Here is a 71,595-nt window from a genome sequence, read left to right as displayed (position 1 = left end):
TTCATGCTTGTGTTTTGGTCTTGAGGGAAGCAGAGGACTGACGGCACTTTCAGCTTCCCAGGAAAAGGCCTCTTTCTGTTTTACCAGACCTATCCTCTGGCTCCTTATTTTTTTCCATCTTCAGCAGCTTAATACAAGGTGTCCTAAAGCCTTGTGTTCCAGACTGTCTCTCCATTGACTCCTTACAGCATCCTTCCTTTGGCATTGCACTAGGGACCTGCATCCTTGGGGTCAGTAGGAATAAGAGACTGCCTGGAGAACAACAGCAGCATCCCCAGAGCAATTTGTGTTGGCCGAGGTGCAGCCTTTGGATTTTTACAGAAGGCACAATTCCTTAGAAACTGTCCCAAACTCAATGTCAGATATAACCCCTCAACAACATCACTGCAAATTCCAAATGCCACGTGTTCAGATGAGGGCTGCATTGTTTCAAAGGAGCTGAATTGCTCCCTTGTGTTCGTCCAAGCATGACTGAGCAGGAAAGTGCTTTCAAGAAAAACTTTTCAGAGACGTTGTTTTGGAGGGTTTGTTTGTCTGCTTAAAATGAAGCTTCTGGTTAAGAATAGTGCAGTGAAAATAGAGCCATGTTTGGGCTGATAACAGCACCAAAGCTGAGCAGTCCTTCCAACCACTGTCCTCTCATGCTGATCTGGACTCTGACTTTGCACCACTGAGTGAGAGCTTTCTCATCCAACAGAAAAAGTTATGGCAAACATGTGAAGATCAGGACCCAGAGTTTAAGAACTGGGTCACAACAACTGAATGATAACTTAGCAACCTGTTAGTACACATTGTGACACTCAGTGTCTAAGAGGAAGTGATCTACAGCAGGAGGGGAAAAAAACCAGAAGAACCCTAAACAAATGTGCTGACAGAGCATGAGTACTGCTTCTTGCACATAAGGCTGGGAGTAACATCAGAGTGCAGTGGGACATCCACACAGGAGGAGTCCTCTCAGGATGGTAAGTACATTTGTCGTTGTCTTGAGAGAGCTGTGGGGTGGCCATGGAGAGAAGAATGCACCTTGTTCAGCTGAGGAACTTCAAACAGCTTCAGGAGAGGATTTGGTATAGTGAAAAATCACATTCTTGTGTTTGAAACTCAAAGTCTGGCACAATTTGTTGCTGGTGGAGAAAAGAAGTACCAATAGGTATTTCGGCGGCAAGGAGAAAGCAACCTTAATGTTATAAACAGCAGTGTCCTGTGGGTACTCAGCAGACTGGCATTAGCTGGTGTTACAGCCTGCGAAGCAATGCTAAGTAGTGCTTGTATTTATTGCTCTTGGATGAACTTCAGTCATTGGAACTGGCAGCTGATAGAGCCCTGAAAGCTTCGAGGGAGATGTAGTTAATTGCTGACTAGCTACAATATTCTTAGGAATTCTGGTTGCTCCTGTGATGTTTCCCTTCTTGAAAATTAAACCGTTTTAGAGCAGTTCTCACGACTTCTGTACAGCAGGTGGGACTCCAACCCATCACCAGGTAAAAACATCAAGAAGAGCTGTGAACAGAGTGGTAGATGATTGTTTTACAGCACATACAGAAGCTGCTCACCTTCATATTTTAAAAATGCTGCTTTTTGAGGACATTTTGTAACTGTTGCTGAAAAAGAGAAGTGAAACAAGTTGTTTCTGGTAAGCTCCATCCATCTGAGGCCATCACGAGGCTTGAAGAGCACTGACACCTGCAGTTTCTTACCAAGACACAGCCTGGGTCACCAGACTTTGGGAGCCAGAAGGACAAGGCAACACCTCACAGCTCCAGTTCTGTGATGAGAAGCACCCGCATTGGCTGTTTGTTCCAGGCCAGCCTTGCTGATCGGGACAGCTGTGCCAAAGCCACAAGCTGTGGCGTGTGACCTGCAGCCCCAGTGCAATCCCCTGGCCCAGCCTGAAGGGCTGCTGCTGTTTGTCTGATGCCTTTCTCCTCCGCCTTTAAAATACCTTTGCCTCACTTTCCTACTCAACTCTTTCACATCTTCAGTCTTGCTCTCTCTTCCCTTTCTTCCCACCAAAATTTCTGAGTTGGAATGTGACCACTTCCTCTCATATGTATTGCTGTCACACACCTTTTTCTGTGTGGTGGGTTATATCCCCCCATCTGCTTGGGCTGTCAGCTCTTTGGGGTAAGACAGTGTGTCTTTATACCGTGCTAAAAAGATGAACTGGGATCTCAGAGGTGTGGGAATGGCCATCCTTCACTGCTGGTAGCCACTCCATTTCTCCAGGGCTGGGAGAATGGATGTTTACCTGCCAGCATTTGTAAATATTTCTAGTGTAAAAGCCTGCAGCTGAGCCTGGGGCAGCAAATGGAAGTGACAGTGAAAAGTGTGAGTAAAACTGCTTTGGGAAATGGGCCCTGCTGTAGTGATTACAGCTGATAACAACAAGCACGTCCTAAAATGCAAACATGGCTTTCTTCTATGCAGCTCCAGTAAGCTTTTAAGCAGGAGTGTTTGTACCTTTTCTTCCCTCTTCACCTTTTCCATCTTTGTAATTCTCTTGTCTGCTCTTTTACCACAGGCCCTCCCTTTTCACACTGTTTCAGACCCACCTCCCTTGTCATTGCAGACATCCTCTACCCCTTTGGTTCAGCCCCACCAGTACCTGGGCTGTGTGTGGGCAGTGTCCTACCCCTGCCTGTTCCCTGCAGCCACAGCATCCATACAGAAAGGTGGAGTGGGCAGGAGCTGGAAACAGCAGGGAATGTGTTTTACTGCTTTACTGCTGGGGGAGGGCAGGCACCATAAGCCCACCCAGGTGGGCCAGGTGACAACAGCTGTGAACACGTGGCAAGAAGGATGGGACAAGTCTGGCAGCATCATTCCTATGTAAAACTTGTTTGAGTGTGGCCACCCACAGAGCAACTCCTATACAAATGCAGCAGGTTCGTCCTCCTGCGGGCTACAAATGCCCAGTGGTTGTTCAAGGACTGGGCAGGTAGTGGTATAAGCTGGTGGCACCTTCTGAGATCTGCTGTACCTCAGGATCTGTTTCTGGCTTCAGCGAATGAAAAGTGTCATCAAGCTCCTGTGGGGTAAATTTACCACTGCCAGTGCAGGAATGATTCATGACCTACTGGACATGTGTCAAGTTTTTGAGAAGATAAAATAGGCAAGTGCCAACTCCCCCTGTCTGGCCATCTGCTGTCATATTGGCATATTCTGGTATTTGCTCTTATGGTTGCTCTGCTGATGGCAACAAAAGACTGGAGAAATACTGCCTGAGAAGGAAAAGAAGATAACTTATTTTCTAGAGTCATGACTGCAACAGGGGAGAAGGGGAGTTTGTATTTCAGCCTGGTCCCTGTCCCCTTAACAGAGTCACTTCTGGAAGAGACACTGGCATTGAAGACAACTCACAGGCACAGGAAGAGAGCCTGACAGAGTCACACACAGGATGAGACTGATGCTGCACACTATCACCCACTGCTTCTGCATTTAATTACTGCTTGTTGGCAAATATGTTCTCTTGCAACAGGACAAATGTGGGTGTTGGAGATGGCTGGAAGAGGCAGCGATGCAGTTGTTTACATGTTAATTACTGCAGGGATATTTGTGTGATATTACCAGGGAAAAACTGCAGGGACATGTCTCTCTGTCACTTTGGAATATGTTAATGTCACTCAAAATGCATAATACAGGGAGGATGTTGCACAGATCCATGCTCAAATCTCAGAGCACTGTGTAAAGCAGTGGCAGTAACCTGCACTTTCTGTCTGTAATTGGCTGTACACAAATGTTGTCATAAAGCTTTATTTTCCCCCTTGCATTCATTTTTGTTTTTCAGATTGTGAAAAAAGCATTAAAAACATCCCTGATGTTTAATGAGTCCTCCAACATGAAATTAAGCGTGAACAATCAAAAAGACGTCAAAACGGTAATTACTGGGATACACCACATTTGCTTACAAGAGCAGAGATTGTGCTGACATTTTTGAAAAGAAATAACAGGTTAAGAATGATTTTATTGGCCATTTTAGAAGTCTGTGTAGGTTTCAACCCTATTTGTAAACAAGTGAGTGACAAAACCCTCATTGATTTATCCGGTAGACTGATCAAACTTTGCCCAGAGGGAGTAATGTGGAGATAAATTCTGCAGCTCTGTCTGGCTCAAGAGAAGGAAACCATGCTCGTACAAACAGCTTCACTTCCACCACTGGCACAGCATTTATTCGTGTGTTCATTTGTTCATTTAATCAGACGCCCAGAGCACCTGAACATCACAGTGTGTAGCATGGTGACCACCATGATGTGACTTCAAAATAGATTTCTTACCTTAGAAATGTTCTCTAAAACCTGTTTAAGTCTTGCTAATGTGTTCATGTGATGAAATGCAGAACAGTTAAAAATGATTGACATTTTTTTGTGTTGAGGTGAAGAACAAGCCAGAGGGCAAAAATTTAAGTAGAAAGCTTAAAAATTATTTTATTCAAATCACTGCCTGAAACTGATGTCAGCACTGTAGATTTTGAGAAAAGCAGAGAAAATTAAAATCAAGATGCTTTATCCACTAAGAAACTGAAAAAGAAACTCTCAGAGGCAAGTGGTTTCTGTGTGGTTTTCCCATGTGCTCTTTTGGGAGTTCAGATTCATGGCTACAGCCTCACGACCACCCCCAGACTCAATTCTCCTGTCTGGAAGCTTGAAGTTCAGCTCTGAAGTGCATGTTGCCTATCACAGGCTGGTGGATGCTTCCAGCTCCCAAAAATGGCCATGAGGAGCTAGACATGATAATTACTGGGGAGAAATAGATCTGCATGTATGGTTGGCTGTGTTTTCCTGCTTGATACAGGGCAGCATTTAGAGCCTGGTGCTATAATTTTCAGCGTGTGAGTAGCCAGGCTACCTTTTTTTTTTTTTTTTTTTTTTTTTTTTTTTTTTTTTTTTTTTTTTTCCATCTACATTCTGGAAAAAAATGGAAGTTCAGCAAAAGGGAAATGAAACTAACTCACCACATTAGAATGACACGGGAATACTGTTCATGCAGATATATGAGATTTGTATAGTTTCAATTAAGAGAGGTTTAAGACAAAACCAGAACATGTTCAGAAACCATGAAATGTCTTTCTGCCTCTGACACTTTCTGAACTGTTTTTTCTCCCCTGACAACACAAATTTCCTTTTTATGGTAATGCTTGGCTTAACCCCACAGCTGATCTTGTGTTAGGAATTTCCTTATTTTGATTCTGGTAGAAATTTTGTTGAACATCCATTGCTCCTGTGCTAAAATAAAGCTAATCGATTTTAAATTAACCATAAAATTTGGGAAAAAACCCAAGGGATTTATATGTTGGCGCAAAAAAGTTAAACCAAAAAATGGAACTAAAATCATGGTCTTCACATAAACCAACATCAATCAATTTCCAATTTTTTTTTTCCCTATTGCACTTTATTTGATCATATCTCCTTTCCAGAGTGTTTGTTCTGCTTGGTTCTCTGATTTCAAGTTGGCATGCCCTTTCCTGAAAGGAAGCTCTTCCTTTCAGGAAAGGGAATTAAATCTTGCTATTTCAATGAGGATCAGTTGGGCAGCTTTGGTCCATTTCCCTGCTCTTCACGTCATCCCATTGGCTTTTATTGTTTTCACTTAGTTTCAGAATTCCCTTCCCTTCCCTTCCCTTCCCTTCCCTTCCCTTCCCTTCCCTTCCCTTCCCTTCCCTTCCCTTCCCTTCCCTTCCCTTCCCTTCCCTTCCCTTCCCTTCCCTTCCCTTCCCTTCCCTTCCCTTCCCTTCCCTTCCCTTCCCTTCCCTTCCCTTCCCTTCCCTTCCCTTCCCTTCCCTTCCCTTCCCTTCCCTTCCCTTCCCTTCCCTTCCCTTCCCTTCCCCTTTTTCATTTCCTATTTAATTTCTTCAATTTCTTCTCCTGTCTCTTTACCTTTCTTCCCTGATTTGGTAAGTTTTGGTCCTTTTCACTGCACATCATTTGAGGTTAAAGGTAGCTTTTAAAGGTCATCCAGTCCAACCCCACTGCAGAGAGAAGGGACATCTTCAACTAGATCAGGTTGGTCAGGGCCCTGTCCAAGCAGACCTGGAACAGTTGTTCCTCACTTTCAGTGCTGCATCTGAGGACACTGGCACTAGCTGCAAGCAGATCTCCTATTCAAAAAATTATTTATTCAATTGCATAGGTAGTCATCCATTAGCTCGTGCATCTGTGTTTTGGTGATCACTATCACTTAAATCTTCTCTTCTGTGGCTTCTGTTCTAGTTTCTATTCTTAGGGGCAATTTTGATGCTTTGTCTTGTCCTGATGGCTTTCTACTTCCTGAGCATGGGCAGCACAGTTGAGAATGGAGAAGTAGTAGCAGTTGTCAGCATTTACAGAAAGGTGGAGAAGGAAGAAGGACTCTACAGACATCTCCCAGAGGAAGAAGGATTCTATGGAGATCTCCCAAGAACCACAGTAACTGAGGAGGGCATCAATAGATGCAATGACTCTTGCAGGTGAGTCAGGTTAGATGGCATGTGGAGAAGTCATCACCAGATGAAGAAATAGTTACAGTACTGATAATGTCAGCATGCGGTTTATTCTCTTCCCACTGTATCATAAGTGATGAAGCACCACTAATTTGGGAAGAGTGGGGGTGTTGTTTAGGCATTGGTGATTGGTAGTTGCCTGCTGTGAGGGGCAGTAGGGTCAGTGCCACAGCTCCTCTCCCAGTCCTGTGCTTGTATGTTCACCTCAGCTCGGTTGCTCCTCTGCCACCTCTGGCCACCCTCCTTTTGTGGCAGCAGTGGGAAGCAGCAGAGTGACCAGCTGGCAGAGCAGCCTTTCTCAGAGTCTGGAGGGGCAGGGAATGTCTGTGCTGGGAGAGGGTGAAGAAGGTACCCAAGCAACACCCAACTATGGGGGTTTGGTTTTCTCCATATCTTAGGCATGGTAAAATAAAGAGCTCAGAATGGCTGCTGGGAAACCATTCTGCTGAATTTGGGAGGACACTGTACAACAATATAAGCCTGGCTGTAAAAATTAGGGGTAGAGAGCACTCCTAGCCTGTTTGTCCAGTTCATCTTGTTTGCTGTGGAGGTTGACACACAGTATGGCCTACTGTACGGCCTGAGAGGTGCTTGGTGTCCTGTTGGGGTCACAGTCACTTGCTTCACAATACAAAATTGCCATTGCAGCTTTGAACTTGTGGAAAATGTTCCTTATGACTTACCCTTTGAGATAAACAGCACTGCAGCCAAACCCTTGTACCAAGCCTGGATGAAACTGCTTGATCTAGCCCAGGAAAAAGTTCATGTGGCTTCTTACTATTGGTCTCTTACTGGGAAGGATATCAGTGTCAATGACTCCTCTTCCAAGCAGGTAATGTAAAATCAACAACAAGCACGTCTGAGGGTTTGGGTTTTTTTCTCATGTACATGTGGCAGAGGGCAGGTTGGCTGTGTGGTCTGTCTCCCAGAGACATTGCTTGACTCTTCCTGCAAATCCAGGAAGGTTTTCCGTGCTGTTCTGATGCAATGCTCCAACTTTCCTCCTCCATTCAAGTTAGACTGAAATAGCTGAAATTTCTAACCTTGCTTGTGCTGGGGTTCTTCAAAAGAATTACCCATTAGTAACACTGCACTTGCATATATCTCACTACACCTTCTGTATATAAATATAAATATAAAATATAAAATATAAATATAAATGTCAACAATGTACCACACAGGGTGAAGACATTCTGCAGAGATTTGAGAGGTTACTCGCAGAAAATGTCTCTTTGTATATTGCAGCAAGTTCACCAACTCTGGCTACAAAATCAACAGACCTTGAGCTTTTACAGGAAAAAGGTAATTATTTCCCTTCAGTGTGATCCATTCAGAGCCTCTATATTGCAAGAAGGCATCTGAGTGAAACAGGTCTCCAAGGCCTGTTCTGGTGTGGTGCTTACATGGGTTCACAGACAAGCACTATCTGCTCACTAGTTCATGCTTTCTTTCTGTGTTGCCATGCTCTTTAGGATTTTCTGATAGTTCACATCTTGCATTTTTTTTTCCAAGTTACTCTGTTCCTAGGAATGAGTACTTGTGAATTTTGGTAATTATTACTGCCTGGAAGAGTCAGACATGCAGATGTGTTCTGGCTGTTGAGAAACCATCGCCATGCTATATCTAAATTCTTTTTTCCCCTCCCCTTCTTTATTCAGGGGCTCATGTGAAAAAGATTGATTTTGGACGTTTGACAGGAGGAGTGTTGCATAGCAAATTCTGGATAGTAGACATGAAACACATATATATTGGTAGTGCAAACATGGACTGGAGATCTTTATCTCAGGTAACCTCTGCTGCTGCATATTCCAAAATGTGGGGGAAAATTCATGTCCTAGCAGATAACAGAGAAAAATCATAATGATGTAAAATATTGTCAGAGCGGAAGAAACAGCAAAGAAACCCCTGAAGGTGTCTCCTTGTGGGCCTGACACAGCTTCCTCTCTTCGCAGGTGAAAGAGTTTGGTGCTGTGATGTACAACTGCAGCTGTTTGGCCAAAGACCTCTGGAAAACCTTTAGTACCTACTGGGATGTTGGATATCCTAATGCTACCATCCCATTCCCTTGGCCTCTTAATTACTCTACTCACATTAACAATCATCGGCCTCTGGAAGTCGAATTTAATGGAGTCTTGACAGAAACCTATTTTTCTGTAAGTATGTTTGAAAAAAAAAGACAGACTGTTAACTGTTTAAAGATTGAGCAGGAAAGTTTCTTCAGCAGTCCTCCTCAGTCCCTTGTGTTCCAGGTGGATAATAATTTGTTCCTTAGGTTTCTGTGGAACTCTTCAAAGAACAGGGATAAATCCAGCATTAGCTGTCAAATTGTATGGCAGGAACAGTGTGCAGGTCTCTTCTGTAGGCTCAATATATCAATAAGTATCTTACCCAGCAGGACATGGAAGGCACAAGGGAAGATGGTGGTCTATCTCAAGTGCTTTGTGATATTTTAATGAAAACTAGACAGATCTAAACATAAATGAGTTGCAGTCTGAGAGAAAAAAAAAATCACTGATCTACATATTTTCTTTTTTTTTACAGGCTTCCCCTCCAGCATTTTGTCCAGAAGGTCGCACCCATGACCTCCATGCTATACTCAGTATTATCAGTCAGGCACAGAAGTTTGTGTATGTTTCTGTTATGGAATATTTCCCTACCAGCCGTTTTATTCAGCCAAAAAGGTACAATTATAATCCTGAGCAAGTCAGTTACTTGTACTATTTAAAGAAAAAAATATATGATTCCCCTCCTTCTGCAGTGAAAGTAGAGTGGAGAGAACTGAGGCTTTGCTCTGCATTCACAACCATCCCCTAGACTGTGCCTCTCAGGAACCAAGAGACAGGATGAGAGGAAATGGAAAAAGTTGTGCCAGGGGAGGTTTAGATTGGATATTAGGAAAAAGAAATTCATGGAAAGGGTTGTCAAGTATTGGAACAGACTATCCAGGGAAGTGGTGGAGTCACAATTCCTGGAAGGATTTAAAAAATCTGGGATATGGCACTTGAGTACATGGTTTAGTGGTGAACATGAGGCTGGTGCTGGGCTGAAAGTTTGACTTGATGATCTTAAGGGTCTTTTCCAGAACTTAGCAATTCTGGGATTCTGTGATTCCAGTTCTGATGCTGCAGGAAGGATGATATCCAATACCTGTGTGCTCTGCTGGTGTTTTAGCGGAGCCTCCTGTGCTCTATACACAGCAGGCAAGCTGTGAAATGCTATACTAGAGACACTCAGGTCCAGCATTCTCCAAAATTCAACACAGCAGCTTTATGAATAGAGAGAGGAAAGGGAACACCAGAAAAATATCCAACATCAGATTTTTCGGAGAAAACATTGCTGTGCTCTCCTTTCTTGCTCCCGTTTTTCTTTCTTGCTGTCCTTTACTTCTGAAGAGTCTTGACTTGTTGCTCTATTTCCTGCTTGATGAACTTGACCCATAGTTTAGAGGGTGGTTCTTGACTGTCCTGAACTTTGCAGTGAGAGCTGAAACAGTCTCTAAAAGAAACTTCTGGTTTTTGTTTTTTTGGTGGGTTTTTTTTTTTTTTTTTTTTTTTTTTTTTGTTTTTTTTTTTTGTTGTTGTTGTTGTTGTTGTTGGTTTTGTTGTTGTTGTTTGATGGTTTTGCTTTTAATAATTCCATCTAAGTTCCAGCAGCAGCTTCAGAGACAAGCCGATGGTGGTGATCTGGGTTAATCACAGAATTATAGAATGGTTTGGGTCACAGATTATCTCACTCCTCCCCTCCTGTGCCATAAGCAGGGACACCTTTCACTAGACCGGGTTGCTCAAAGGCCCATCCAACCTGGCCTTGAGCCTGCCTGTGGTGAACCACTGCCATGGTCCCAGACACTGTCCAGGGTCACAGCAGAACTGCAGACTCTGCACATGAACCCAAACCTGAGAAACACAGAAAGTTAGTCAGTCATGGGGCAGCACTTAGACTCCAAATCCTCTTAGATATGCTTGAATTAGGATGTTTACATGCAACCAAGTAGTCTGAATTATCTGCTTACAATATTTCTGAGTTTTCAAACCATCTAAATATTCTGAGAAAGAAGTTCAAGTGAAAGAAATGTGTACAACATGGCTTGTTGAATAGGGTAAGCCCTAGGCTGCCATTTAGCCAGAATGATACCCTGCACATTCTCTGTCACAACTGTGTACAGCCTCTGTTGTTCACTGGGATCACAGGTGTTTTAAGGGGAAGATTTCAGGATAATAGAGAGACACAGATAATTCTACTGTCCAAGAAACAAAATCTGGAGACTAGCCTATACTTGGAGGATATATTTAACAAATCAAACAGCTCAGAGGATTTTCGATTTCTATGTAGTCTAGTTGAGTCTCTGGGTTTCTCATCTTTTGATTTTAGCCAAGAGTGAATTCCCAGAAAGTCTCTTTCCCCCTTAGAACTGGGTGAATTAATACTCCTTATTCTTCATCTGAAGGCTTAATCCACAGTTTGTGACATCTAGGGCTGATCAGATGCAAACAAGAGTTTGAAAGGCCCAGGGAAAGCAGCACAGGGCCTCGGGCTATCTCCACAGCAACCAGCTGTAGTGCCATGAATTGAAGCTGATTAGTTCAGGTTAGGTTCCTCCAGCAGCTGAGGCAGAGGGAACAAAGCTGCTGTCTAATGCCTGACTGTTAATCAACTAGAAACTGATATATTTTAAAAATTGAAACCATTCAAAAATTGCATTTCAAATAGCATGATTTTCCAAGCTTTTCAGGATCTATAAGTCAAGCCTGAGCCTCAGAGCACGTGGCCAGGCCATTGATCGCAATACGGCGATGCACAGGGGAGGATTAGAGAATTCAGGCCTTTGTACCTAAGACCAAAAGGATTAAGTTAGGCAAATTAATTCATCATTGCTCATGGGACTGTGAGCAAATGCTGGACCTCTCTCTGTATCAGCCCTCCAACCTGCACTAAACATGCTCGTCTCCCTCCCTGCAGTATTTGTTAGGCTCTACGGAGTGAAAATGCCGTATGGGTGTTTGGAGTTACCAGCCCTGGGATGCACACTGTCCAGCCGTTAGTGTTGTGTACCTGGGAGGATGTTAAAAATGTTCCCCATAGCTACAGCCAACACAAGTGTCAGGAAAACAGATTTTCCCATGTTCAGGGAAATATGGAGAGTACAGCTGTGTTCATTACCTTGGGCACACACAGTGAGGACAGGGAGGAGTGGGGAGGGATAGAGTCTGCCCACACTGGCTGATGGCACAGGACCACTGCAGACACTGGAAACAGTCTCCAGGGGCTTGAAAAAGCCACAATCTGAAAACTGGTTCTTAGACTTTCCTCTGGGCTTTGCACTGCCCTTTTTACTCTGTGCTGTTTGAACTAGCTTTACCCTGGAGTTACTGTTGTTATCTTTAGTTTCCTAAGGAGATAAGCATGGTGGCACCATGCTGTGCGCCTATCTGTGCGTGCACTTTACTAAGCTTTAAACTTTTGGATGAATTTCACCCCAATTTGGCAGAGCCTGGAGGTCTCAAAACATGTTCTGTGAAAAGAACGGACTTGGTAGAAGGCAGAAACCTTTTTTTACCTCCACGGAAGCCACAAGGGCTTCACTTACTAGACATCAGAAATCCCATCTGTGTGTCCTCACTTGTAGTCTCAGTTTAACATCACAGCTTTCCAGTGAACTGTTGAAAAAAAATATCCCTTTTTGCACTCACCTCCTTTTCTGCAGATACTGGCCAGCCATTGACAATGCCCTGAGGCGTGCAGCTTTCAATCACAGAGTGCAAGTCCGGCTCCTGGTCAGCTGCTGGGCATACACGGACCCAGCCATGCTCCACTACCTGAGGTCCCTGCATGCTCTCAACAACCCACATGTTCACATCAGTGTTGACGTGGTATGGATAAGAAACCTGGTTTTGGAAAGACAGCTTGAGAATATGGCCCCACAGTGATTTTTGAGACTAAGCTGCTGGTTGTGTGTATAAGTATTAGCTTTCAGAGAAGCAGGTTGTCTGTTTTTGCAGTGACTGCTTTCCATTTTTGTGGAAATAAGGCCCAATATATAATCTTTGAGGAAGCAGCTACTTCAAGATACTAGTGATATCAGGTATGTGCCTGGCTGTGGCACTTAAGTTATTATCCAGGCAGTTGCTTTTGCTGAGCACCATGACAGTAACAGTTTATATGATAACTTAGTGCTCTTCTCAGAGACCTTTTCCTGCATGGAATATGTTAAATTGGTCTAATTGCAATCAGTTTTTTAAAACTGAGGGTTCTGCTTCTGCCTATACAGATAAATCTATTCTTGAACACTAAATATTGCACACATGCCATAGGCATTGGGCTGGAGTGGGGATAGTGTGGAAGGTCCCAATGATGCAGTGATCACAACAGAGGGATATCACTGAAGGAGTGAAAGAGGAGTGGGTTTCAGAAAAGAAAAAAAGAAAAAAAAAAAAAAAAAAAAAAAAAAAGGGAAATGTTGATTTTGGTAAGAGTTTACACAAAAAGTTAGGCATTGTAGTTGCCTGCAGTACCCCTCATGTCTGTGATCAGCCTATTCTCACACAAAATAAAAGCAGCAATCAGTGGTAAATGCAGATCTATTAAACAGCTGCCTAAAACTACATTTAATTGTCTGCCCTGTAATGATAATAGCTGTGCCACTAATGGAACATTTTGAGGCAAACATTATCTGTTTCTGATCTCAATTGCTTATCCAGTTTTATGTATAGTGGAAGTATTATTTGCTAGTTTTCTTGGAAAGGAGTAAAATCTCTTCTACAGTCTATTTAAAAAAAACAGAGTGTGATATGTTCTCTTCTGTTCTTCCCATACTATTCTATTCTTTGAAACCACAGAAAGCATGCACTGTCCAATCATGAAACCTGTTCCTCACTCTAGTATTTGTGTTAATATTTCTAACTTCTCTCCCTCCAGAAACTCTTCATTGTTCCTGTTCTGAATCACACAAACATTCCTCATGGGAGAGTGAATCACAACAAATACATGGTCACTGATAAAGTTGCCTACATCGGTATGTATTCCATCATTCCAAATATTTATAGTATCTCCAGATCTACTGGACTGATGCTGAGATAGGGTCAGCTGCAACACCAAAAAACCTCATTTTGCCATATAAAGCAAAGTTTCTCCAAGGTAAAGAAGTACAGATGTGAAGGGAAGACAATAATGTAGGTCAAGTTCAGTAAGAGATTATTTCACATGATTGTGAACCATTAGGAACAGAGCATGACAAGGCTGAGTGCACAGCCTGTGACAAGCACAGTGGGAACTCCACAGCCTGTGTGCTCAGAATGACACAGGGATAGCTGGTGCTCCAGTATATAACATTATCGTGCTTTAATGAAAAGGAACTGCTGGGAGAAATTAATTCTATGCACTGTTTGTTAAACGGAACTCTAGGAAAGAAAATGAGAAAACAGTAATGTGAACTGTGTGCTGTTCCTGAAAGCTGGGATGATGTTTACATTTCACTCTTTTATTAGGAACCTTCAAAAAAGGGGATGTGAAAGTGCTCTGTCATTTCAGCCTGCTCATCCTCCCAGCAACACACACCAGCCTGATCTTCCAGCTGGCTGAGGGTTTACAGCTCCAATTGCCTTCAATACTTTAATAACTTGTTTTATACTTGAAGGCATATATGCAGATAATTTGTTTTCATGCCTAAGCACCTTCTGGAATTTACAGATTTGGCTAAGGCGATCACGAGTGGAAATGCATAAGTGACAAAATGCATATTTTTCACAGTGCTTGATTTTCTGAATTGAGGTTTGGAGGGAGCCCTAGACGATGTCTGCAGCTGGATTTCCAACTTTGCCTGGTTTAGAAGCAGGCTTTGCATGTCAAGCTCAGAACAGCTCCCAAGGGTTTATTGATCAAGAGTCCAGTTACTCCTTTTGTTTAACAAGTGAAGAGAATTAAATCCATTAAAGACTTTTTTCTTTAAACAGAGGCCTATGTCAAACACTGGCTTTTACCCCTCTTAATACTCCAATATTGCACTTTATTACCATGTTTATGAGTAGATTTGTGCATTCTGTCACAGACTGTAATAAATCAGAAGGTTATGAACCTTCAGTGTTGCAGTTAATAGCAAGTTTTCAAAACCTGAGGTCTGGCATAAGAAGGAGGTGACCTGATTTTTGCTGCCTCTTTGGTCCTAATGAGATTTGCAGTCATAGAGCAAATCAACAAAGCCCAGAGATCAAACAGAACACTGGGAAATGAATGTTTTCTAATCAGCTACTTTTCCATTGCATAGGGACTTCCAATTGGTCAGAAAACTACTTCACTGATACAGCTGGCGTGGGACTAATTATCAAACAGAATTCAACCAATCTGCAAAGAAGGCAACAACCTGTCCAGGAACAGTTGAAAGATCTTTTTGAGCGAGACTGGAATTCCAAATATGCAGTGAATCTGGAAGATGTACAGGGACAGAAAGACTGTAACTGGGAAGCAGACCCTGAAGTGAATTGAAATGTACAATTAAAGTAGAAACAAAAAGATGTATTTGAATCTTGTTCATGTGCAAATCAAGGAACTATTTTTTTTTTGTCTTTGTCAGAGAAATCACTTCCTTGTGGCACCCACATTGATGACATGAGAATTTCTGATAGTTGACTCTATCAGCAAAGCCATTAGTCAATGTGTGATGTTTGATTTTTTTTTTTTGTGTGTGTGATTACCTCATCGCAGAGTTAATGAAATGCATTCAGTGTTGTATGACAAGCTGTCTGGCATTGAAGCAAACATCAGAGACACAGATCATTATTGCCATGCTATTTTATCTTTGGAAACTATATATTTCAACCTAAATGTTTCCACCTATATATTTCAACATAAACTATATATTTCAATCCTAAATATTCCACATCCAGTGTTTGCTTTACATATGTTTAAACATTTTTAATAAACTCCTGGTCATCTTAACCATGATCACCTACAATAGCAAGGGCAGATTTTTTAAAAGTGTTTAGAAATTAGAGATATGGGGAAATACCTGTTTCTAAGTGTTGAGGATAGCTGCTAGAGATAAATGCCTGGGATTTAAACCTTGGGACCAGTTTCTAACTCAGTTGCCCTGGAACACCGAGTGTCTGGGGATGTTTGGATGCCTGGGTGTCGGTTTTGCGCAGCAAATAGGATGGAGGAGCAGGGAAAAGCTGCTACATGGGTGCTGCTGTGTCTAGGGCATCCCACCTGCACTGTGGGCAGTGCTTGGAGAGCCTCCTCGCTCCTTCTGCACTGCCCTGGTGGGCTGCCTTTCCTCCTGCAGTCACTCAGGGACCACAGCCCTGAGCCATCTGGTGCCTGATATCGGTATCCAGCACAGCTCTGCCCTGGGTGACTTTCTGAAGTGACAGGAAAGGGAAGCAGGGCACATGCTCCAGCTGTGAGTGACACTGGGCTGGAGCTCCACGAGCCTTGCCAGGGCTGTGCATACACAAAAATCCTCATACAAATAAGGACTTCTAGAGGTGACCTCCATCAATGCTCCATGTTTTGGTTCCCAGGCTACCCCTTAGCTATCTTTTCAGACACTTCCAAGATACCATGGAGTATCTTATTCATCTTTACAAAGGAATGCTTCATGTTACTGTGGTTGTTTTTTTAAGACATGTAGTTACACGTACAGATGTCACCGAAATTTTGGGAGTATTCACATACATGCCAAAATATTGAGGAACATGCAGATGCTTTTCGTGCTCTCATGCCCTATTTCCTTACTAGAGTTAGCTTGAAAATCTTTGAGACTTTACATCTTCAACCAACCAACCAGTTTTCAGTAGAGAAGTGCATTCCTCTAGATGGCACTCCAAGCTGTGTTTTTCTGTTTTGGCAGGGCTGGATATTGCAGGAGTAAGAAGAAAACTTTTTTCTCTCCTACTTGTGAGCTCAAATCTGACAGTGCTGGATTAGTTATTCAGAGGGATGGAGTTTCTGGACAAGCTGGCAGAATTTTGTTATGGCGATATAAACCTCAGGTGGGTTAAGGTTTGGCTTTATAAAAGAAAAATAGACACTTAGGAGAGTGCTCTTCTATTTTCTTTACTTACATCACTGTTGGTTTTCCTCTACATATGGGGAAGTGAGGGGGGAGTTTACAGTTAATGCACTGAAATGGATCTAAGAGGAACTTATTTTCCTGGTTTCTTGTGAGACTTTTGAAGCCTGTTCATACCTTGATTCTTATTTACTTGTTTACTATTAGAAAGGTAGAATATAATGTAAGTTATAACCAGGCTTTGAGTCTCAATTATTCTCCATTTATGAAAGAGGGTTAATAATAGTCCTCATACATTCATCTCTTGCTTACCTCTTTAATTTAGATTATGATTTCTCCAAGCTAAGGACTGTTCCAAATGTAACCTGGTTCCTCCAGTGGCATTTATTAACATCATCCTTGGGCAGACTGGCTATTAGGAAAAGGTTCTTCACCCAGAGGTGAAGACAACTTCCCTGGGCAATGGAAAGGCTCCCCAGGGAAGTTGTCACATGAAAAAGCATTTGAACTACACTCTTGAAGATCTGGTGTGATTCTTGGGATTGTACTGTGTAGAGTCAGGAGTTGAGTCCCTCCTGACTCTGGATAGTCTATGATTTTCTAGTCTGACTGCAGGCTGTTCAGATTTTTGTCAGTATTGGTTTATTCATGTCTAGAAACAGTTGCTGGTATAGCTCTTGAGCATGGACACTCTCCTCTGATCAGCTCATCTCATCTACCTGTGTTCTGAGGGAGTACAAGGTGTGTGAATTGGCCCTGATTTAGTGGAGTGGCTTTCAGGAGGAGCTGCTGCTCTGCTCTCCCAGCAGGAACACCTCCAGCAGCTCTTGGTGTGGTGCAGCGCCTTGTGGCTACAGTGCTGCAACAGCAATGCAGATGACAGCAAGACAGAACCCAGCTGGCTCCATGGGTTATGAGTACTGACAAGACCATAAACTCACCTGGCTTCACACAGCAGACACCAGCTTGTTCCAACAACAAGTAGACACTAGCTTGTTCCAAAAGCTTCAGAATTATCTACTCACATTTCTTCCTGCCATTACCCAGGATTTTAATTTCCCCCTTGTTCCAGATAGAACACACCTTTGTTGCTTTCAGCCAGGTACTGAGAAAACATTTCATCTACCGTTTATGCCATATCAGGGTACACTTAATTTCTTGACAGTTATGAATATCTCCACAGTCCCTAGAGGATAGTTCTTAGGTCGTGGGCACTGACTCACAGACCTCTGCTCTCTGTAGAGGCCCAGAAAAGTCAGCTTTTGTTGCAGGGGGGATTGTGGTCCTGCACCTTCCAGAGGAGGGGAAGTGGCGAGGGAGGTGCCAGTTCTTTCTTCCTGGTATCCAATGATAGGATGAGTAGGAATGGTTCAAAGTTGCATCAAGGGAGGGTCAGACTTGACACTAGGAAACATTTCCTTACAAGGGAGCAGTCAAACACTAAACCAAACTTGTCTTGAGAGATTTTCAATGCCACAAGCCTGTCAGTGTTCAAGAGGAATTTGGACAATGCCTGTAATAACCTTAGTGTTTTTCCTATGTTTTGGTCATCCCTGAAGTGGTCAAGCACTTGGACTGAACAATCATTGTGGGCCTCTTTCAATTAACTATTCTATTCTGTTCAATTCTAAATGTCTTTAAAGTGAAACACTTTAGATCAGAGTTAGATCAGATATAAGGAAAAAATCTTCCCTGTGAGGGTGCTGAGGCCCTGGCCCAGGTTGCCCAGAGCAGCTGTGGGTGTCCCAGCCCTGAAGTGTTCCAAGGCCAGGCCGGATGGGGCTCTGACCAAACTGGGCCAGTGGAAGGTGTCCCTGCCCATGGCAGGGGGTTAGATGGATGATCTTTAGGGTTCCTTCCATCCCTTTAACATTCTGTGATTCTGTGATGTAGAATGAGGAACATCTCGATCTGTAGGTGGTTAGACAGCCAACTACACTTCACTTACAACCCATTTCCTAAGTGTTATGCTCTATCTGCTTTCCTGTACTAAGTAGAATATGGAGAAGTTCGGGGTGAGAAAACTACTGTAATGAAGCATGTCTGCATTTGTCATTCTGGAGAGAGGATCTCATGAGTGAAGTGGCGATTGCAGCCATCTTGGCCACACATACCACAGAGAAATTGAGTTTAAAATCTCTGCTGACAGGAGCAAAAGGGACAGAAAAGCTTCAACTCTGGACAGGAGGAGAACTGACTTCAGGTTGCTCAGGGAACTAGTGAGTAAAGTCCCTTGGAAAATGTTTTTGTATTTGAGGCGATTGTCCTGCCCTGCTCTGTACTAGGGCAGCTTCACCTGGAGTCCTGTGACCAGTTTTGGGTGCCACAAAAAAACAAAACCAAAACCAAACCAAAACAACAACAACAACAACAACGACAAATAGAGATCATCCAAAGGAAGCCACAAGGATGATGAAGGGTCTGGAGGGGAAGCTGTATGATGAGTGGCTGTGGTCACTTGGTCTGTTCAGCCTGGAGGAGACTGAGAGGAAACCTCATTGGGGTCTTCAACACCCTCATGAGGGAACCAGAGGGGCAGGTACTGATCTCTTCACTCTTGTGGCCAGTGACAGGACCTGAGGAAATGGCTGGAGATGAGTGATGAGGGGTTCAGGATGGATGTTAGGAAAAGGTTTCTTCCCCAAAGAGTGTATGAGCATTGGAACAGACTCCCCAGGGCAGTGGGCACAGCCCCAAGTCTGACAGAGTTCAAGAAGCCTTTGGACAATGCTCTCAAGGATGTGGTGTGAGTCTTGGCATGTCCTATGCAGGGCCAAGAGTGGGATTCAAGGATCCTGACAGGTTCCTTCTGACTCAACATGTTCTATGATTCAACTTGGGACTGTAATGAGTGAAAAGTCTCCATTACCCTTATATTTAGGAACTGGTGCTGTCATTAAGCATCCACCTCAGCAGACAGTAAAGTAAATCCAAACTTTTGCAAATTTGGGCAGGGATTTTCCAAATCAGAAATGTCAGTAACTCATGCTACTCAAGTTATTTTTATGGTGAGTTTATTGTGAATTAAGAATACAGACAGTGTTTTAATGGTACATGTGAAGGCTGTCACATAGTCACTCTGGTTTTCATTGTGCATTTGAGAGAAGCATTAATATAAACAAAGGAGCAAATAATTATATACACCTCCTTCCCTGGAAAATCTCTGAAGCAATTCCACCAGTGTGGCAGATCATTCTAAGCATTTAACTATCCCATAAGTATATACATAAAAATTTATTTATCCACATTTGAATAATATTCTTGGTAAGCATGTTTTATTCTGGTATCTTACAAACATGATTTAGTTACATGTTTTTGGTCTTGAAATTATTCTGTTGGTTTTTGCTGTTTTTTTTTAAATTTATTGTAAGACTAAATATGACCCACCACAATAATAAAAAAAAATGAGAAGAGAGGAAGAGGCAAAGCATTAGTCTCTCTACACTAGTATTTTTTTTTATTTTCTATTTTAAATTGTTTGTGGAATATACATACTACCATAGCTGAAATAAAGAAAAGTGTTTTAATAACAAAGCAAAAGTATATCATAAAGTTCCAAAATCTAAACAGGTAAGTATAGTTCTCATAGTATTAGCTTAGAACCCGTTCTGGAAATAATCTGTAATCTAAATATAACTGGCGTGTTTTGAGAAGCCTCTTTAAAAATTCTTTTGGTATCATTGAGCCTTTCAATGATTTACTTTCATGGTTCTGGTATCTACTCAGACTTTGCTCAAACTATGGACCTCTCTGCGCCTGTCATAATTGTTGCCCTTGGGGTAGATATGAAAAATCATTATTTTTATTAGTGTATAATCTAGTACATCCATGTACTTGAAATTTTCAAGGTAGTAAATTCTGTTCAAGTGTTTTCATGAATACCAGCCTTGGGTTTTAATTTTCAGTTAGTAGAAGATTAGGAAAACATTCTCTTCTGTACATATGGAATATTTTGTTTTCATTGAGGATTAAGAAAATACAACCTTCATTTGGTTGTATCTCCGACAATATTAGATTTACTATCTTTTTCTTCCTCTAGCAAGATTAGTTCAGTTCTTGCTGAAGATGTCACAATAGATGAGGCCCCATCAGTTTCAGCTTTTTCACCCTCTCCTATTTCTTTAGGTGATAAGCTTTCTTGTGCATCAAAAAACACATCCGGTTTGTCTGTTGGGCTGTCTTCATCTGAGAGTCTCTCCTCTTTATGACCCACCTCTTCTTTGTCAACAGACTTAGCCTTTTTGGAAGGAGATGTGAAACCAAGCTTGGGAAGTCTAAACCATCCAGGTTTTTCAGCCTGCTTAGAGGAATCATCTGATGTGTCAGCAGGTTTCACATCTTCTGGAACTGATTTTTTTATTTCTGGTTCTGCATCTGTGCTTGTTTCATCCCCAGAAGATGAAAAGCCAATACTTGGAAGCCAAAATTTGAATCTTCCAGGAGATCTTTTATTATCAGTCTTTTCTTTCTCATTGGTTATGTCTTCTTCTTCACCTTCTGCTGCTTCAACTACCTCTTCACCTTTAGAGGGAGGAGCTGCAGTTATTCCCTCAGGTGATTCAAGTTTACTGAAACACTTTACTTCAGCAGCAGATGTTTTTAATTGTTTCAAGCTTACTTTTCCTCTTGATTCCTCAGACTCAGGTTGTGGTTTCTCAGATAGTTTAAGCTCAGCACTGCCCATTCTCTGTGCTGCTACTCCAAAGCTTTCACCAGCACCTGTAAGTTTTCTCACTGATGCATCTCCCGTTGGAGAGTGTTGCTGGACCAGCACATCTAAATCGCTGTGTGATTCAGGCAACTTTGTCTTGAGCAATGAAAATCCCAAAGCAGCAGTTTTGACCTCTGATGACAGAATCTCTGATTCTTTCACTATTTCAGTAGTGTAAATCTCACACCGCTCAATAGCAACATGTTCAGGTTCTACTTTCTCACTTACTTCTTGGCCCTCTATGTAAGACCAATGGATATCTTGTCCTGCACTTGAAAGGGAGGACTGTATGGTAGCTGTCATTTGTGCTGTTTTAATGTCAGGTTCAGTCAGCGTTAAGATTTTGCTTTTTGCTTTTTGAATACCCCCCTCTAGAGCTCCTGGTGTTTCTTCAGGGATAGCAGAGCTTGCTTGCAGTTTCACTATTTCAATGTCAGTACTAGATCCCTTTGGATCTGTTACTACTTTTGACAGTAAAACATCAGCTTCAATTGGGAGAGTTCTAAAAGAGAATCTTGGTATTTTTAGTTTGGGAATTCTTACAGTTACTTCTGGGACACCTTGTGCTTGGTCCACTGTTCCCCCTGTTATTCTGGCAGATGCTTCTGTGTCATCTAGAGCTCGACTTTCCAGACCAATTGATCCTTCTGGTTTTTCTAACTGCATTTCTGCTGTGCCTCTTTTACTTTTAGGTGCTGAATCAGCTTCTGACTTTGGCAAATTGGTATCATCTTCAAACCCCTTAATTTCTGAATGCAACATTCCAAACTTTGGAATCTTAAACTTGTATGCTTTAATTTTACTTGTTTCTGCTCTGTCTTCTACTTGCACTTCCACTCCTGCAGACACATCCTTTTCAACACTTTTCACTTGGAATTTCATTTCAGGATCTACTGTAGTAATTTTAACATCCGTCTTCACTGTTGGAACTTCTACCTTTAGATCTTCCAGCTTAGCTGTAACGTAAGTACCATCTTCTGATCCTTTTGTTGTAGACCATTCACACGTAGTCCTTTTTAATTGACTTTCTTCACTGTCTTTTCCTGTGATTTTCACCTCGCCCTTTATCTTTCCCTTTTTAATTGCTGCCTCTTTATTTTGAATATCTAGCTCTTTCTTTGGAAGACTAACATCTCTTTTCTTCTGTGTTGCATCCAGAGTAATTTCAGATGATGATGGCTTGCATCCTACCCTTGATGTCTCAAACTTCATGGAACCTTCTACCTTTGAGATTTCTATATCCCGTGATTTGCCTTTATGTTCTGGAAACCTATTTGCTGAACTCTGGTCTTTGTCAGTTCCTGAAGCACTTGGGTATGATTCAGACAATTCTTCTGCAGACACTGTGATTTCTGAAGTATGTCCTTCAACACTGCGCTTAACTACTTCTGCATAGGTTTCAGTTTTTGGAATATTCACTCTACTATCTGTTCCTTCTGTGGATAATGAAAGATCTCCTTCCATCTTTGGCAAGCTAACATCAGAACTCTTCACAGAATCTCCTGATTTTTCAATACCTTCTTTTCCAATAGTAATTTCAGCAACTGCATGTGGTAATGAGAAGGTATTTCCAGGAATACTTGTTTCAGTTTGTACTTCAGCAGGAGTAGTTTCCTGAGTTTTTTCCATACTCCTTTCAATACCAGTATCACTTTTCTTTTCCTTTAAGGATGACCTGCCAAATGCAGGTATTCTGAATTTTGGCATTTTAAACCATCCCTGATGTTCTTCAGTCTGAACTTCTTCAGCTTTTATTTCATGTTCTTTTAGTTTGATTTCCTTCACCTCAAAGCTCTCTATAACTCCCTGTGTCTTTGGTTTAAACACTGACTGGGTGTTTATGTCTACCTTTACATCTTCAATGCCACCTGTCAGAGCTTGGGATGTTTTTACCTTACCATCACCTACTTCGGGATCTGACATATCAGATGTAAGTTCTGATGCTGGAACTCCCACAGCAATGTCAGCGATTTCATTTGTCATTCTTAGCTGGGGTAGATCAGCTTCTATTTTTGGAGAGCTGATCTCTGTCTCTGGGACTTTCCCTTTTGTTAGGGAGATTCCAAACTTTGTCTTCTGGAATTTGGGCATTTTAATCTTCCCTTCAGGACCTTCCAATTTCACTTTTCTTCCATCCCCAACTGATGAGCTTTCTGTTAATATATCAGGGCTCTTCAAATCAACTGAAGCTTCTCCTTTGGGAAGCTTAATATCAGTTTTCTGAATGTTACATTCATTGGTAGAATTTATTTTTAAGTCAACCTGTTGAAAACTACCTTCTGAGGGAGTCAAAGAAGCATCAATCTTTGCTGAGCTGACTGTTACTTCAGATTTAGAGGCTTCAGTTTCTACTCTGGAAAACTCCAGAGTGCGGACCATAGTGTCAGGCAGTTTTATGCTTATTTGTGCTCCTTCTTCAGTCCCTTCAGGATGACTTTTTTCTATATCAGGTATCTTAATTGAATCATCAGCCTCTATTTCTGTTTTAGGAACAGTAGCATTAGCTTCGACTTTTGGTGAATGAGACAGAGATTTTGGAACCTTGATCTTGGAGAGTGAAATTTTAGGCAGGACAAATTGAGGCTTCTTAATTGGACTTTTTTGTTCAACTTTTCCTGCAGATATTTCCAGATCAATGTCTGGCCCACTACCTTGATCATCAGGTATAGGTCCTTTCACTTCTGTGTCTATTCCGCTTGACACGACAGCAAGCTTTTGGTCTTCCAGATTTGCTCCAGAATCTGATTTAACACTTGCTTCCTTCTTTGGTGACCAGCTGAAGGATGGAAGTTTGAATTTTGGCATTTTGAAATGTCCTTCTTTCTCTTCTCCATCTCCATCTTGCTTTATTTGCCCCTTGGTCTTCATTGCTGCATCTGAATCCTGAATATCACTGTCTGTTTTTGGAATAGAAATGTCAGATGATGGGAGGTGAACATCAGCCTCTGATGCCTTACTGTCAGTTTTGGTAATTTTGACTTCAGGGCTGTAAGTAGCCAATTCTGTGCCACATTCCACCTCCAAGTCTGGTGCTTCAACAGCAATGTCAGATATTTCTACTGTTGCTTTTATTTGGGGAACCTTGACTTCTGATTTGGGTTGACCAACATCCTTTTCTGACCCTTTCCCTTTAGAAAGTGTAATTCCTACCTTTGGCATTTGGAATTTAGACATTTTTGTTTTCCCTTCAGAACCTTCAGCTTTTATCTCTACATCACCCACAGCAATTTTACCTGATGTTTTTTCAACATTTACTTCAGGACTCTTCACCTCAAGTGAATGTTCAGGTATCATCTTAATATCTGAGGTGGAGAGGCTGGCACTAGCAACAGCTGACTTCAGTGTCAGCTTATCTTCTTCACAGGTAGGAACTGTGATGTCACCTGTAGGCATGTTAATATCCATCTCTGTTTTGGGAGCTTCGGCTTCTGGTTTGGAAAATTCCAAAGTTGGGACTGTAACTTTTGGCACTTTTATGCCCAGTCCTGCCCCTTCTCCACTACTCCCTTTCTCAGATTTCTGGACAGAAACACCTTCTTTTTCTTGTGTGGGTCCAGAAACATCAGTTTCCAGTATGGGCAGAGAGACTTGTACTTTCTGACCCTTAATTTTGGGGAATGAGATCTTTGGCATGGTAAATTGGGATTTTTTGGCTTTGGCTTTTTCACCATCTTTTTCTGTTGTATCAAATTTTTCATGGAGGTATTGATTCTCAGGAGTAGGAAAAGATAATTCAGATCCCATGTCTCCAGATACAGTAGACAAAGTGGGTTCTTCCAGATGTTCCTCAATGTGAGAAGGAGCAATAGCTTCTTTCTTTGGTGACCATCTAAATGATGGCAGTTTGAATTTTGATGATTTAAATTTGTGTTCTTTCTCCTCAGTATCCTTCACTCCTGTAACTACTTCATGTTCTGCCTTGCACTCTAAATCTGGGTCATGGATTTCTGCTTCTAATTTTGGCAACGTAATCCCTACGGGTGAGAGACTTGGATCTATTGTTGGTGCATCCAGAACAACTTCAAGTGAAGGTTTATGCAACCTTACATCAAGTTCGGCATCAGATATTTGAGCTGGTTTTTCAATATCAGAATCAGTCTCATCAGATGCGATCTTTCCCTTGGAAATTTCAGATTCCACATTAAAACCAATGTAACTTTCAGATGCTTTTCCCTTAGAACGAATTTTGAATTTTGGTTTTCGGAATTTAGGAATTTTAACTGTGACCTCAGTGTCTACCAGAGATATTTCAGCAGATGTAGTTTTGTCCTCTAGCTTAAAATCACCTTGCTCCTCACAAGCATTTTCACTTAAAATTACAAAATCTGAAAGATTTTCATCAGCAAGAGATGCAATTTTTGATTGAGATTCTGTTAGATTAATTTGGTATTTAGTAAGAGTAATATCCCCCTTTTGTAAAGAGGAATCCAGATCAATTTTAGATGAAGTAACTTCAGCTTTAGAGAAACCAATGCTAGGAACTCTGAATTTGGAACTTTTAGATAAAGTTTCTGCCGTAATGTCAGGCAAATGTTTAGATCCAACACTCTCAGAAGGAACAGAAGAAGTATCATAAGTAGAAGAATGACAAGGAGTGTCTGAAACAGAAACATCAAATCCAGGCTGGTTTTGTATATGAGGTTTGAAAGTTTTAGAAAAAGAAATTTTAGGCATTCTAAAAGCAGATTTAGATTTACCAATTTCCTCTTGTTTAGGATGGGAGAAATCTACAGGAACATCCAAACTGGGAGCTTGGATCTCAGAGTCACTCAATGTCATGTCAAATTCAGCAGCAGCAGCTGAGGGTACTGTCACTTCAGGCTCCTTGAGGCTGACGTCTGCCTCGGCAGCCACGGTGCCCTTGGCCTCTCTGCTGCTGGACCAGCCAAAGGAAGGCATGCCGAACTTGGGCATCTTGAACTTGCCATCCTTGGTCTTGGCGGCCTCCTTCTCTGGGACTTTGGCTTCCCCTTCCAGGCTAAGGGTGGCTTCAGGCGCCTGCAGATCCACGCTGGCCTGTGGAAGAGTGATGTCGACGGAGGGCAGGCTGATGTCCACCTTGGGAGCTTTGATGTCAGCTTTGGGCATCTTGAGCTTGCCTTTCAGCCCCGTGCCTTCCAGCTCGAGCTTGCCTTCGGCGGAGGGTGCTTTGAGGTCCACGTCGGGTGCCTGCAGCTCGAGGGAGCCTTCGACGGAGGGCAGCTTGATGTCGGGGGCGGCGATGCTGACGTCGGCATCAGCGGCCTTGACCTCTGCCTGAGGGGGGCTGACATCTGCATCCAGTTTGGGAGCCTTGACGGTGGGCTTGGAGAAGACCACGCTGGGCACCTTGACTTTGGGCATGTGTATTTTCATGCTGCCGCCATCAGCTTTGCCGGCGGAAACCTCCAGGCTGCCTTCAGCCTCGCGGCCCTGCAGGGCGACTTCGCCCTCCTGGCCTTTGGCAAGCGAGACATCCGCCTTGGGCAGGCTGACGTGCGCCTGGGGAGCTTTGACTTTGGGCAACTTGACGCTGGGCATCTTCACATCAGGCATCTTGAATCGACCTTTCTCCCCCTCTACAGGTACAGCGGCTGTCTCGATGGTCACGTCCACACTGGGCACCTGGATGTCGGCCGAGGGCAGCGTCACGTCTACTTCGGCAGCAGCTGAGGGCACTGTCACTTCAGGCTCCTTGAGGCTGACGTCTACCTCGGCAGCCACGGTGCCCTTGGCCTCTCTGCTGCTGGACCAGCCAAAGGAAGGCATGCCGAACTTGGGCATCTTGAACTTGCCATCCTTGGTCTTGGCGGCCTCCTTCTCTGGGACTTTGGCTTCCCCTTCCAGGCTAAGGGTGGCTTCAGGCGCCTGCAGATCCACGCTGGCCTGTGGAAGAGTGATGTCGACGGAGGGCAGGCTGATGTCCACCTTGGGAGCTTTGATGTCAGCTTTGGGCATCTTGAGCTTGCCTTTCAGCCCCGTGCCTTCCAGCTCGAGCTTGCCTTCGGCGGAGGGTGCTTTGAGGTCTATGTCGGGTGCCTGCAGCTCGAGGGAGCCTTCGACGGAGGGCAGCTTGATGTCGGGGGCGGCGATGCTGACGTCGGCATCAGCGGCCTTGAGCTCTGCCTGCGGGGGGCTGACATCTGCATCCAGTTTGGGAGCCTTGACGGTGGGCTTGGAGAAGACCACGCTGGGCACCTTGACTTTGGGCATGTGTATTTTCATGCTGCCGCCATCAGCTTTGCCGGCGGAAACCTCCAGGCTGCCTTCAGCCTCGGGGCCCTGCAGGGCGACTTCGCCCTCCTGGCCTTTGGCAAGCGAGACATCCGCCTTGGGCAGGCTGACGTGCGCCTGGGGAGCTTTGACTTTGGGCAACTTGACGCTGGGCATCTTCACATCAGGCATCTTGAATCGACCTTTCTCCCCCTCTACAGGTACAGCGGCTGTCTCGACGGTCACGTCCACACTGGGCACCTGGATGTCGGCCGAGGGCAGCGTCACGTCTACTTCGGCAGCAGCTGAGGGTACTGTCACTTCAGGCTCCTTGAGGCTGACGTCTACCTCGGCAGCCACGGTGCCCTTGGCCTCTTTGCTGCTGGACCAGCCAAAGGAAGGCATGCCGAACTTGGGCATCTTGAACTTGCCATCCTTGGTCTTGGCGGCCTCCTTCTCTGGGACTTTGGCTTCCCCTTCCAGGCTAAGGGTGGCTTCAGGCGCCTGCAGATCCACGCTGGCCTGTGGTACGGTGACGTCGACGGAGGGCAGGCTGATGTCCACCTTGGGAGCTTTGATGTCAGCTTTGGGCATCTTGAGGGAGGGCTTCTCCAGCTTCCAGCCAGCACCTTCGGTCTTGGCGCCAGGGACATCAGCTTGGATTCCCAGCCCAGAGCCGTCTCCTGTGGCCTTCACGGTGGGAGAGGGGAGGTCGACTTCTGCACTGGGCAGGGTGATCTCAACTGTGGATGCCTCGGCCTTGGGGGAGGACACTTCAAATTTGGGCTTGTCAAACTTGGGGAATTTAAACTTGCCTTTCAAGCCCGTGCCTTCCAGCTCGAGCTTGCCTTCGGCGGAGGGTACTTTGAGGTCTATGTCGGGTGCCTGCAGCTCGAGGGAGCCTTCGACGGAGGGCAGCTTGATGTCGGGGGCGGCGATGCTGACGTCGGCATCAGTGGCCTTGAGCTCTGCCTGCGGGGGGCTGACATCTGCATCCAGTTTGGGAGCCTTGACGGTGGGCTTGGAGAAGACCACGCTGGGCACCTTGACTTTGGGCATGTGTATTTTCATGCTGCCGCCATCGGCTTTGCCGGCGGAAACCTCCAGGCTGCCTTCAGCCTCGCGGCCCTGCAGGGCGACTTCGCCCTCCTGGCCTTTGGCAAGCGAGACATCCGCCTTGGGCAGGCTGACGTGCGCCTGGGGAGCTTTGACTTTGGGCAACTTGACGCTGGGCATCTTCACATCAGGCATCTTGAATCGACCTTTCTCCCCCTCTACAGCTACAGCAGCTGTCTCGATGGTCACGTCCACACTGGGCACCTGGATGTCGGCCGAGGGCAGCGTCACGTCTACTTCGGCAGCAGCTGAGGGCACTGTCACTTCAGGCTCCTTGAGGCTGACGTCTACCTCGGCAGCCACGGTGCCCTTGGCCTCTCTGCTGCTGGACCAGCCAAAGGAAGGCATGCCGAACTTGGGCATCTTGAACTTGCCATCCTTGGTCTTGGCGGCCTCCTTCTCTGGGACTTTGGCTTCCCCTTCCAGGCTAAGGGTGTCTTCAGGCGCCTGCAGATCCACGCTGGCCTGTGGAAGAGTGATGTCGACGGAGGGCAGGCTGATGTCCACCTTGGGAGCTTTGATGTCAGCTTTGGGCATCTTGAGCTTGCCTTTCAGCCCCGTGCCTTCCAGCTCGAGCTTGCCTTCGGCGGAGGGTGCTTTGAGGTCTATGTCGGGTGCCTGCAGCTCGAGGGAGCCTTCGACGGAGGGCAGCTTGATGTCGGGGGCGGCGATGCTGACGTCGGCATCAGCGGCCTTGACCTCTGCCTGAGGGGGGGTGACATCTGCATCCAGTTTGGGAGCCTTGACGGTGGGCTTGGAGAAGACCACGCTGGGCACCTTGACTTTGGGCATGTGTATTTTCATGCTGCCGCCATCAGCTTTGCCGGCGGAAACCTCCAGGCTGCCTTCAGCCTCGGGGCCCTGCAGGGCGACTTCGCCCTCCTGGCCTTTGGCAAGCGAGACATCCGCCTTGGGCAGGCTGACGTGCGCCTGGGGAGCTTTGACTTTGGGCAACTTGACGCTGGGCATCTTGACATCGGGCATCTTGAATCGACCTTTCTCCCCCTCTACAGGTACAGCGGCTGTCTCGACGGTCACGTCCACACTGGGTGCCTGGATGTCGGCCGAGGGCAGCGTCACGTCTACTTCGGCAGCAGCTGAGGGTACTGTCACTTCAGGCTCCTTGAGGCTGACGTCTACCTCGGCAGCCACGGTGCCCTTGGCCTCTCTGCTGCTGGACCAGCCAAAGGAAGGCATGCCGAACTTGGGCATCTTGAACTTGCCATCCTTGGTCTTGGCGGCCTCCTTCTCTGGGACTTTGGCTTCCCCTTCCAGGCTAAGGGTGGCTTCAGGCGCCTGCAGATCCACGCTGGCTTGTGGAAGAGTGATGTCGACGGAGGGCAGGCTGATGTCCACCTTGGGAGCTTTGATGTCAGCTTTGGGCATCTTGAGGGAGGGCTTCTCCAGCTTCCAGCCAGCACCTTCGGTCTTGGCGCCAGGGACATCAGCTTTGATTCCCAGCCCAGAGCCCTCTCCTGTGGCCTTCACGGTGGGAGAGGGGAGGTCGACTTCTGCACTGGGCAGGGTGATCTCAACTGTGGATGCCTCGGCCTTGGGGGAGGACACTGCAAATTTGGGCTTGTCAAACTTGGGGAATTTAAGCTTGCCTTTCAAGCCCGTGCCTTCCAGCTCGAGCTTGCCTTCGGTGGAGGGTGCTTTGAGGTCCACGTCGGGTGCCTGCAGCTCGAGGGAGCCTTCGACGGAGGGCAGCTTGATGTCGGGGGCGGCGATGCTGACGTCGGCATCAGCGGCCTTGGGCTCTGCCTGCATGGGGCTGACATCTGCATCCAGTTTGGGAGCCTTGACGGTGGGCTTGGAGAAGACCACGCTGGGCACCTTGACTTTGGGCATGTGTATTTTCATGCTGCCGCCATCAGCTTTGCCGGCGGAAACCTCCAGGCTGCCTTCAGCCTCGGGGCCCTGCAGGGCGACTTCGCCCTCCTGGCCTTTGGCAAGCGAGACATCCGCCTTGGGCAGGCTGACGTGCGCCTGGGGAGCTTTGACTTTGGGCAACTTGACGCTGGGCATCTTCACATCAGGCATCTTGAATCGACCTTTCTCCCCCTCTACAGCTACAGCAGCTGTCTCGACGGTCACGTCCACACTGGGCACCTGGATGTCGGCCGAGGGCAGCGTCACGTCTACTTCGGCAGCAGCTGAGGGCACTGTCACTTCAGGCTCCTTGAGGCTGACGTCTACGTCGGCAGCCACGGTGCCCTTGGCCTCTCTGCTGCTGGACCAGCCAAAGGAAGGCATGCCGAACTTGGGCATCTTGAACTTGCCATCCTTGGTCTTGGCAGCCTCCTTCTCTGGGACTTTGGCTTCCCCTTCCAGGCTAAGGGTGTCTTCAGGCGCCTGCAGATCCACGCTGGCCTGTGGAAGAGTGATGTCGACGGAGGGCAGGCTGATGTCCACCTTGGGAGCTTTGATGTCAGATGTAATTTCCGCAGTTTCATCTTCTGATTTTTTACTGGATTCTGTCTTCTGTATATCTGTTTCAATTTTTGAAATCTGTTGTTTTCTTTTTGTCTCTTCTTTGGTAATTTCTGTTTTAGATATTTCTGTTGCTATTTTTGGACTTGGCAACTCTCGTTTTGCAGTTTGCTTTACGTCGTTTTGGTCTGTTTTTCCTTTGGACATTTCTCTTTGCATTTCCTCTGTTGGGACTGGCATCTTTCTTGTTCGTCCAGTTTCCTGAAGTCCTCCTACATTTACTACTTCTTGAAGTTTCACTTCTCTTTCATTTATCTGTGCTTCAAGTTGGGTCCTTTCTTCCTTTGTAGTTGACCAGGTAAATGTTGGGAATTTTAACTTTGGCAGTCTGAATTTGCTTTCTTTCCCTTCTATATCTTTTTCTCCTGTCTTCATTCCACTTTCTATGTTTAAGGATTTGTCATTTGTGGGCATACCATCTTCCTCTATTCCTTCGTTTTTTACTGTATCTTCTGAGTCATTTCTGCTTTCTTCTCTTACTATTTTCTTGTCATTTCTAGGTGTTTTGTCCACTTGAATGTTGGCATTGTATTTTCCAAGAAGACACTTCTGATTCTGCATCTGGATTAAGAGTTTTCATATTGAAATTCCTGCTGTCCTCTGAAGTCATATCACCTCCCTCTTTGATGGTGTCAGTCTTTGTCTCTTTTCTAGTGGTTATTGAAATTCCATAATGTATTTTCTCCATAGTTAGTATTTGTGTGTCTTCTTCTGCTTGTTTTTCTCCTATTTTCAGCGTGTTAGATGTCTGTGATTCTGCTTTAGCAGTGCTTATTTCTAGGCCTTTACCTGTACAGATCCCTTAGCTGTGTGACCCATCACTGTCTATGTTAATTTCACTTTCTCCATCTTTTTTATCTGCTGTCCCTTTTTGTTCTTTTTTCTGGATTTGTTGAGGCTTGTGGTGATTTTTTACGTTGGGCTTACTTTCAGATCAGCTGTTTCTAAACTGGGCTTTGGTATCTCTGTTGTTATGTCTGATACTTCAGGCACACTAAATTTTGATGTTGCTTCCTTGTCCTTTTAATGCGTATTTCAACTTCAGGGCATTGTTTTACATGCAATGGAATGCCATTTTTCATCTCTTTAAGTCTTTTGTTAAAGTTTCATGTTCTTCCCCGGTTTTCATTTCATAACCAGGAGATGTGGTATACTCAACAGTTTAAGATTTCAGGATTTTCCAGGCTTATATCATCTGTATGTATTTTTTCTTTTTCAGAGATCAGTGTAGTTTTTATTTCTTTTTTTGCTTCTCTTGTGGTTCTGGTTTCGATCTGTACATTCTGAATCCAATGCTAGGGAACTTCAGCTTCCTTTGGCTTCCTTTTTTCTCTTTGAGATGGACTTCTTGTGGATATTGAGACTCTGTGTCTGTGCTTGTAGGGGAAATATCCTGTATAGCAGGCTCATATGCATCTGATGTACTATGAGATCTTCTGTGCCTTAATATCTTTTTATTTTTAATTGATTGAAATTTTGGCCATGATAATCTGTCTTTTTTAGGTCTCTTACTTCTTCCCACCCTTTGGCTTACAATTAGTGTTTCCCTGTCTTCTTCTGAAATGGCTTTTCCTGAAACATGCAGTGTTTCTTCAGGAATGCTCTCATTGAGTTCTTTTTCCTAAAAGAACAAATAGTAGTCAGAAGATTAGAAGTAACCTAAATATAGGTGCAACAGAAAATTAAGAAAAATACTATAAAATATGTAGAAAAATGTTCTTTTTTAAGTAAGTACTCTTACTAGTATCTACTTTTATAAGTAGATTATGTAAGATTATATAAATATGCAATGTCAGGCAGAAATTACGTAAAACAAATGGACTGTAATATATTGATTTCTGCAGATTTTGATTCTTTACAAAACACTGGAGTAAACAGAGGTTTCTAGGTATAAGTACAAATATGTCTGTACAAATATATGTTATATATAGTATTTATATATGTATATGAACAAAAAATGTTTTTAGGTTGATGTACACTTATGAAGAGATCATAGGTCTATCAAAATAGTCGTTAGATACATTTTTTTAAAATAAAAAATCTTACAGAGGAGCTTTGGATAAAAATGTTTACTGACATTTTACATTTTTTAACATACTGAATGTAAGTATTACAGAGATTGCCCAAGTCTGTTTCATCAGTGGACAATTAACAATAAAAAAATGCTGATTCACTAAAGAATTTTTGTATACTCTAACAGGGTTATGGATTAATGTGAAATCTGTAGTCTCACTCAAGATATTTTAAAAGCTGAAAATACTGTGTGGTATTTTTTAAAAAATCATGAATATTCATGCTATTAACTTTAAACACATGTCTAAGTTTTAAGAAGACACAAACGTGTGTTTTCTGATCCATTTCCAAACCCAATATTACTCTAGTTTGTTACCCGAACTTTGTAAACTACTCAGATATCTATCTACCTGGCCTGTCCTTTCCTTTTTGTGCTGGGCTGCAGAGTATTCCAAATCTTCTTGCATGGCAATTTTTCTTTTGAGGCTGAATTGGACTCTGTATGGCTCAGAATATTGGAGAATCTTGAGTGCATCTTCGTATTTGATATTATCAAAAAATATTGTAGCACTTAGAAGCTGATCACCTGCAAGTGGAATAATACATAATTTTAATTACTTTGTGTTTTCTTACAGTTTTTTCAAATTTTTTTTAAGTTTTTTATATACTACTTTCTACGTATCTTCTTCACTATCCCAGTGAAAACTGATTTTTTTATGGTATACTAGAAAACCATCACATTTCAGTATTGTTCAAGGAAGTGGCCTTTGTTAACATTAACATTAGCTACTTTGAAATCTACTATTTCTGATAGCTAAGGAGATGGCAGATTGCACAGCTACAAATCTCGTTATTTAAAGATACAGAATAAAATCAAAACAAAAAGTTCAGACTGTACCTTCTCTAAGACTAAATATTTTTGAAGCAGGAGATTCCTTGAGTACTTTTTTAATAAATATTCCTTCATTTCCTCCACCTTTCACACTAAAACCACTGGCACCAGCTTCCACTTCTGTTTTCAGGGTCACTTCCATTGTCTCCTAGAGATGGAAAAAGACATGAATTTACAATTTTTATTCATTTGTATTAAAGAGTTCCTAGTTGTTCTACAATAAAAAATTTAGTCTCCTCAGGTGCATTTTCAATATTTCAAGAAAGATTATCCAAAACAGAGAATATACTTCCTCAGTGTGGTTTTGACTCTGTTCTAAATTAGAATTAAGCACATGTGTTAGGGTTATGTTGGATCAGGGCCATAGGGAAAATAGGTTATAATTTTGAAATGTGAAACATATGGAAGCTTTTAGGGCTGAAAGAGTATTTTCTGTGAAGATGTTAACTACTTGAATTAAAGTCAATGGGCCAGAAAAGTCAGAGTAAGAGCTAATGCTGTACTGCAATCAAATCAGAGAAGGTTAAAGAAAGAATTCTAAAAAGAATTATGGAAGAACCCCAAATAGGACAAATAAATGTTCATGCTTGTGTCACAACTCAGCCATTCATGAAGGTCCTGATCAAAACACATCCAAAGTCTTTGCCCATTTGTCCTTCCTTCTGTCCACCCATTCATGCCTTTGTGTAATAACAAACTTTACTATTTACAAGGCTCATACCTAAAACTACGGAGTGCTTTTGGACTGACCTGTGGATGACTCTGTTTTGATTTGTCTGTAGAATGTTTTTTGTTTCCTTCTTGAAGCTGAAAAATAATTTTTAATTATTTGATGTTCAGAAGTCATGGTGTTCTTAAGAACAACGAAAGTCAGTTAAAATTCCTGGTTTAGAGTAAGAATTGAGGCTGACTTTAATGGCAACAGAGCAGAATCAGAATCACGTGCCATGTACAACCTGTAACAATACTATTCCCAGTAGTAAATTAGATGCCAAGGCCTCCCTTCATTGTACCAAAATTTGCATTAAATGAATGTCAGAGACCAAATGTCTTAAGATATTGAAAGATTTTCTGTGTCCTAATGTAGCACATTGTTCATGCTTTCAATTTCGTAAACATACTTTTTTTTTTTACTTATTCAACTTCAGCATGAATTTCAAACTGTTGCCTACTTAACATGGCAGTAGTAATTAAATCCCTAACTTTGAATAACCAAGAGGTACACGTAATTTTTGAAATACTTATTAGTTAGATCCAAGCCAATTGGATATTTTAACAGGAAAAACACTGTAATTTCTTTATGCTCTCTGCCTCGTATCCTTCACAGAATTAAGTCAAATGCATTTTCTTGCCGAGAAACAAGAACATGGTCAGCAAGTCCAGCACAGAATAAAACCATCAATGAACACAGATGCAATTTTGGTAGGGACAGGAAGACAATATGGCAGCAACAGTGTCTCATTCTATGACATGTGACTCTGTGCTACTTGTGGGAGCTAAAGCCTCGTGAATCAACTTGATAATGCCATGCCTACAAGAAAATTCAGTGACTTGCCTTTAAATAGTCTTCTTCTATGGGATACTCATAAACTGGAGAGGATCCCTGCGGCCTTGGACGAATGTCTTCTACTGCCACTTCGTTAACCTGTGGAAAAGACATGAGAGGTGGTAAAGGAACATCCACCATTAAAGAGTGACTCATTTTTTCAGGAGTGTTTCTCTAGTTCTGCATAGTGTCCTCCTAAGTAAAAATCTTTCATTAGTGATGGTGGATAAAAAATAACCAGTAACTCTTTTTTTAGGTCTAGAACAAACACAGTTCTCATGTTAAAACACTCAAAACCACAAGGGACAGAGTTCTGAGAGACAAAAACCAGTGATATGCTTATTTTGATTTTTTTTTATGTATTGTATGCATCTACAGACTGAAGAGACTGAAAACAGATCAATTAGTAATGATTTAAAGAAAAACAACCCTTCCCTTCTCTATTTGCACACCTAAACTTTGGATCCAATGGCGTCAATCTTTATTGCCTTCTATATGCAAGCAAACCATGGAAAAATCCCAGCAGGAATTTCTGCTGACAAGCACTTGGCATTCTTCCTTCTGCAGTCAGACAATAGGGAACCTAAACTGTCTTAATCTTTAAAAAAAAGTTACTGCAGTTAACAGCCGTGTAATAGTTTGCTAAGTCTTGGTAGTAAACTTATACCAATGAACCATGGCAAAGAGCAGATGCCTTACACTGAAACACCTTACCGAGCTGGCAGGACAATCCCAAACTGAAATATAACATTTTTAATGGGAAGAAAAATCACCAGCAAGACCCAGCTATAAACAAAATATTTAAGATCCCATTTTGCCAAACTGTCATCACAGAAAAATTCAGCTCTAAAAAACTCACAGAATCTTCATCCTCTGCATCTGCATCGGCATCAGCATCTCCTGGGGGCTCAGCTGGTCTCAGCTGTCGTCCAGAACCTGAAAGAAGCACACAGGTTGTTGGTGACTGCAGGATCCACACAGAGCACAGAGCAGTCAGTTAGCAAGCTGAAACCCCCTGGACCATCACGGCAAGGGATGTGCACAGGCCAGTGAAAAGGCCTGCCTTAATTTAGATTCTGAGCATCAGAGAATGGTTTGTCTTGGAAGGGACCTTAAAGATCATCTAATTCTCCCTCCTAGCCATGGACAGGGGTTATCATCTGGCTAACTTCTAGTTCTAAATTTTCTCCAATCTGAGGATTTTTCTCCTTCACAAAGACTTCTACCTTTCTGGATATTTCTATATCTTTGGAAAAAGAGAAGAAGTGACCATCTGCTGACCCCTGTCTCCTGCACCAGCCCCCACCTTTCCAAAGGGACTGAGTGCAGCCCACAAAGAAGGCTTGGAGGAACTGGAGACCAGAAAAAGGGAAAGGAGAGGAGTACAAAGGAAATCTAGAATATTTTTCCCTGAGCTGTTTTATTCTTTAAAGTATCAGAATCAGTAATTAACAGTTTGCTAATTCACAATAAAATGAATTGATTAAAATTCTCCATATTGAAACTCTTCCTCACTTCTGACAAAGGTCTTAATAACAGGAGAGTAAACATCATGAACCTTGATAGTCATAAAGACTCTGTTTTCTTAGTTTTTAAAAGTATTGAGGGCGGACAGAGATGAGGTGAAGGAGATGGGCTGTCTGAAAATGTGATTCTCTTTTTATTGAAGAGAAGGAAACAAAGAAAAGAAAAAGAGAAGAGAAGAGAAGAGAAGAGAAGAGAAGAGAGAGAAGAGAAGAGAAGAAGAAGAGAAGAGAGAGAAGAGAAGAGAAGAGAAGAGAAGAGAAGAGAAGAGAAGAGAAGAGAAGAGAAGAGAAGAGAAGAAGAAAAGAAAAGAAAAGAAAAGAAAGAAAAGAAAAGAAAAGAAAAGAAAAGAAAAGAAAAGAAAAGAAAAGAAAAGAAAAAAAGAAAAGAAAAGAAAAGTAGAGAAATTAAAAGAGAAGAAAGAAAAGAAAAGAAAAGAAAAGAAAAGAAAAGAAAAGAAAAGAAAAGAAAAGAAAAGAAAGAAAAAAAGAAAAGAAAAGAAAAGACCAAAGAAAGAAAACAACATGAATTAGAACATGTTTTCAGAGATCCAGGTTTAGCCAGTAGAGGACAGTGTGGCTGAACTACATTTTCCATAACGCACCAGCTATTCACATGCACAAGTCCTTGTCCCAATAACTATGTCTCTTTCCTGTCTCCATGCTCATTTTTTCCAAGCCATCAGGCTGTCTAGCTCCCCGACACTCAGTTTTGCAACTGCCATTACTATACATAGTTTTGGCTCTTCTAAACAGATCCTCTGGCTTAAAAATATGCTCAGAAACTAGAGAAAACAATTTACAAGAAGAACTGTGCAACTCATTGTCTGTTTTAAATGGAGAATCCTTGGGCTGGAACACAAGATTTCTGGATGTTACACACTGTGTGTGCAGACAAGATGGCACGACTTAGTCATGTCTGCAATCACTGACTTACACATATTGCCAAGTTCTTGTTAAAGTGGCTGGGGTTTCGTTGGTCATTCCTCATAGTTTTCTGATCTCCTACATTTAATTTTTTCCTTGATTTTTTGAAAATTAAATTATATAGTACAGGCAAAGTTTTGAAAGAGTTATGCACCAGTGATGGACCACTTTGTTAAGATTAATGGAAATAATGTGCTTCCAGTGGGAATAGTCCATAACAGTCTGTGGGTCAAGCTTCCAAACTTGATAAAATAGAAGGTAATCCACATTAGCCATATGTACAGAATCATGGTCAGCTCTCCTGCAGTATTCCAACTCCAGGGAATTAGGATCAACCCAGAACACATCAGGGCTGCAAGACCATTCCTCCTTTAATCTTCACAGCACTAGTGCTGACACCTACAATGGACAATCCTAGGAAATTCTAGAAAATGGTCTTAATTCACATTTTAACTAAGAGTAAAGATCTGCTTGAAATATTGTGTGATTTTTTTTTTCAAAAGCTCTAGCATTTGCAGTCTTCAGGAGCTCAAGAAATTTGAAAAATTAGCATAACCTTGTTAAAAAATTTAGACATGGATTTATGAACCTGACTTCAAGCATTTCTGCTTGAAAATTCTGGAATCCATTTATGAAGCAATTCATCAAATATATTTTAATAAGCATCATATGAGGAGAAGAGCTTCAGGATGCTTGATTGTTTGATTTGCCTAGTGCTTCTAAAGATTCAGGTGCCAACAGTAAATTTTATGGCTGTTACTAAAATTCCAAGAAACAGTAAGGACTTAGTCTTGTGGCATTGCCATATTTTTCACTTGGGAGAATCCCACCCACAATCTCTGCAGTCCAGTAGAATGACTTAACAGAAAATTGCTTGGATTGCTGGAGTGCTTGCTCTTCAGTGCAGCACTTAACAGCATTGATCCCTGGTGGCTGCCAATAATTTTCCTACTGGAAAAGAATCAGGAAAGAATCATCTGTGAGACGTCTTAGGCTGGTCCAATGCAATTTGTCTTGCTTTGCTCTAATGTAACTTCAGTGACACTTGAGTTGTTTGGAACTGGAGCAATACAAGTACAGTACATCTCCTAATCTGTGATAGTAGGGCCTTTTCCTAAAAAAATCAACCTACATATATTACTGTCCCCAGGGCTAACAGAGACATGGGTGAGATTGTAGGCGGGGGCATCAGACACACAGATGACCTTCCCTCCCAAAGCTTCACACTGAGGCTTTTCCATCCACCCTGATTTCCCCAAACTCTGCCTAGGCTGCCCCTCTACGACAGTTAGCCCATGTCATAAAAGACTTGTTGTGGCCTTGATTCCTACTGTAGACTAAGATTTGCTTCTGATTATTTCCTGATTCAGAATACTTTCAAAAGAAATCTATAAAAGAGGGGCATTACAGTACGTTTTCAGCAAAGCCTTCTTTCTGAGTAGAAAACCCTGTGCCAATAAACTATGATTTATATGCATGTCATTCTCATGCCCTGAATAGTAGTGATGCCAACATTTTATAGATTTTAACTTTTTTTTATGGACCCTGGACAATCAATGCTTTGTTCAAAATGTTTTCATAAACAAGATGGAATTTACATCAGTGACTACTTCTAATAGCCACTGGACTGACTTCAGAACAAGGGAATTTTTTGAAAGTAAGCAGTAGGAGTTATATAGGCTGGTTCATTTTCATATCATATGACTGAAATGTGTATCTGCTTTTTGAAATGCAATTTTTAAAAAATTATTTTATCTTTAGCCTAGCAGCCCAGATGGACTATTTTGGGCAAAACCAGAAGGAGAAAATAAAAACAGGTTATTTTTTTTGGTATTCACATTCAGTGGGCAGCAGTCTCCAAAATCACATTTGATATAATATAATGAATTCCAAGTATGACAGTGTCATTGAATTTAAATGAAATGTGCTTTAATGTATTGTATAAAGAGAAAGCTAGTTTTAATTGGAACACTGGCATATAAAATTCCTGTGATCTGTATACATTAAAATAAAATAAAACAGTACATGAGAATACCAGAGATGTTAATAAAAGAAACAATAATGTCTTTTACTGATCATCCTAGCTTCTCTTCTTCCAGACTACAGCCCTTTCTCTGCAATTTTTAGATTTGGGCTTTTTGCTTTTTAAGTTTTTGTACTAAAGTTGTATATAACTAAAATTATATTAATAGTGAATGTAAGCAATCTGCTCTTGTATTTAAGCATATTACTTTTCCTTGCATCAACTTCAACATTACTTCAACAAATAGTTTCTCTTAAAAGCCAGAAACCTGATCCATGATAAATATCTCTCCACAGGTGAAAAGTTTTATGCTTTGCTCACTCACTTATTTAAGGTCACAAGCTGTGCCTTTTCTTTATGAGGATTTTGGCATTTGCTAGTTACCATTTCTAAGCTGTGACAAGAAACTAACAGTCCTGTTTATGCAGTATTGTAGAAATAACTCTGAGTCCATAGCCAGTTAGAAAACTTATGTCTTGACATGTGGGCAGGGATGGGGCATCTTTAGATCAGGTCTTTTCTGACAGTGCAAAGCACACTCTGGACACATAACCTCATTTGTGTTATTAATAAGGAGAAGGAGGAATGAATAATTGCAAGACAAACAACAGCAGTAATAATTTAGTGTCATTGTCGCGGCTGGCACTGTGTTTGACCCACTAAAGAATTCATACATGTAGGTCAGCAGTTTTCATGGTGCTCCCTCATGGGCTTACGGCTTGTTGTAAACAAAGATGTGCATGGCTGCTGTCATGGGCAGCTTCAGCTGGCTCCTGTGCCAAACCTCTCCTCCTGCAGCCATCAGTCCCTGTACCTGCAGGTCTGTCTGTCCCTCTGCCCTCAGGCACCCCTGTCATGGGGCTGTTATTCCTCATGCATGAATGGCTGGAAACTGCTAATGCACTTCTTCCGTGAGTCTTTTGTTTTTAAAACCACATCTCTCTCTCCAGATGGATGGTGTGCTTGCCTTTTCCCGCTGCTGCTTGTTCTCCCTCTCTTGCAGGTATCGCAATTACTGGGATTCCTTTTCCCCCCTCAGAGCTCTCACAGCCGCCTGAGCAGAGCTGCCGTGAAGTCCCGCAGCCCCTTCTGATTCACTTCTTAGGGTTGAAATAGGGAATACTTAGAATAGTTAGAATATTTTAAATCGTGGGTCCCAGTTCAGGAAAGCACTTGATAACAGGAACACTATGCACATGCCTGGCATTCATCTTGGCCTCTCAAGAGCACTTTTTCAGATAGGTAAGTTCACCTGACTCCCAAGCCAGCAATGCTGGAGGAAAACGATCCTGCAAGCATCAGCTGCAAAGATAAGAATCTGAAAGTGTCTGCAAATAAACCTTGTTGTGCATGTGCTGTGTTCCTGAAGGAAGCTGCCATGAGGTTTAAACCACGGGTTTACAGCACAGGCTCTTGCAGAGTCTCTGTAGGCTCGACCAAGACCTCGAGGCTTGTGGCATTTCCAACCAACAGCTCCCATGATGCTGGGGAAAACCAGCAGGGGGAAAAAAAAAAAAAAAAAAAAATCAAGAGTTTCATCTCCTACAGATATTTCCTAGTGCATTCCAGAGACCTGGATTCATTCCATTGTCCCGCAAGATCCCACGGACAGAGTTACAACAACTGCTGGGCAGGGCTCTGGGGCACGGCCGGAGCGCAGCAGGAATGCTGCGGCTGTCACTGTATCTGGGCAGGATCCATGGCCATGGGGAGATGCGGGCACTCTGTCACGGAGAGAGCTGCCTCTCCCAGCCCTCCATCGCAGGAATGCCGTGTTACTTCACTTGAACCGCTGCCAGCGAGACAGCGGGGGCACCCAGCAGCTCCACCTAGAAGAACCAGCTCGTCAGCTCCGAACAGAGCGGCTGCCGCACGGGAAAAGCAGCGTTCTGCCTCGGAAAAGGTGTTAAAGTGAGGGGGATCAGCACCGCGCCTTTAATGTTTCCCCTCTGCTCTGTGCTGGGAGTGGGACCCTCCCCACCAAGCCCTGAAATTTCTGTAGGATGAAGACAAAGGACTACTCTGTGGAATGAAGATAAAGATTTTGCTGCTGAAGGAGTTTAACAGGCCTTATTATCAGCGGGATGCTATCAGAACCAGCTGGGCCGGTGTTCAAACTACACTCCCGCCTTTGTTTTGCACTGGTTTGGCAATGCCCCTTGGCTGCACTCTGTCCCTGGGCTGCATACTTGAGCTGTGATGAATGTAGCTCAGACCTGGGAGCCCAAAGCAGGGGCTTGTAGCACAGTCGTGCTAAAGGAGCAGCTACTCCCAAATAACCAACGTGTGTGAATAGTTTCCTTCCATTCAAGGCATGAACAAGATGTTTTGATTCATTGCCTTGGTATGTTAAGCTGCCCTTGTTGGCTGTTAGAGTACTTCATTAAAAGCCTTCAAATCATTTCATCTCAAAACCTTTCGAAGACATTATATATATGTGAGTTACAATCATGAGTCTCCTTTGCCCAGCCAGAGGACTGTCCATAAAGTTAACACTTATTTTTATCAAAAGGAACAGTACTCTGCTCTGCAAAGTACGTCCAAGCAGGGAAATGTCTCGAGAATTAAGGTTCCTTGCAGACCAAACTGAGCTCTGTAGGATTTTACAGAGCATTTTCTACAGGTTGTAGAAAATATCAGGAAAGATGTGTAAGAGCACTGGGAACTAAGAGTTGATATAAACACTACCATAAAAACAGAAACTAACAGCCCTCAGATGAAAAGAAGAGTGAATGGTTTTCCCATGAGTGTGTGTTTATTGATAAGCTCTGCCCACAGATTTAAAAGTATTAAAAGCATTCCTGCTCACACTTCAGAATAGGAGCAAAACCTTTAGGAAGGCTGATCAGAAAGAAGTTCTTGATTCTTACAGTGGTCTACTTTTCCTCTAATGGTAAAGATAATAGAAACCATAGAACAATTCAGAGCATGAAAATAAATCACTCCGGTGAGGCTCTGCACAGACCTTCTCAGCTTGAGTCATATTTTAACATGAAAAGCACAGGGGACTTTTTTTTCTCTAGCTGTCAAACTGAAATTTCCCAGATCCTGAGTTAATGACCTTCATCTAGCTATCATCATTTATTGGTTACTTTGCTATATAGGAAACGTAGTTTGGCCAGATCCATATAACTCTTCTGCTACAAGGATAAAATATTAACTGAACTATTTCATTAGTCTGGTATTTCACCACTGAAACAGAATAATGTTTCCTACGAGTAACAGAGAGTTTGAAAATAAGCTCTTAACCAAAGTTTATTGCAAGAACATGAATAGAGTGATGTCCGAAAGAGACAGCAAAAGCAGACAGCAGTGGTCGATAGCTGTATTTGACTCTCCTGGTCCTTCCCTTCTCTTCCTAGCTAAAAGACAGCTACAAGTGGCAGAGTGAAAAAGGTAGCTGGAGAAATACTTATGGTACCCAGCAGACAGCCAGAGGTTTGGTAGTTTCCCCTAGGCCATGGTCCTGTCTCAGAAGCACAGGTTTTGTATCATCTCTAGTTTTAATCTGTTTGCATGGAGGGTAAGTGTATCTTCCTGCCCTGTGTCTGTCTTGCATGTCTTAGGCAGGAATTTTCTTCTCTCTCAGGTTTTATGTGACAGAATGGGTTTCTAGTCTGTGCTTTACTTCCTGCAAGAATTCCTACAGTGTTTTGTTGCATAATATTGTGATAATGTAGTGAATCAGGACCCTCTCTGATAATTATCAATTATGACTTTTCCAGGATAGCAGGGCCTGTTCTCACAAAGATGCTAAAAGAAGGGAATCGCTTTTTAGCAATTGTTGCTATGTGTGCCCAAACTCCTGGACTGAACCAAGATTACTTACCACCCTTTTTGACAGAAAGTGAGTTAGCAATTCACAGCCAAATAAAGCAATAAAGACTGGTCTAATCCTCTCTGATCCTCAACAGTTTTGTATCCTGGGACTCTCAACAGTTTTATCTCTGGGATATACTGGTTTTACTTGCAGTTTATTTGCTACCGTGCTGTAAATTCTTGTATGGATGCCCAAATAAAATTTCCTGGAGTGTCACTGCCCATCTGGATGAACTGAGTTTTAAGAAGGGTTTCAGGAACATGTTGCAAATGAAGAGCTCTCACTTGCTTACCAGCTTCAGAAACCCTAGTGGGAACTACTCTGCAGCTATTTGGTTATCCAGTATATTGATTAGGCATCTTGCAGTTTTCTCCCCTCTGAAAGAGACCCCTTCACCTATACAACAGACTAGACTTGGGAAGGGAATGCACAGCACCTCTGCCTTCCCCTCAGTGCAAGGAGTTGATTCCTGCCATCTTCCCTGTTAGATAGCTGTGAACTAAGCTCTTACCATGACTTGTCTAGAAGCATGGGCATGTGGGTGCCTATTGCAGATAAGGCCCACAAAGATCACAGAAATTAACTTTGCCACATTCCTTCCCCTCTCTGATTCACCCTTCCAAAAATTCAGGCTTCTACCAGAGCAGATTGCCTGTTCCACTGCCAAAGCACAGCCCTGCTCAGATTTATAAATGAATCAAATGAATGCATTTATGGAAAACTATCTCTCTGCCTGCATAAACTTGATTGGCAGTCCTGGAGACTCAATTTCTCTGGCCACAGAGTCAGTATTTCTTAAGAAGAAGTGGTTGTAACCCCAAGCTGTCTCTTAAGGTAGCCCAGTACTGACACGCTGCAGAAAGATGCTAATCCTTGGTGGTTTTGGTAGAAAGCACATTTGTTCTGTCAGAATAGGTCTTAAGATATGAATAAGAATAGAGGAATTGGTAACATTTTGCAAAAAGCCCAAAGAAACTGATGCAGGCTTTGTATAAATGGCACTTACCACTCCAAATTAGAAACAGACTTTTTGGCCCAAACTGCTAAAAATGCTCTTCAAACCCTTTGCTTGAAAAAGACCTCATCAGAATCAATGCTCAGTAAAAATTTTTGTAGAGATAAATATAGACACATACATACATACATATATAGAGAGAAAGAGTTTGTATTATGATCCATATGGTCTTAAGGTTCTTATGGTCCAGAAGATTTTTACTTCTCCTTACCCCACTGATAAAATTCAGTGCACAATTAAGTGCCCAGATGCAACAATATTAATGGAGTGATGCTACTTTGGCCATCTCTTTGGTATGCTGGGCACAGCCCCTCTCAAAACAGGAATGCAGAAACAAACCTTGCAGTTTTCCCACAACCTTCTATGGGGGATTTTATATAAATATCTGCTTTTGTAAACAGGTTTTCAGTTCGAGAGAAAATTCCCTGGGCAACTTGTTTGGATGTAAATCACCACAGAAGAAAATATTTTTTAAGCTTTTAAATTCCTTAATGTATATGTAATACAAGAGATACTGGATAAAGGTGACAGAAAATTATTATGGGAAAATATTTCACATCAAAGATAAAGTTAACAGTTCTCTCACTTTGTTAAGATAAAAATCTTTTCTGTCAATAAACACTGATAGTAGCAAAATAGCATTTGGCACAGCTCACTTTTCCTTGTTTTTGTGTGGTAGGAGATTCTCTTTAAAATTAGAGAGAATTTCTGGATGCAGATTGTGGGTTTACAAAAGTGTAAAATCTCATTTACAGATAAACTAATCCATTGAGTCAGATAAATAAATAAATTAGCTTAGTTCTTCCCACATCAGTGTAATTCAAATCTGAATAAATGGACTATAAACTTGGGTTTCAGTCACAAAAAGGTCAGATTTCAAAATAACTTAATCAGTCACATACCAAACTCTTTTTGAAAAAGTCGTCTCTTGATTTCAGCCCATTGGTTTTTACCTCTTTTTTGAACACCTTTCCCTAACAGATGTATACCTTGCCCCAGGATTTTCTGAACGGGTAATTTAATATGTCTTCTTTTACAAATTAAATCTGTTAACTTAATCTTCATTGTTTGAAATTAGAAAAAAATATATAAGACTGAAAAGCATTGGAATTTAAAGTGCATATTAATTTACAAAAGGAAAAACTGATGCTGGCAAACTTCTGTTGCTTTATATCTTTGAAAAAAATGAAATTGAATCTTTGCATGTGGTTTTTAAATGGTTCAGTACTGATTTTCCATTTCTGTACCTCCTAGCACCCAAAAATAACAAATCAAAATGCTTGCTTAATAGATTAGAGAAAAACACAGTTGAGTTAAGGAAATAGGTTCAGTTTTAGGTTTCACAGACACTAGTATAAACGATAGGGAGTAACCATTTCTTAAAAGACTCATTACTGCAGTTCTGGATTTCTTCCTGGTTAAAAGACTAAAATAGTGAGAAAGTAACTGTAGTGTTGTTCATCCATGAATGAATTGAGATGGGTGGAGTTGTTTGAAAGAACTAAGAGGACTATTTCTTGGATTTGATTATCAACCCTAACGCTGATTCATAACACTTCCAAACATCCAGAGCTTCTCTGTAATACAAAAATAATGGTATCTAATGGAAATGAATAACTTTATTATAATGGTCTGTTCACACTCAGGTTAAGTATTTTCTAATTCAGTTAAAACAGGATGCATTCTTTTTGAAGGCACATGGTAAGTTGGTTTTTTGATGAACAGCTGTGCTGGATTCAGACTAATGCATAAGGGAGAGTAAATTACATTTTGCTCTTCAGCCAGATCAAGAGTTCCACTGAAATAAAACAGCTTTTTACCAATACAAAGTATAAGGGAAAGGAAGATCCCGGGGCTTCAGATACAGTTTTTGAGATCTGCTGCAAGGTGGATTCTTCAGAGTCATTTAAATCTGTGCAACAGGAGGACAATCCAGTGGCTTGTCCCCACTCTGAAGAATAGCAATGACCACCTTGATTTGTGGAACTGAAGAGTTTGAGCAAAAGGAAAGAATGGGAAGCACCTGGAGATGCCCTTCTGCCATCTGTAGGGCTTTCTGCACATCTTTGCAAAGAATATTTTTAAAAAATGGTGTTTTAGTACCTGTGCTCTCTTGCACCCTGCCTGATCCAATAGTCCCTGTGAGGACTCTGCTGTCTGAGCAGTGGTTCAGCTCTCTGTGAGCTCTGCTCTCAGCAGAGACCACTGCTCTCTCCTAAGGGAGGTGGATTTGTATTCCTTGCACTATGCACAGCTTACAGTCAATATTGCCAGAAAAGGGGAATGATTGCTACCATGAAATTATCCTGTCTAAAACAAAAGTCTCCACCACCATCTTACCGTGACATCTTTAAATACTGCAGTCTCAAAGTCCTTCATGGACTGAGACGTTAATAAGCTTTTAGCAGAGACTGAAATATTTGCTTTATATAGTGGTGTTGGGGCAGTGTTGACAGAATTCTGCAACTACAATGAGGGCAGAATTTGTTTCTTTCTTCATTGCAAATACTTTGAACACTACTTAATCCCACTTTGAACACTTATGAAGAAGATCTGCCCACATTTGACCAAAAGAGAGTAAAGAAAAGCACTCTGCTGATGTTAGAAGACGAATACCTAGAACTCTTCTAGTTTTAGAGAAATCAAGTGCAGGGCTTGATGCAAAAGGAGACAGATGGGAAAAGGGCAAAGACAAATCCACACATAAGGCCAGAGTAAGTCACAGAATCACAGAATCACGGAATGGTTTAGAAAAGACCTTAAAGTCATCTCCTTCTAACCCCTCTGCCATGGGCAGAGACACCTTTCACTAGACGAGGTTGCTCAAAGCCTCCTGAAGTCCTGCTAACTGAAAAACAGGTCCTTCTACACTTCTACATCAGGGAAATCTACCTGGAAAAATTATCTCAAAAGGTTTTGAAAATACACCTGGGCCAAAGTTTCAAGTGTGTAGGACCCAGTTTCAACAACACTAAGCAAAGCACAGAGTGAGGGTTTATATGTAGGATCTCCTGGGGCATGTCCTATTGCTATGGGTTTGGTTCAGGGAAAGAGCTTTTTGTTTTTGGAACACAGCTTGGCCAATGCTAGGTCTTGTTCCTGATCCCTGAGCTTCTAAAACCAATTCTCGGAGGGCTCAAGCACACATGTGCAAAGTACATGTTGCTGCAGGTTTATCCTCTGCAGCTGGAACCACTGGCCCTGTGAACAACTTGTAGACTGGTTGGTACAAGAAGGTTCTGATGGATTTGTTACTCTTATCACTTGGACAGGTGTGGATATTACAGCTATGTTACTCTGCACACCTCTGCAGCAGGGAAGGTCATGACCACTTCACACATACATGTTCAAAGGGAGGGATCTGAAAATGTATCTGAACAATTTCTAGGGAAGTTTAAGTTCTCCTTGCAGAGCAGTGCCAGCTCAGGGATACTAGAAAACACATTTTTCATGCATATGTTTTTTATTAAATGCAGCTGTCAAAACAGAGCAGGGCTCATGTTCCTGAAAAGGTGCAGGGAAGAGAAGACAAATGGTTGGAATAAAGCAGGAATGTGCCTACTCTGCCTAGGCAAAAATCACCACTTCTGCAGAGCCTTCAGGGCAACCTTCAAACTAGCTGGCTCAGGGACTGGTAGCTGTGTAGCTGTGGGATTTCAGTGAATGCCTCACAAACCCAACCAACTCCCCAGGGAAGCCAGTACTTGCTGCACAAGCCACTTCTCCTGCGCCCAGACCAGATAGTGTCTATCCCAGATGGATAGACACCAGCTTTGCACAAACTGCACCTTCCCAGTGCTGTGGAGGCACAGCCAGACAGAGCCTGTCCTCACCAATGCTCACCCTCCCTGTCATGCTGCACATGATGTGTTCCAAGTGTGCTGGCAGTGAACTGAAACCATCTACTGCAATCTAGTAACACCCACCTCTAATCATTTTGCTGCAGTAGAATTATGGAGGTGAAAACAGAAAGGCAAAGCAAGATTTTTTTTTTTTTAATGAAAAATTTCCTCTCATTCTGTAAATATAGATTCAGATTTTAGCCTCTGGTCTAAATGTGTGTCCTGAAGGTGTTCAGCTGAATTTGCCAGTGATATTCAGTCAACATCAGTTAACAGACTTGCTTATTTCTCTATAATGTATTATTTGGGTTTTCTATGAGGTTCCTGTTCAACCAAGATTATAGTCTAAATACAATGCAGTTGTGTGGCAACAGTGTACCAGATAAATTCAGCTAACTCTGGGTAATATCACAAAAAAAATATGTGTTTATAACTTCATGCCAGTTTCTGACTAATGCTTTTGTTTGTTGCTATAGCAAACCACACATGAATCTGATAGCCAAAAGCATGCTTATGACTAACCTTAGCTCTCTGGGGATTAAACATTTAGAATAAAAAAAAAAAAATCCCTAAACCACAACACACAACGTGAGGAGAACATGATAGGAAACACCTTTTTTGGCACGAGTTACCGTGAACATTAAAAGAGAAGAACATTTTAAGTGGAAAACATTAGGAAATGGGAACTGTGGGAATAACCGCCTTTAACCTACGGCAATTCAAATCAAGCTTTCACTTCACATCACAAAGTGGTCTGTGCAGGACTAGAGAACTTTGCAGGAAGTCCTGGCTGTGTGCTAAGTAATGGATTTGAGCCTCTGAAACCTGGAAAAGCTTTGTATCACACTTTAAAACACTCAGACCACTTTACTGGAGATAATTTTTACACCGTGCCTTGACACCTAGGACATGGGTATTCACTTAATTAATTTCTATTACCATTTATGCTTTAGTAGTTTCCAAGAGCCTGTCCCAACACTGACACCTCATTATGCTGTACAAATATACAATGGAGAACAATGCTGGCCCCCGAGGGCTTTTTGTTAAACTAACAGAGAAAACCAAAGGGGCTGGACAGTGGGGGAGACAGAGACAGAGAGGTGATGTGACTGCATTACCCAACCAGCCAGAGGCTGGAGCCAGGTGTCTACACCCCAGTTCAACTGACTGATTCTAGTTGCCAAATATGTTACTGTGAGAAGAAGAATACATTATGTACCCTGCAGAGGAGAGAAAATCAATGCAGTTGAAGTGACACCTAAATTAGGATGGCTTACAACAAAGCTACAGTACGTCAGGCAAAATTTACACTCTTGTTACCCTGTTAGTCTTCATAATATTTCCCTTCACAGTTAAAAAAAAAAAGGAGGGGGAATATTGCAGTAGAGTGCAGAGATCAGATCAATCTCCATCAATGCTTTCTGTTGATTTTAATCACTCTGTCTCTGTACTTGAATATTGCATCTTTATTCTCAGATTTGTACAGCGCATAAAGGTACACTATTATCACTATTCCTGACAACTTCTTCCATCATCTGTATGATACTCAACAGAGTCTTGAGTTCATGTACAACTTTGTGGAGAGATAAGTCTCCCCAAGCTCTCGTGTTCCAGGTATTTCCAAAAGGTTTCATGAAAGACATCTTGACCCACCAGTAGGATCATCAAGACACAGCAATAAATGGAAGCTTACAAAACTCAGCAGGACTTACATGATACCTACAGATAATTTAATCTCACAGGATCAAATCCTGAAGTACTGAGATTTCATTCTGTGCCTACTCAAGCAAGACATCACTTGGCCTCATTGAAACTGATACGTGGCATGTTACATTGCATTCATCTTGTAATTCAGACTGTGATATGGGCTGAGGTCAGCTTTGATTTCATCTTGCAAAACCCAGCAGAGCACACATCACTGCTCACAGCAATCACACCTGCAACCTTGTTAGAATAAATGCTTTGAGCAAAAAAATGCAAGCATTTTGTAGATCAGCCATGAGCTCCATCGGTGGGTACAGCAAGCAGCACTAAGACAAAAGTGCTGTATAAAGTGTGAAACAAAGGCAGATAAGAGGCAGAAATTTTCCAGCAATAGCCCAAGTATCATTGCTGGACTACAGACGTGGTGGCATGCAGAGGGCCATATATGACTCTCTCTTGGCTTTCAACATGCTTTTTCAGTTCTTCACATTTGGCAGAAAACACATCTTACGAAAAAGGGGGAAAAAAAAGGAAGCTGTCAGGCTTCTTTACTCCACACTGAGAACCTGAAAACAGCTTTGGGTCCAGAAAGCACAAATACAGAGACCATTTCAGAATAGTCACCTCCTCTGTGATTTAGCCCCAAAGCAATTGCTCTTCCCTTGGAGTGCCGTAGAAAATGAAGTAGGAGATCATAGGTAGATGTTGCCAACCCAAATTCAGCTCCAAATTACTTTGTGATGAGCAGTAGGAGGCACTGGTTACTTTGGTAAGCAGTATGGTACCTATGGACACATGTTTATGCGGGTGCTGTACAGGGCTGAGGGTTATGCATGGTGCTGCTTCATGAACATCTTCATCTTTGGGCTCTCAAAGGGCTCTCTCCTCCCTTGCACCCTCTATCACACAGGCAGCACTGCCTGGCACATATAAATCTGCCAGATTGGCAACTGCAGCATCTTGGTCATGGTCACCAAGGAAGCCCCTCCACCTTCCCAAAGCACCATGTGAAACTGGGTGCTCTCCCCACCTTGCAGGAAATAAGATAGCAAAGTGAAAAAACAAAACAAACCAAACAAACAAACAAACAAAAACCCCCCAAAAAACCCCCAACCCCCCCCCCCCAAAAAAAAAAACCAACCAAAAAAAAAAAAAAAAAAAAAAAAAAAAACCACCAACCAAAAAAAACCCAACACCGAACATTACTAGCTCAAAGTCACAAAGTGAGTTGGCAGCAGAGGCAGCAATAAATACAACCCAGATGTCCTGGATTCCACCTCCTCCCTGCACCATGCTGCCTCTCTTAGCTCAATGCTGGAAGGAAATGTTTTACATTTACTCATCCCTCCTTTTCCTTTGTCAATAGAAATTAAAGCAGGCATCTGACTGCCTAAGCCTTGAATACTCCAATGGTTTCCAAGGCTTGCAGTAAAGTCAGCCAACATTTCTATTGAATCCAGCCCTAATGGACAACTAAAAGTGATTTCTTTGCCAAGTAGCCTATCAGTGCAAAACTCATTTAAGCACATACTACTTTTATATAGATATGAACTGTATATACATACATATATTTCATGACTCTGCAAAGAACCACTAATTACAAAACCACAATTTTTTGTAACTGTGATGGCTTTGGCTGATGTAGAGTTAATTTTTTTCATAGTAGCTGGTATGGGGCTGTGTTTTGGATTTGTGCTGGAAACAGTGTTGATAATTCAGGGATGTTTTTGTTATTGCTGAGCAGTGCTTCCACAGAGTAAAGGCTTTTTCTGCTCCTCACAGCAACCCCACCATTAAGCAGAGTGGGGGTGCAAAAGGAGCTGGGAGAGGACACAGCTGGGACAGCTGACCCCAACCGACCCAAAGGATATTCCAGACCATATGGCATCTGCTCAGCATATAATGCTGGGGAAAGAAGGAGGAGGGGAAGGACACATTCAGAGTCATGGCATTTGTCTTCCACAATGCCTGTGATGGAGTCCTGATTTCCTGGGGATGGCTGAACACCTGCCTGCCAATGGGAAGCAGTGAATTAATTCCCTGTTTTGCTTTGTTTTTGTGTGTGGATTGTTTTACCTATTAAACTGTTCTTATCTCAGCCCATGAGCTTTTTAACTTTTCCTATTCTCTCCCCATCCCACTGAGGGAGGGAATGAGTGAATGGCTCTGTGGGCCTCAGCTGACATCTGGGGTTAAACCATGACAGCAACTTAACCAAGCAGTGAACAAACTGATCTACTACTATTAAAAAAAAAAAAAAAAAAAAAAAAAAAAAAAGCTACAGCATGCTTTTTGTAAGTATAAAATTAAGACAAGTCTCTATACCTTTTGATTTTGTTGAAAGGTACAAAAGTCTATCAGGATGTTTCTTTCATTGAACACACTCAGATCTGCCAAAAGATTGATAGCTAATTAACATTAATTTCCCATCAATTTATTTTGTGAACAGAATGCCCAAATATTTAAAATTTGCTCATTAAGCTATCTATGATGTCTGTGTGGTAGGCTATGTTCATATATTTTCCAAAAGCAATATAAATCTCATTTCCATTGAATTTGGCATGTCCTGTCAGCAAAATATCCTTTCTGCTATCAGCCCAAGGTAAGTCCATGTCTCTGAGCAGTTAACACACTACTATGGCACTCCAAGGGAAGAGCAATTGCTTTGGGGCTAAATCACAGAGAAGGAGGTAGCTATTTTGAAATGGTCTCTCTATTTGTGCTTTCTGGACCCAAAGCTGTTTTCAGGTTCTCAGTGTGTAGTAAAGAAGCCTGGCAGCTTCCTTTTTTTTTTTCCCCTTTTTTGTAAGATGCATTTTCTGCCAAATGTGAAGAACTGAAAAGGCATGTTGAAAGTCATTTACTTGCCTGTTTTCTCACCCTCAAGGTGAATGCCATTCCATTTTTCCTACCTGTGATCATACAAATCCAGCAGGGATTGTTGGTATTGTGCTGCTGTTGCTATAACTCCACTTCCAATATGCTGCTCTGCCTACTGAAGGGACTTCAGGGGAGCCGGACAGAAGTTAAAAAGAAATGCAGCATTTCATGTTGTATCCTCCTCTCACCCAAATACTCAAGAGGCAGTGGGAACAAAACCTTGGCAGCTGCAGGTTGCCTGAAACACTTAACTCTCTCATTTCTCTTGACTGGAAAACAAATGCCCTCCAGATTTTGCATTCAAGTCTCCTGTCAGAGAGCAGCAGTGTCCTGCTCCTCTGCAGAAGAGCAGCTGGAGATCCCACACATGGCAAGGTCAAGGAGCTCATGGTTTTCTTACATGCTCTTGTTTTAGGTGCCACCATGAGCACTCTGCATGAACCCACGTGCTGGATAACTGCATCCACAGCTTTGATCCACCCAATGGGGCTTTATTACAATCGACATTTTCTGAGATCTTCTAGACAATGAAACAGACAAAAATGCAGCCCAAAAAAGCCTTCCTTCTTTCTCTGTAGAACTGTTTCTGCTATTTCCTCATTATTATCACCTCCATTTTGCTCAACTTGCTTGACACAAACCTTCAAAATCCTCTGAGGGACACCTGGGCAGGAGACTGTATATCACTTAACACAGTGGGGACCTTAACCTGCCCTCAGACTGCAGCAGCAATAAATGACAAAAATAAGTCTTGACAAACATGGCTGGGCTGTGCCACTTTTGTGCAACAATAGTCAGTTTTACAGATTTGAGCCTGTGCTCCTGCCAGGGACACTGCTGTCTGCAAAGTCCCTGTGAAGCAGGAAGCTCTCACTCCTGCTCCTCAGAGCTATTGCAGCCAGGTCAAGGACATTGCTCCTTGCTGCAATCTGTCAGTGCTGATTTAGCAAGTCTCAGCTCCCTTCCCCTGAATGCACAGGCTCTGGCTGGCCTTCCCCATGGTTCCAAGTGTGTCTGAAAGCCAAAACCTTATCGCAGTCCATCTCTGTCTCCTCACAAGAGCAGAGTTAGTGGAGGAGTTGGCGTCGTCTGTTTGTGCTGGTATGACAGCCAGCTCCTGTTTTGGATTAGAGGATGATGGTTTTCCCTCCCTCTACATCCTTTACTGGGCATTTGAAAGAGGAGGATTTGTGGGGAGGGGAAACATTCATAATGGGTTTTTATAGGTCTTTTGCCCTCCCTTTGCTCTGGTGCAAATGAAAGCCCCAGGCCCGTGGGGTGTATCTGTGTGTGCTGTCATGGGGCCCAAACTTTGTCAGTCCAGGCCATGAAATAACAGTGTGGTAGTGGAGAGGTGCTCATGCAGCACCTGAGCTTAGCTGCAGCTCCCTGCACAGAAGACTGCTGGCAGAGGACCAGTTTTCAGTGCATGTCACAACTTGGGGGATCATTGCAAAAGCGCCACTTCCCTATCAAACGCCAGGGTGGAGATATGCTGACTCCAGTCCCCATCTTTCAGAGCAAGGCAGGGACTGGATGTGAACCAGCACTAAGCCCCAGACACACAGGAGGGTAAATAAATTTATGAAGCACAGCTGAGAATGGTGGGGTCAGTGGTCAGCAGAAACACCCCAAACACATTGCAGTGTGTCTTGTTGCTGATGTGCAACGCAGCTCTGTGGCAACAGCAGCTGATACAACTCCTACAGGGTGTTTCTCCTGGGCTGGAAAATGCTGTGGTTGCCCACATGGGCGAGGAGGGGATTTTGCTGCATGAGGTTGTCTCACCCACACTGGTTTTCACTGGCGTGTGGCTGGATGTGTCTGTGTGTGGCCCTGCTGGCTGCTTTCTCAGTGCCCTTGAAAAACAATCCAAAATCACTGGTGTTCTTTCAGTGCCATTTGCTTCTGTCCCTGCTCCAGCGACTCCATCACTGCATCCCAAGGTTTGCAGACACCTTTGGGCAGCCTTGCTGAGGCAGCAGGCTGTGGTGGGGTGTGCTGTGGGCTCCCCTGCTGCCATTCCTCTCTTTTTTGCCAAGGTGTCTTCCCTCAAGACTGCCTCTGCCAAGCAGGCTGATCCCAGAGGTACCAGCTGCAGAGGACGGAAAGGTGGGCCTGTCACAATCTTCCTTCGTGGGTGCTGTATGAATTTAAACTTATTTTTGGAAAAAAACCTCTGAGCTGAAAATAAGAAGTCAGATTTTTTTTCCCACAGATTTTCCTACCCAAGCCATGCCATCAACTATGGTCCACATCCAACAAGTTAATCTGACTCAGGTGCTTCACCTTCTCTGTTCTGGAGCACCTGAAGTGCTGAGTGCCCCAAATGCCCCTGCTAGCATTGCACTGGGCACCATCTGCCTGCCTGCAAATACCCAACCTGCAGAACCACCTGCCTGCCACCTGCCTGCCACAGCCTTCCCTGCCACTGTACCAGGCACTGCTCTCCTGGAAAAGCCACGGTTCTGTGCTGACAGAGAGGGACTGCAGCATTTTCCTAATCAAGAGAGAGTGGCAGTTCTGAATTTGTGTGACAACGTGCTCTGGAGCCCATAGGTTGACTAGGACATAATTTACTGATGTGCACTAAATGCTGCTGACACATGTACCTGTTCATCCTGGCCCCAGAATGACAAAACAGTGCTGCCCTCCAAATAACATTCCTGCTGCCAGATTCTCCCTACCTACTGCTGCTGAGATCCTGCCAGTCTGGGGTGCTGTATTTTCCAATACCCTCTGAGCAGCCTGACTTCTGAACAAGGATATCTCAGGCACCCACACACCCCCCACACTCCTAGTCCTGCTATGCTCAGCAGCAGCAGAAGGGAAATGAGGATCCAGGTCTCTGGGAGGGGTCCCATGGCCGGGGGCTGGCCACGTGTTGAGATGTGAGCAGTTCTGCAGGACTGGGGCTGTCTATCCACGGTAGAAAAGCAGACAAAGTGAGAAAGGGAGAGAAGGAGGGGGAAGCACTGGGCAGAGCTCCCAGGAAAATGTTGCTGTGGACAGTTTGCTTGGGCTCCTCAGGGGTTCTGATGGCTGCTGTGATCTCCTCACCATGAGACCCAGGGATGATTTGTTGTCACATGTGCTGAACACACTGTTTTCTTTCTAAGAAAAAAGCTGGTATAATAAAGAGAGATTACATTCATGCTTGAGCTTATCTGAAAGTACTAGGCTTATTCTATGCGCTTTAAGGTTTATTTAGACTAAATAAGGTTTATATATTTGGTTGGTGAAGCATGCAATGTATACATTATAATTATATAGTTAATGCACTAATCTTTATGATGAGCTTTCCTGGCATAACTCAGTACAGTTACCCAAAAGCTTCTTTTTAATCTCCAAGGAAGGATAATTTTAAGAAGAAAACCATGATTTCTCCTGCTATCTCTATCCAAACCCTTTCATTCACAAATTGGTTTTAGACTGACTGAAGCAGTGGTTAAATCCACTGTGAACATATAATCCAAATACAGACATAAGATCACAGTGCCATTCCTAAATTTATTCCTTTCATAGCAGATCTGTGGGGGCCCTGCCTCCATCCAGCTCAGTTGATCACTGGAATGTCCCCTCATAAATACCTGTGTGTGAAAAATCTGTTTTACACCACTTACATTAGTCAATCATTTTCTAGTCTGAGATGTGCCCCCAGAAAGGATACTGATAGCAAAGCCTAAGAACATATCACCCATCACTGTTCCTGGGAAGCCTGAGTAGCAAAATGGCATCACCATGAACCCAAATGCTGCACGTAGTCATTCTCATGTGAAAATGCCCAGTTTGCCTCCAAAATGGGCTCTTACTCGCTCTTTAGGCACTGAGTTGGCTGAGCTATTCATTCTGCAAACAATTTTTTTCTCATAATCAAGCCCATTATATGAAAAAGTCAGCCTTAAGGAGCGTGAGGACACAGTTCATATAAAAATCAATGCAACCTTTCACTGAAGCATAAATCAGATCAGTTCTGACATATATGAAAATATTTGGGGAATGTTTAATGACATTTTTGTGTTCTTGTAAATTATTTGCTTTCAGCTGATTTTAGAAGCAGGAGTAGGGGAAGCTCATATGAGGAAACATCAGCAATTGAAACCACCAACTTTCTCATGACAGTTTTACAGATCTTCATCTTACAGACCTTCCAGTAAACTCACGCACACAGAGTCACAGAATCTTTAAATGTGGAAAAGACCTCCAAGATCAAAAAGTCTAACCTTTGACCTAATATGGCCATGCTCAGTTTTCAAGCAAATAAAAAATCAAACCCAATCTTTTGGATGCTTATCTTATCTGATCTTCTGATCTGAGGGAATGCTGCTAAGTTCTTTGAGGTTCACCAAAAGCTGATCTCTAACTAATTTTCAAGATAACGATGCCTAGTCCCACTGAGCCATTTTCCCCCTTCAGAATACCATGCAAGCACCAGTTAAAGCCATTCCTGGAAAAGTTACTATCCCATTTGCTAACTTTAATAATTTTTGCTCCTGCATGCATTTCCTTTGAGTTTCTTCTACTCAGGCTAAAATTCTCATTTTGGAATTCACTCCTCCAAATAATAGTGCTAAGGCAAATTCTTTGGATTAAAAAGAGTCGTATGAGGGAAGGGAAAGAAAAGTTCCTGCATGTTTATTTGAGGGAAAAGTAAAGCACTGTGCCTGGCTGACAGTCAGAGGTCCAGGAGCTGGAACAAACCCCACAGCAAGTAAATGAAGAGAGGACCTGTGGAAACATTTGCTTCGTATGGCTGGTATGGGGATCCTAGGAAAAAAAGCGGGGATGCCTGGACTAATAAAATGTGTGAGCTTTCAGGATGCACTTCAAGGTGCAAGGTGGAGTACTTCAAGGTGGTGTATTTTGTACCTATAACAGTTTATTAGACTATCTAGCTAGGACTTGTGGATATGAGAAGAAGTAAGTGCAGCTTGAAACCTTTGCTTTTCAGTGCTGGCTGGATGAGGTTGCAAACGCACCACTGTTCAAGGGGGGAGAACTGGGAGGTCAGTGGTTAGGTAAAAGGCATTTAAAATCAGAGGGCTGCATGGATAAGAGCTGCTTCCCTGACTCTATGAAAGTCAGGTACAGACCACTGATATCAAAATCAAGTGGTGTTTGTTCTCTTAACTACAGAGAAGAAACAACATTTGCCCAGCAGTGAAGAGCAGTCCCTGTGGCTTTGGAGTCTCAAGCATTTATCAGCAAGCTTGGAAATCATATAAACCTTATCTCCTTGTTTGTGTTTCTGAAAAACAGATAATTCTGCCCCCTGAAGACACTGCTATCTTTACTAGGCAGATGAAGTGGACTTGGTGCCTGCTCTTCTTCAGGCACTTGCATTCCTACTCCATGGAATTTTTGTTAGGATTTGGGCCATTAATGTGGCCTGGGACTCTCTCCCTTGCAAAGCTGCTGTCCCTTACTGATGGGTCCTCTATCAATTATCTTGGCCTGTTTATTACTTACATGCCATAGCACCCTTAGCATATTTTGACTTGTTTCAGTCACTCTGGGCTACACATTTGGTCATCCCATTCTTTGACAGAAAACTGCAGTTATTCTCTGCAATAAGTCAGCGGTTACTTTCAGATATTTGGCTACCTATAGTCCCGTTTCAGGAAGTAAACATGTTGGTAGGAAGTATTTAGTACGTGAAAGGTCCTCTCCTAGCCTGAGGTCTTGTTTTCCAATACAAAATAATGAATTCCAGCCTTGACTCTAAAATCCGGAGCTAAAGGAGCAAACACGTGGATTTAGAAAATTTTCCCTGGAGCAGGCATAACCCTCCCACAGTGGGGCTAGGCACAGCTGTGGCTCATCCAAAAGACCTTCCTTGCCACAAGGATGTTGCCTTGAGCATGTGGAGAGATAGCAAACTAGTTTTGGTCAGGTTTAATCTTAACTCCACTGGGAGCTGAATCCCCGCTCAGCGCTGCTCCACCCCTTGGTTGTGGAGGGAGAAGCCTGCTGGGCAGACTGGAAGTTACACCTAAGGGAAGCAGACAAGGCAGCAGTTGTTAGGAAAGGCTGGCATTGTCAAACTGTTGGAAAACAGTTTGTTGGTGCACTGGGGGTCAGGGATGTGGAAAACTGCCTGAGAGCAAGTGCTTGCCCTCGCTGGGTGTGCCTGTGCTGCTGCAGAGGGCCAGGTCCCCTCCTCACTCCCAACAAGGTCAAAGGTGAGGCTTTTCTCAGCCTTTCTGGTTCAGATTGTACCTGCAGTACAGAGCCCACAAACACAATGGGATGTTTCTCCAGAGGAGGAAACCCTGGGTTTTTTCAGGGCATATTTTGCTGTTTCCAAATGTAAGCAACGCTATGGAATGCAGAAATAGCTAGATGTAAAAAAAAAATAGATTGACTCTACTTACTCAAATATTTACTCCGATTATAAGCTTTCACACCTTTCAAATACACTGCCTTGTATTCTAATTATTTAGGTCTCTGAATGTGAGGAATCCTGGAAAAAAATCTTATTTTAACCCCTCAGTGTTTTACACTTGCACAGGATGAACTTACTTTTTTGCCCAAGTAGAGAACTTGAGGAATAAAAACAACCCAAAGCTCAGAGTATATCTGGAGCTTCAAACCTTCAAATACACATTCCTGTGGCTTCATGTAAGGCATGACATCTCAGTAAGACCCTGATGCTCCCTGCACTCACAATGACAACGTTAAGTGAAGTGCCTGTGAAGTCTGTGGCGTTGCTTCCTGGAGAAAGGTGTGTCCAAGCACAGGGAAGTCAACAGGAGGTTAACTCAGACTGCAGCTATTCCCAACAACCAAGCACTACAGACTGCTGGATTTTGTTTCAGTGATGAGCTTCAAGTACAGCCAAAAGCAAATAGAGGCACGTTGACCTCATAGTTCTGTGACTAGGGATTGAGAGTCCAAGACAATTAAAAGCAGGGAATACGTGCCATCTCCAAACCCCTGGCCAGCCCCTGCCAGAAGTCACCGCTGCCCCGTCCGACTGAAAAGACATTAACACCCGCTGCAGAGGAGCTTGGAAGGCAGCCATCCCCCATGGATTGCTTATGAGCACTGACTAGAGTCAAACTGACTTCAGTCAGAGATTTACACAAGCCTCATAATCTAATAGTGGAGTTTACTTTATGAGAGTGCCACACCAAAGATAGTAAAATGCAGTTTTAGCTAACAAATCTACATGCTTGCACAGAAAATCTATGGCCATCGTGGAGCATGTCAGCACCGCGGAGTGCCTGGAGCAGATTTATAGTTCTCAGTTTATTGCTGAAGAGTTATTGTTAACTCCATTGTTATAGGTTTTCGGCAATTAAAAGTTCCAGTCACACTAATCGTTTTTAAACAGAGCTAATAAACCCCAGTAAATCCTGGGATGTTATAGGTTTTCCCGTGCAGTTAAACATCTGAAACTTTTTTTATGCTGGAATTTTTGATCTATGTTAGGATAGATTTTGGAAGTAAATTGCATGTTGAAAGCTGTTTTACTTCTGATTTGCTTAGATCTGCAAAATTTCTTGTAGTTTTTTTTTTGGTTTTTTTTTTTTTTGGTTTTTTTTTTTTTTTTTTAATAGTGAAAGAAAGAGAGAGCAATACTTATAGCTTTTCCCTGATGCATGCAACAGGTGATCATAAGCTAAGTACTCTGTCTCTTACAAGTCATCTTCCAAACTTTTGTGTCATAAATTATAGAGAATAGTGGTTATTTTTGTTTTAGCAATCATTTTCAGTCTTTTCTCTCACATGAGTAATGTTTTCTTTCTTTTCTATTGAAGCTTTGAGAGAACGGATTTTCATTTTCTCTACAGGTGGTTGCAGTTATAAATTTTACTTCTGACCATCTGTATTCACACATTCAGAAATATATCAGGGTACATGGATGAACCTAGACAGGTGGACAGAATTATTCTACCCTCTGTATTTCCTAGCACTTTACAAACTAGCTGCAGCAGCCTTGCAGTGAGTACTTCCAGGATCCAACTTCCACTGACAAGGTTATGGGTCTGTTTTTTGAATGTTTCAAGGTTAATCTTAGTCTCAAATCCCACAAACATTCAGAGATCTTAATGCCAAGTCAGTATATTTTATATATATATATATATATATATATACACATATATATATACACACACACATATTGCAAATAGTATCTATTGAGATATCCATACAAATAGTATTCCTCTTATAATAAGAGCAGAGATACTATAAAATCCAAACGTATCCAGGGGAAGAACAAGTAACAGAAAACTCATATTCATCAGAAATCAACCTCACTCTAAGAAAATTGCTCTTTGCACCCTGCAATTCATTGCAATAATTTGGATTGGCTTTTTGCACTACAAAAGAGTTTCGCTATCTTTGAGATCCTCCGGATGGGTTAAGTATACAGACAGAGGAAGTAAGAAAAACAACATGCATGATCTGGAATAGAGATTACTGAATGGAGGGGTGTGTATACACCAAGAACCAACATCCCTCTGAAGGCTTTGGGAGGCTTACAGGTTGAAACCCTCCGTGTAAAAATGTGGATCAGGAACTTTTTATCACGGTGAACACATTTGTTCATCCGTGATCTCTCCTCTTCCCATGCACAAGAAAGAGGCAAAGGTTTACACCTTTACCTCTACACCTTTACAAGGTGAGATGCACCTTGGTTGAAGCTCTGGGCATGCTTTTCCCCAGCAGTGTCATTTAACACACAGCATCTTCAGGTTTCGCTGATCAAGTACAGCAGCTGGGAACATTATGTCTTTACCACTGTAAAGTCCCGTTTCTGTATCAAAGGAGGCAAAATGTTCACGCCCACATCTCTCTGCGTGTTTAAAAAGTCCATCATCTACTGCAAAAGTTTGCAATCTGCATCGGGGATTTCATAGAAAGAAAGAAAGAGAAAGAGAGAGACGTTTGGGTTTTAAGAAAAAAGAACTTACCAAAAATAACTGAAGTTCTCTAAAGTTGCCCTGAAGTTGAAATAGCCCAGAACACCAGTGCAGAGCCTGCCTTAAACTCTCTCTCTTTCTCACTCCCCCTCTCTCTCCAGCAATTGGAAGGAGGGCTGTGCAGAAATTCAGCAAACAATTTTCCTTCTATGTCGACCGGGGCGTTCCTCACGGGCAGAAAGGGGATGGCTGAGCCTGGGTGAGGCTCGCCGCTATCCCCAAGGCAAAGAGCACTGTCGCAGATTACACAGCCTGTGAAATCCAATCCCTTTCTCTGCTCGGGCAACAGCTGTACGGCTTCAGCTGAGGCGGGAGCAGGGGATAGACGCTGGGCTTGTTGCTGGTCAGGCTTTCCATGTTGGGGGACGCTGAGGAACGGGGGCACAGGGGTTTAAACCCGTGAGCTCCGTCTCTTCTCGCAGCTTGCTGCCTACAGCCGCAGGCACGGGCGGAGATGCGGGGCAGTTTCCGCGGGACTCAAAGTATATGGGATGTGGGCGCCCGCGCAAAACAAACATCTCTTTTCCTGAAATTCATTCCCAGCCTGCCTTCAGGACATAACTGGGTAATTAACGTTGGACGTATTAGTAAATTCTCATGCAGGCATGCACACACACAGGATGCAGTCCGTCAGCCTGTCACAACAGCGCGGTTCAAACGGGCTTCAAGGTTCTCCCAGTGCCCTCTCTAAGTTCGTTTTTCCTTGTCGCTTTTAGTCAGCTGTTTGACTCTTTCCAAAAGCCCCCTGAATGCTGAGCTGACGGTCCTTACTTACACCAAATGAAGCACTATGGTGGCTCACAACGTGGGAGTGCCGGGGTTTAGTGCTGTGTTCACCCTGTATTCTACACTTGAGGGAAGCTGCTTAACGCCAGCAAAAACCGATTTATGAAAATTCCCAGCCCCTCCTCTCACCTGTTTCTGTTTCACCCCATGTAAAGGAAAGAAATTTCTAATACAGCTGATTCCTCCTTCTCCCAGGAATTCCACTAATCCTTTGACTCCTCCTCCCTGAAGCTTTAAAAAGTCACAGCAACAGATTTCAGCCTTGGTTTCCGTGTTTCCCAGAAGCATCTGGCTGCTGGTTTGCATTCTGTCAAACAGGAGTGAGGTGAGAGAGGGTACAAAATGCAAACAACACATAAGCAGCCCTGGGAGTGTCCTGCAAATGCTCCGGCTGCTTTGCCAACACCCCAGAGCAGGTAAAAAACCACTCCGGTCAAAGAAGGAAAACCCCTGTGTTTACAGAGCAAGCTAGTTTCGTGTCGAGGCAGATGCTGTGCCGGGGATTTTTATGCTGTTGGCTCTGAATAGGTTTTGATACCTGAAATTCTGCAGATGCTGGGTTTCTGGACCCAAGTTTGGAATGGGTGCACATGGTTTCCACAGAGGGTATTCGAAAATCTGAGAGGGAAGACTGAGTGTATATCTCTGATTCCATCCTATGTAGGTACTTAACAGGCATTTAATGAAAACTGGGTCACAGAACTATAGCATTTATATCAAAGCCAGTTCTTTAACTTGTGCAATTAACGTATATTATTGTATATATGATCTAATTATACATAATATATTAATTACAGGTCACATATATAACTTTATTTAGAATAACTATATGTAATTTTATCTAATTAATATACACAGTTTTTCGGCACATGAACTGAATAACACTTCAGCAATTTCGTCTATTTATTATATGATTCCATTGTATATCTATACAAAATAAATAATATATAATCACATATACTGTGTGATTATATACTATATCTATAATCATATACAATTAATATAAATATATTGTGAAGCAGTATGCAGTTCACACCCAACCTCTGTCCTCTTGTGCGTGTGGCATCCACATAAAGAGTTAAAAGCAGACGTTGGCTGTAGCCACTGCAAGGTGGTAAGGCTGTGAAGGAGGAAGATGAGGCAATGGGACAAGTGTCAGCACAGGGGAAGCGAGAAGGTGGCACCTGGAAGTGTTGAAGGCCAGGCTGGGTTTGGAGCAACCTGATCTAGTGGAAGATGTCTCTGCCCATGGCAGGGGCTTGGAACTGGATGGTTTTTAAGGTCCCTTCCAACCCAAACCATTCCATGATTCTGTGTTTCAGGCAAGATGTCCTGCAGCTGCCTCAAGGATGGAGGTGGCCAGAAGCAATAAAGGCCTCCTGAGGTGCAGTTGGTAGCAGCAGAGTAAATTGAGATGTCTGAGAAGGGGAACAAGACCTTGCTAAGAGCTGGCTCAGGCTTGCTCTGCTGCCATCCCTGTTTCTGTGCACTCTCTTTAGGACTATACCAAGGTCCAGCCTTTCTGAGCCATCTCACAACATCCTGACAAACAAGATATATTTTTAGAAACAGACATGCAAAGCAAGAAGCCCAGCCTACAACATGGATTGATGTGGGGACAGTTCATTTGGATGGAGACATCTGGCTCCTGCCTCCAGAGTGACTGGTGCCAGCAGCAGCACTCCAGCAGGGCACAGGCTGTGGGGTGGCAGCAGCTGCAGTGTGCCCCATCCCCAGGCAGGGCTGCATTTCAGCTGTCTTTGCTGAATATATGGATGGGCGTTGTTTCGATCTGTTAAGAATTTTTAAAGCCCACATGAGACAAACTCCTGGCTAAGTTGAGAGAAGCCAACTGTTTTTCCATAAACCTGGAAGAAATGACTCTGCTCGTTTTCATGGTATTGGGAAATCTATGTTCACTGTCAGTGGCTTTTTTCCAGTTTCGTCTCAGAACTGAAGGTGTAAGCCTGGATGTCTGAGCACTGCCCTGCAGCTCTGATGCCAGTGAAGACAACTGCTGTGTCAGATTTTTATCCCCACACAACTTCAAGCCTAGAATCTCCCCTCTTTTCAGCCAATATGGTTCTATTTTGGGACTCTCAAATTATTTCAACATTATTTGACTGACAGGAATTCATAATGCTCACTTGGTTTATTTTTAAATATTTATCAAATCCACTGTTTGTCTACTGAGCTATTGAAAAAATGCTAGCAGACTGATAATTTCCCAATTCACCAAGTGATTCCAGCGTGAGTTATTCAGTGAGAACACTCCAAACAGCCCTTGTGTTTACTCTTCTTGACAGACATCTAAATATTAAAAGATAAAGCTCATTGAGTTATGCTGCAGCAATATTAAAAAATATCCCTTTCTGCTCAGCTGCCTTGCCAGGGAGCACCACTGTATCTCACATTTCTCTATCCCATATCGAACCCCGTTTCCCAACTTCCCTGTGTTACACCTTTTTTCTCTTCTCTGTTCACAGGTAAGGCTGCAAACACAAAATTGGATGACACAAGCTTTCTTTTATTAGTGCTATTCACACCCTGACGTGTGCATGGACTCATGTTAGACTTACGCATAAGGGTGTGCTGCTTTAATAGTAATTGAGAAATGAGATGAAAAACAACAGGAAGATTCCTGTGTTTTCTTTGACCCAAAGAGAGAGAGGGACAACATGTTCCATGAGATTAGAGAATGGTCTGGAACACAAATGCTCTGGAACACAAATTCCTGTAGTTTAGTGTGGAGGATGCAAGGGTGATAATTTCTATTACTTTCTCCTTTTTAGCAGTTACAAATCTTCAGATATTTGGGGGAAAATATGAAGCCACAAAATTCCACAAGTAGATAAGACTGGGTTGCAGAGAGCAGCTAAAGAAAGGAAACTTGTCTGCACCATTCAGCTGAAAGAGAAATAGGTTGCTAAGAGAATGAACCACAGGAAAAAGAAAAAGGAAGGGAGAGACAATATCATTGTGAACTCAAGATGTAGAAGAGTGGATGGAACTGAACATCAGACTGGCAATGAGGGGAATGAATGGGTGGAAGCATCTGGTCACCAACTCTCAGTTCTAGCCCAGAGGAAGATACATGTAACAGTAATCACCAATTTACAGACATCTCCCATGCTTTGTCTCCCATTACTGCGTTTTGTTCCTAAACAAATGGAATGTGTATATTTATCTATTTCACAGTCAGTTCGTTTGAACTAAAAAGGTACTTAAGCCAGCCACACAAACTTCCTCTGAATTTCTTCTCTTTTGCAATACGTAAGCCATTCATTTGATTGATTTGATTCAACTTTTTTTTTCTTTTTATTTTTTTTTCCCCCATAAAACTCTTCCATTTGCAGGTAGACATGCAACCTCACAAACAGAAAGAGAGCCAGGTATGGAAATGAGGTTCCATCACTGCCTCTTTTAAGAAACCTCAGGGTTGGACTCAAAGACCTCTTTCTGAAGCTGGTCAATTCAGGTGAGTTCCCCCAAAAAAAGTGAATGGATGTCATTCATGTATCTTGTAATTTAACTGAAGTCTGCCCTCTAAATAGATTGGTCTTTTCATCTGAGAATTTACTCAAAAGAGGCTCCAGTGTCTACCTGCCTGTGGCAAGTTCTACCAGCACTACCTGCTTCCTGCATTAACACCAAGATGCAACTGATAATATTTTGTATAGAAAGAGGTTTCTCCTTTGTGAGATAAACAAATGTCAACTCTGGGTATCCAGGGCTGGAGTAGTAAATTCCAAACTCATGGCAAAATAACCCAAACAAACCCAGGGAAGAGTAGTATATTTTCAGAAATTCAAATATTCTCTTCCAGGATCCTAAATACATTTTTTTTTTCACTTTAGTGGTTAATATTGTTGCTGATGGGAAAAAAAATGCAGATCTACAACCAGCATAAACAAAAAAAACCCCAACAAAAACAGAGAAAGCATTATGAAACAAAATGAGACATTTCCAAGAACAATCCTTTCACTAACAGGAGGAGAAGAAAAAGGAAACTAATTCACCCTGCACAGTTGCTTTTATTTTGTCCTCGGGCATATGCTCCATCTCCCTTTGTCCCCCAAATGCATTTCCACTGGCCCTGACAGTGCTGGCATTGACCTTCTGCAGCCAAAATAGCTCGGACAGAACGAAACAGAAAAACAGGAGCCAGCCAGAGCAAGGGGCAACGCAGCCACGGCCACGGACCTGGGGGAAAACTGCTGTAATTAGCAAGGCTCGTACAAACCCCACGGAACTCATGGAGCTGCCGCCCTCCTGCCCTTCCAGTTGGATATTAGATATTCAGAGCAGAGGGGAACAAAGCCACCGCCTGCAGAACTCTCCACACCCCCTGGCCTGAGGAGACACCTCAGCATCAACACCCTCCTCCAGTGCTGCTGGTGACATCCATCTCCAGACTGTGCTGTGGAGGGCTTTATTTACTCCATATTCCCCACAACCATCTCGTTCCCTGCTCTCTGCTGTTTTCAGTTCCCCGCTCAACTGGAAGTCAGAGCTGGCTGACCGTGGACTTTTATTATTTAACTATTTCAAAACATGTGACATTGTATGGAAAGCGGACCTGGTCTCCTCCCTGAAAATGAATATTAGTGACAAATTAGTGACAGGAGGAAAACAAAAGCAGCTGTTCAAGCTGGAAAGATAGGTGTTAATTACCCGTGCATAACCTGTTTGTACTAGGTGGTAATGCTCAAGCACCTGGAAAAAAACCTATTTGAAACAAACTGTTTCTCTTTCTGCAATGTCATGCTGCCTTACTCATTTTTTTCCACAGTTTTGGTACTTCTGGATATCACAAAGTCAGTAAGTTTTCTCGTTTCGAAATCCAGGGGAAAAAAACACCCTAAGGACTGTCAAACTATGAATACAACATTCACAAACTCTCCATTTTCAATCATTTACTGAGTTAGATATTTCTGAAGTAGTTTTAAGCATCTGTGTGACATTTGTTATATTTGATCAAGACACCTTTTTCCTATCAAATTGAAAGTTGAAGGATATTGCCACCTCTGTGGTATCATATAAAACAATATAAAAATTTCATATAAAAAGCAGACATCGGTAAAAGCCAAACATAATTATTAAATGTAGCAGCTAGGATGCCATCGAAAAAAGCAGAAGTTTTCATCTGTTATAGCAAAACACATTTCAGATGCTTCCCTAAATGCTGGGGGGTTTTCCCTTTCCCTTTCTACCAGTCCCCGTATGGAATGGCATAAACTCCTGCCTTTTGTGGGTGCTCGTGTACCTTATGACATTCCAGCTGTGGAAATGCTTCAGTGAATCTCCCTTGATGTTTTCCTCTCCAAAGCCTTAGAATAGTTCTTAAACAAAGATCTTAAAATAAGACTCCTGGCAGATGATCTCACTGTGTGCCCTGGGGCTTCCATGGCATTTAGTGGTGGTTACCAGTGATTAGTACGTTTGTGGAAGGAGTAACTGGGAACTGCACTGAAATAATCCCACTCTTCTGGCTTCGGGGTCCCGCTGAAACCTGTTCTTGGGGACGGAAAGGGTGTAAATGCTCACCTGGGGACCTGGCTGTGCCCACACAGCCCCAGTCAGGAAAGGGCTGTTTGCTGGCAGTGGTTCTGGGCACGGGGGGACATTTCTTACAGTTACTCCTTTTTTGACAGTGTTTTAACCTAAGCCCTCACACGCATCCGGAATAGCACCCGATACTGGATTACTTCCACCTGCTTCTGTGTCCTGCTTGGTGGGCAGGAGCTGGCAGATGCTGCCTTTGACAAGAAGCCCAGGTGAATGGCAGAAACTGCCTCAAGCTGCGAACAAGCAAGCACCAGCTCCTGACTTGCTAATAAAACAGTTTTCCTGCAGATGATGAATGCTCACCCTGTGTTTGCCCCTCCGTGGCAGGGGCACAGAGGGAGTCTGGGGATTAAGAGAGGGTGTTGCACACACACAGGGGCTGCTGTGTGTCTGTGGCTGGCACACACCACCGTGGAAAAACAGGGTCAGCGCTGCTGCTGTGCCTGAGACTCGGTGTGCATCTTCAGGGCGTGGGCTGGGACAGAGAAAGGACTCAGCAGATGACAATGGGGCTCAGTGTTTGCTGTAGGATGTCAGTAACACAGCAGGGTTTATTTCTTAATGAAGTGAGTCACTCGATTGGTATCAAGTATCTGTTAAGTTGAGCGATGGGGTGGATCCAAATGTTAGAGGACCTCGTTTTAAATATACCATTCACCACTCTGGACTGGCTTGCACTGTGTAAACAACATCAGCGAGAGATGGAAATACATTAGGTTAATTCCATGTGGGGTTTCTAAGTCTCCTGCTTCCTTACAGAGCTGAGACTGATTTTCCAACAATGCAAAGTTCACCTCAAAGCCCTATATCCCATCACAAAAAACCTTTCCCTTGGAAAGGGAAAAGCCAGAAGTAACAGGGCAAGTAAAATCAGACAATCAGCACAGTTGTCTGACTTCTGCACTTCAGCTTACTCAGCTGAACAGGCTCACCAGTGCCCCAGAAAGGAAAACTCTGGGAAACAGCAGCCAAGAAGGAGTAAGATAAGGACTGCTCCCTCCACAATGCATTTGTGATGCCATTGGCTTTGTCCTGTGCGAATTCCTATAGCTGGAATTGAATTAAACCTTTGGGCTTTAAGGGTCTTGGCACACGAACATTTTGGATTAAGGCCTTTTCATCTCGTTTACTGTCACTGAAGTCAGCTCTAGTATTGTCTGTGACTTTTAATGGCAGCAATAGCAATATTAAGCCTTTTAATGCTTCATTCCTGACTTTCTCCCTCTGAAGAGCAAAGAACAGCAACCAACCTCAGTCAGGGGTGAGAAATACATCATGTCATCTTTTTCACTGGTCAGTGCCAGAGAAAGGTAAAATATTACTTAAACTGCTGGATTCCTCAACACATCCAGAAATTGAATTTAAACATTGATTGATGCTCCTGGCAGAGAAAATCAGCTTGATAAGTATGAATAGGATTCCCTTGGGTTCTGCTGAAGCACTCAACTGTGAGGCAGCATTTCTGTGTGGAGGAAGGAGCCCTGAAAGAGATCTCTCTCCACCACTGCACTGGTGCCTTTGAATTCAGCTGCCAGCCACTTGCTTGGATGAAGAAACTCAGTGTGTAATTATAATTCCTCCTAATTTTCAATGATGCTAATGGTAATCAAGGTCACTGTTCAGTCTTGCACAGCACACAGTGCTGTTGGTTCTGGCTGCAGTTGCCAGTAGATAGGAATCAATGAAGTGAGAGAGAATAGCTCCTATTTTTTTAAAGGGAAACATTATATATGTTGTAGAGTTTTGACAGCAGAAGTGCTCTCAGCTGCTGATGCAAACCTTGTAAATGTAGGCTGAGAAGAAAGAGCTCAAAATGGGTCAGGGGCAGAGAAGAGCACTTATTCTGAGATCACAGCAAACTGAACACTGCCAGCAGTGAATTCTGTTCTTCCACAATCTGTTATCTCACATAAGTCCTTGTGTTTTCAGTCTCTGTTTGCTTATAAATAAAAGTATTTTAGTTTTCTTTCTCCTTCCAGAAAAAGGTATTGAATGTATTTGGGGAAGAGGAGAACTGAATCTTAAAGGCTTTTATACAGTGTCCATTAAAGGATTTGGAAAGCTAAATAAAGAATTACAGATAGTTTAGGTTTTTCTTTGTCTTGTTTCAAATAAGAAGTTATGTTATTAATTAAAAGAATCCCAAGAAGGACCTGAATTGACTAGTGACAAAATTGAACAGCAAACAAAGAAGGGAGAGGGGATGTAGCTCCTTTCTACCTCATGCTTGGTCAGCTTAATTATGTTAGCTTAGTTTAAACATCTTAGTTTTTAAAAAATGGGAAAAAGTGTCCTTAAAAGCTCCTTTATTTGAAATGGGTATTCCTGTGGATGAATGGTTAAGACAGAAGTTAGTGGGGAACTTTTAAAATGTGTTTTTTAGCTGCTGTTCAGTTCTTGCTCAAGGAACTCAAATGGAGGCTGTAGTGCTCCTCATGGCGTCCTTCCTAAGGTGATCCTTCCCGCTCACATGGTCCTGAGCTCCCTCCAAGCCCCTCTGGCAGCTGCAGGATCCTGCCTGGGTTGGGTTCTTGCCCGGGCATACCCACGTGCCACATCCCAGCCCATGATTCTGAGTAATACCAGTGACTCAGGAAACAAACACATGTGACACTGCACAAGCAGCTCTGTGAAGGCTTCCAGTTTCCCACTACACAGACCCATGATTCGTCACCTTCTTCTGCTGATGGCTTCCTATGTAGAGAGCGGTTCAGTTAAGCAGCACCGGTCCAACACATTTCCAAACTCAAAATCCTGGTCCCAGGAAACTATTCATTTTCCAAATATTCAACAAATACATGACAGAGGAAAAGGTGTGATAGGGAAACAGAAAAGCAGAACTGCAAGCATCAGCTGTTCAAGTGTGACTTGTTAGTCCTTAATGAAGGTTTTTGGATGCAAGAAGAGAAGCAAGTTATCATTTAAGCAGCATCCATGAATGAGAAGGATGCTGAGTGTGACAGCACAGGTCCTGCAGCGCCACGGGAAAACAGCACGGAGCCAGTCCTCAGGCTGCCTTTTTCTTCTACTTAGGGCAGTGAAAGGGCTCAGAGTATCTTGTGATAAGCTACTGCCTGGAGCCCATTTCCATCTGTAATTGTTAGCCCAGCAGAGTGACGTCCCTGCGCTAGGGGAA

General features: G+C 42.9%; 2 protein-coding genes and 1 long non-coding RNA gene across 3 annotated transcripts; 1 reads left to right on the top strand and 2 right to left on the bottom strand.

Annotated features, from left to right (window-relative positions):
* The first annotated feature begins 863 nt into the window (after positions 1-863).
* Positions 864-15,241, top strand: PLD4 (phospholipase D family member 4). The gene is made up of 11 exons (XM_066321657.1): positions 864-962; positions 3,788-3,877; positions 6,207-6,442; positions 7,124-7,307; positions 7,657-7,777; positions 8,134-8,261; positions 8,428-8,628; positions 9,017-9,156; positions 12,180-12,345; positions 13,391-13,487; positions 14,736-15,241. The coding sequence occupies exons 1-11, from the start codon at positions 960-962 to the stop codon at positions 14,951-14,953; spliced, it is 1,584 nt and encodes a 527-aa protein (XP_066177754.1). The 5' UTR covers positions 864-959; the 3' UTR covers positions 14,954-15,241.
* A 4,237-nt stretch (positions 15,242-19,478) lies between these two features.
* Positions 19,479-34,731, bottom strand: AHNAK2 (AHNAK nucleoprotein 2). The gene is given in 10 exon segments (XM_066321656.1): positions 19,479-31,519; positions 31,521-31,869; positions 31,872-32,018; positions 32,021-32,083; positions 32,086-32,155; positions 32,157-32,242; positions 32,245-32,614; positions 33,417-33,592; positions 33,905-34,046; positions 34,649-34,731. Coding segments are annotated over 9 exon segments (12,450 nt in total). The 5' UTR covers positions 34,041-34,046; positions 34,649-34,731; the 3' UTR covers positions 19,479-20,466.
* Positions 34,732-35,441: 710 nt separating this feature from the next.
* Positions 35,442-62,466, bottom strand: LOC136363216 (uncharacterized). Its single transcript, XR_010743930.1, has 3 exons — positions 62,097-62,466; positions 36,304-36,380; positions 35,442-35,543 (listed from the first exon to the last, which is right to left on the bottom strand). It is a non-coding gene; the product is annotated as an uncharacterized lncRNA (long non-coding RNA).
* Positions 62,467-71,595: the final 9,129 nt, after the last annotated feature.

The sequence above is a fragment of the Sylvia atricapilla genome, chromosome 6 (assembly GCF_009819655.1).
Source record: "Sylvia atricapilla isolate bSylAtr1 chromosome 6, bSylAtr1.pri, whole genome shotgun sequence".
NCBI lineage: Eukaryota > Metazoa > Chordata > Aves > Passeriformes > Sylviidae > Sylvia > Sylvia atricapilla.
The sequence above is the reverse complement of the archived record's forward strand: the minus strand, read 5'-3'. Positions and strand labels throughout refer to the sequence as shown.

Coding starts and splice junctions, on each gene's coding strand:
- PLD4 (XM_066321657.1), top strand. Junction 3,878..6,206: donor ATCAAAAAGACGTCAAAACG/GTAATTACTGGG, acceptor CTTCTGTTCTAG/TTTCTATTCTTAGGGGCAAT. Junction 8,262..8,427: donor ACTGGAGATCTTTATCTCAG/GTAACCTCTGCT, acceptor CTCTCTTCGCAG/GTGAAAGAGTTTGGTGCTGT.